Source organism: Centrocercus urophasianus, unplaced genomic scaffold (genome assembly GCF_019232065.1).
Source record: "Centrocercus urophasianus isolate 14NV4802_14NV808 unplaced genomic scaffold, USGS_Curo_1.0 seq_9, whole genome shotgun sequence".
Taxonomy (NCBI): domain Eukaryota; kingdom Metazoa; phylum Chordata; class Aves; order Galliformes; family Phasianidae; genus Centrocercus; species Centrocercus urophasianus.
In genome coordinates, this window is record NW_024885532.1 from 35,034,370 (window position 1) to 35,105,983 (window position 71,614).

The 71,614-nt window shown below is 41.5% G+C and overlaps 2 protein-coding genes across 6 annotated transcripts in view; one reads left to right on the forward strand and one right to left on the reverse strand.

The window, feature by feature from the left end:
- Positions 1-1,630, reverse strand: part of ELMOD1 (ELMO domain containing 1) — a 44,357-nt gene extending 42,727 nt beyond the window's left edge. For both annotated transcript variants that reach the window (XM_042838923.1, XM_042838924.1), the window contains exon 1: positions 1,559-1,630. The gene's annotated coding sequence lies outside the window, so the exon portion shown is untranslated. The remainder of the gene's footprint in view (positions 1-1,558) is intronic.
- A 10,982-nt stretch (positions 1,631-12,612) lies between these two features.
- On the forward strand, positions 12,613-60,737 carry ALKBH8 (alkB homolog 8, tRNA methyltransferase). Of its 4 annotated transcripts, XM_042839103.1 has the most exons (13): positions 15,387-15,453; positions 15,538-15,673; positions 16,433-16,576; positions 19,207-19,447; positions 20,469-20,600; positions 21,410-21,505; positions 22,646-22,750; positions 25,158-25,228; positions 45,217-45,323; positions 50,190-50,344; positions 51,097-51,362; positions 58,528-58,677; positions 60,063-60,737. In XM_042839103.1, the coding sequence occupies exons 3-13, from the start codon at positions 16,442-16,444 to the stop codon at positions 60,630-60,632; spliced, it is 2,028 nt and encodes a 675-aa protein (XP_042695037.1). In that variant the 5' UTR covers positions 15,387-15,453; positions 15,538-15,673; positions 16,433-16,441; the 3' UTR covers positions 60,633-60,737. The 4 variants fall into 4 exon arrangements, with proteins under 4 accessions (XP_042695035.1, XP_042695038.1, XP_042695036.1 ...); XM_042839101.1 differs by lacking the exons at positions 15,387-15,453; positions 15,538-15,673 and adding an exon at positions 12,613-12,649; XM_042839104.1 differs by lacking the exons at positions 15,387-15,453; positions 15,538-15,673 and adding an exon at positions 12,613-12,649 and having other exon boundaries at positions 16,433-16,513.
- Positions 60,738-71,614: the final 10,877 nt, after the last annotated feature.

Consider the following 71,614-nt stretch of genomic DNA (forward strand, 5'->3'; position numbering starts at 1 on the left):
AAAAAAAAAAAAAAGCCTAATGAGAGAGAACATTAAGCCATGCAAGATCAGATCTCCAGGCAGCCCTGGCTTGCTCTTGCAATTCACCGCTAACACTTCACATGGCCCCCTGGGAGAAATAAAGCTGCCCTGGCTCTGTTTACCACCCGTGCCTGTATGTACAACTGAACAGGTTTTGCTAACATCGGTTACATTGAGGGACTGTAATTCCAGGTCAAGAGTGACAGAAAGATCACTGAACCAGAGGAGACCCTTGGGCTTACAAGAGCCCAGTGCAATTGCAGCCAATAATACAATGCTGTCCCACAGCTGTCCCTGAAATGTGGACATTTCAGTTATACACTCAGCCCTAGCAAGTTTCATAGCAAAAAGTACTGTATTATTCATCAGCAAGCCAGCAGGAAAGTTAACCAATGTGTTGTTAGCTCATTTCCTATTGTTTAGTGCTTTCCTGGAAGTATTTTCTACTGTTTTTCTGCCAGCATACATACAGTATCTGGTGCTGTCACATGATTTCATTCCTGAAGAACCATAGGCTTCCTGTCTCTAAGCATCTATTAGCCCTGCTGATAAGTCTAGTGCTACAGGAGTGTGGCTTTGCACTTGTTTCAGCTGAAATACTGCTGAAAGCAATGCACAAATTATGAGAACTGAACAAGGCAGGAGATATTTCTAGATGTAGCTCTATCTATTCAGTTTGGAAACGCAATGTTCCACATAACCAAAAAGTCAAAGAAAAGCAGGCTTTCCCCAAAAGCAGTAAGACTTATGGATTTGTGTTCCTCAAAAACGTCAAATAAACTCGGGTACAAACAGACTGGTTTCAGGGTGAGGAGACGTTTGCATCACAAGCACACCGCTGCCTCAGCTCTTGGAGGCTCTCCCAGCACAAAATGATGCTCTTCAGAAACGCATAACTGTTTGAAGCGGGAGGTGAATCGCGCGTCAGCAGCGGTGCAGGGGATGATGCGGGTTTAGGGAAGCGATGCCATTTCTCCCATTTCACTTCGGGATACACTGGGCTGGCCGAGGGCGGGGACAGGGGAGAGATGAATGAAAAACCGGGTTTACTAAAGCGTGCGAGCCGCAGAATTAATTTATTTCCAACAGTTGCTAACATGGCTCCTTTGTTCCAAACGCCTTTGTCACAAATCCAGCTACCTGCCGAGCCGGAACGGGACAACGCCGCGTCCCCTTCCGACCCCCTCAGCCGCTCCGCTTTAACCCTTCTCACGGAAACGCAGGGAAAGCGGCAGCGGAGAGGACGGATCCGGCACAAAGCATCGGTCCCGGAGTTGAACTCGGGATCGCGCGGAACTTCTCCGCTCCATCACCACTCGGGGGTGGGAGCAGCGCCAGCAGAACCCCGAGCCCCTGAGCTCCGCTCCCCGGGCCGCGGCGACGCCCAGCAGAGCGGCCTGCGGCGGGCACGGGGTCCTCCCGCGTCCCCGAGGGGCAAAACTTCGCTCCCGGCATCGGACCCGGGCCCGGCCACCCCGCCCGCCGCCACCCCCGGAGCCGCCCGCGGGCCTCGGGCCGCGCCGCGCCGCCCACTCACCGCGCCGCTACAGCCCCATGGCGCGTCCCGGGCCGCCGTCGCTGGGCGGTGCGGCGCCGAGATCCGGGTCGCCCTGCTCCGCTCCTGCGGCGCCCGGAGAAGGTGAGGAGGAGGAGGAGGAGGCGGAGGAGGAAGGCGGGTGCCGGTGCCGCCTACCGGAGGGCGAGGGGGGGAGCGCCCGCCGCCCAGCCGCAGCCTGAGGGCCGCCCGCACCGCGGCTGCGGCGGGGACCGAGCCCGCCCCGGGGAGGGGAAGGGGCCGGGAGGAAGCTGCCCGTCCCCGGCAGCCCACTTCAAGGGCAGAGACTGGCCCCCGGGCGCGTCGTACAGATCCAGGTTGAGATGCATTGAGGTAGCCCGGCCTCCCGCGGGGCAGCGCGCACCTCTCTCCCCTCCGGTCGCTCCCGGCCGCGCTGTACCTGCGTGCCCGCCGCTCCTACGGCAGGGCGGTGCCGTCCCGAGGCCGTGCGGAGGCAGCCGGCCCCGCTCCCGTATCCCAGCACACAGGTCCTTCCTCTCTAGCAGCGTACTTGGAGGACCTCAAAGTTGCGATCTGCTCATCGGGATCGCAGGCGTGCCGGGCTGCGAGGCTCTTCCCTCCAAGAGAAAACTGACCGCCGTCTGAGGCATCCGCAGACGCGTTTAAAGTTGCCCAGCGCCTTAACTACGGCCCGAGGCAGGCGGCCTGCCCACCCTCACCGCCACCCGCATCTGCCCAGATGTGCGCTGGGCTGGGGCAGGCTGGCAGGCCGCGTTCCCGTCCCCACAGTATTCAATAGTCATAGTTTTCGGATGTCCTTTGGAAATGCTAATTAACCTCTTTTTCAAAGTGTTTTCCGTGTCTAACCTGAAAATAGCTCTCTGCATGACTGTTAAAGGGACACAGTTTAATTTCCTCCAAGACTCTTTTTTTTTCTTCCCCCAGTCATTTCAGTCGCATAATTAACCGTAACATTCAAGAAGCTCGGTGAAAACATGAAGGTCATAACGTTACACATTTAGTGATGGCTAGGAAATGCTGTCCATGCATCAGCACTGAAGGCAAAACAGGCTGCTGCTGACTCCTCCTGCACTGGAGGAATGCTGTCCCTCTTTCACCTCGGTGCTGATGGCTGCTGCCGTCCGCAGAGCAGCTGCAAGGCAGGGCAAGCACAGCAGTCTGCTGCAGCCACGCTGCCCATTAGCAGCTGAGCAGCCCCACCAAATACTGGGCATCAGGCAGCAGCCCTCCTGCCTCACCTCTCACTTCAATTACAAACATCCACAGATTTCAAGCTTAATTCCATGCACGAACACAACTAGAAAACTGGTTCCTCTTTCTTGGCTCCTGCATCATGGTGACAGTTCTATTTGTTGTATTTTGATAAGCTGCTCTCCACTACAGCCTAACTTCCCCATTTCTGAACCTGTCAGAAACTGCTCTAGGTAACAGAAGCCATGCTCAGGGGCTTCAGTAGTTGTTCAAATATGATTTCCAAAGTCTGCTGATAGCATCGTAAGGCACTCATAATTATCCAAGATGCATCATAAGCCAGATCCATACTAACCTTCCTTCCCAGATATCTTACTTTTCTCCACATATGTAGAGGCACTTTAAACATAAGCTGGGAAGGGTCTATGTTTCAAGTCCCTTCCCACTGCAGCAAGGTAGGGGATTAGAACAACGGCCTGGAACTTCCCAGGGCCTCCTGCCTGTTGACTGATACCAGATTGCAGTAACTGGCCATCCAGTGGTCATGCAATGCCATTTCAGCCCTGGAGGAATTCCTGCAAATCCCTTGATACTAAATTGCAGTCTGATGTAACATCTTGAGATGGAATTTACCTGTACTATTTATGCTTCATGCTCATTATCAGGTCCTATGCAAAGTAAAAACTAAACAGCATTTTAAAGCTATCAGTAGCACGGATTAGAGAGCCCTCAGCTCTTCTGATTGTCTTCAGTTAGAGAACCTTTTCCTACACCGTACTTCTATTTTAACAGCACAATTATCTTTTATTTGCCATAAATTGAATAAACTGTGCATTGCAGCAGAAGCACAGCCTGTATTTAGAAGTAGAGCATTAGTACATTTCAATGTACAAAAACATTAGAAAAAAAACAGAAAGGGACCCCACTAGTTGAGCAATGTCACACTCTCAGCTATCGCAAATACAGCCTGCTGTGAGTAATAAAAACCAGCAAGTTCACCTGCATGATTAATTTAGACTGTTAAAGAATGTGACAGAAGTGACAAAAACAAACAAAAACACTACAGACAGCAACCTACCTCAGATATTTGTGAAAAAATCAACAGCTCCAGTCCCTCATTGTTTTGGATGGAAGTTCTTGCTGTACAGTTCACTGATAAGGATGAGATCAATAAAGAATACACATGCTGTGCCCTTGTGAAGGACCTGCCTGCCATGCTGTGACACCACGCAGCACTTTTCTCAGAAGTGCCACCCAAGCATTATTAAATGCACCACAAGGAGTTACTCTTCAGCAAATGCTTTCACAGTATTACTATGTTTTGTTTTCGTTTTGACAAGTAAGATTTTTCAATTTTGGGTAATACAGATGGCGGCTAAATATGTACTTATTTTGCTTAAAACAGGTGAAAGGATGCATTTTAACTAACTCCACAATAGTCATAAAAATAGTAAGCAAAGATAAGAAAGAAAAACAACCCCCTATCTACACAAAGGGTTTTTTTTTTACCTCAGCTTCAGAAGCTCATAGCCTAGATTTTACTAAGGATGAGACATGATCCTCTCAGCATAAATTAAAACTTTCTCAGGCTCTGTTTTCAGTCCTCCTCACCTGCCATGGCCTTCAGGGGCCCTTTTGCCAGCTGAGCAGAGCTGGGGTGTGATGAACCACATCACTGCTGTTAGTCATGCTGATAGCGCTTTTCCTGGGAACTTTAGAACAACTGACAGTTTGTATATTTGTTTCACAGTGGTTGATCTTGCTCTATTAAGCTGGGTGTAATTTAAGGGACCACAGTACATTTGGCAATTGGTGACAGTGCTGTGTGTTTAGAAGAAAATTGCTGTAATGGAGGCATACTGCTAAGTATAATGATGCTTGTGATATCAAAGGAACAGTAATGGATTAAGTACTGCAGGACCGACTGTTGTGTTTCTTCGTTACGTTGACTGAGCTGATCAAAGTTTTTGCTTGTGGGAAAAGCTCTGTATTACATAGGCTTTGCTTTCTCCTTATACCTTTTCTTGCTCGAAATCATGAAGTCTTATTTCAGTTTAAATGGCTGTGCTCTCACTCTGCATGAAAATACATCTCTTGTCAACTGAAAACCTGTGTTTTATATGAAGCAGTGCTGAAGACCTCTGTAAGAAAAAGCCAAATGCTAGTATGAGCAGAGGAGGCTATCCAAAGCTGGTAGCAGCTGACAACAGAACACTGTAATTAGCAAGTCTGATGCTAATGCACTTGTCAAGATGTTCAGAGATGAATCAAGCTCAGATTACCTGAGGTGTAGAATGCCATCCAGCAAACACCCAGCAGTACCTTCTGGGAGGTGTCATGTGGTGAATGGGATGCTCACGTAGAAGAGCAGATGGGAGGGCATTTGTCTGAGTCCAGCTTATTGCTGTTCGAAGCACGTGCACTTGGGGTGTGAACTGCCTGCTAGATAAAAAGGTCAGTGAGAGTTGAGGGGAATCTGAACTCCAAGAGGCTGCTAGTGGGAGCAGGAATTCCAGGAGAGGCATGTTAGCTATTGAGCTCTAGGGAAAGGTGTCCATAGTAAACAGTTTTCCGTGCTATGTGTGCAAGACAGGTGTTCCCCATCCAGTTATTGATCCTACAGCATCATAGCCAGAAACTTTTAAATGTTTGCTTGAAGCTTTCTAGTTTACATTTAATAAATGAAAAGAAATATAAGATATGTGAAAACAGGTCCTGTTGAGATCTATGCAAACCTGTAAATGATTTGCTTATATTTGCTTATATCAAAGACTTGTTGCACTTTTTGAGCCTTTCATCTTAGGATCCTCGTGCTAGTTGGGTTAGCATCTCTCTTTTACATCTGATAGTGTACAATATGTGTTCAAGCATTTTGTTTTTACTCTGTGTAATCATCCACGCTGAGATTTACTGTGTGGGGCCTGCGAGCACTGCCCAGGTAATGATCCTGAATTATGTAATGCAGTCAGAGATTCCTTTCTTTGGTCTACACGTGCTGACTCCATTCCTGGGACAGTGTCCAGTGTAATTACCTGCAGACATCCTGCCCCCAGAATGCACTCTTACAAATGAGTTGCAGAACACTATGGAAATGTGTTATAAAGAACTATCCTGCTGAGGTAAAGAGAAGGATGGGATGAGAGAATATATTTCCAAACCTTAGCTTCTATAATTTTGTTGCTTAAGAAATCTGTTCCCCTTGATAAAATCTATTTTCTTTTGGTGAAATCATTGTGATACTTGGTATTTGTGTCAACATTCTGCTTTGAAATACTGAACGGCTGCGAATTATTTGTGTCTAGCTCAGGACAAGCATCAAATACAGAAAAGTCCTGAGACGTGTATTACGTGACTCTCATGCATTGATATTATAGCAACGAAAGCAGTCTGCACATAACCTTCATGATCATTTCTGAAACCTCTCTTCTCATTATTTTATTTATTTACTGTGCCACAATTGGTTTCACTTGTATTTCTTTTACTGAAGATGCCATAAAACTTAACACAGGAGGCAATAACAAAAGCAAGTAGATGACGATAATATGGGAGATGAAGTATGTCAGGCTTACTCATACAGCCTTCTGAGAGATGACAGCTAAGTGCAGCAGCCAATATGTTCATTTAGTTTACCCATCTCTTGAAGCAAAGAATTCTATCAGAAAGGTCTTCCTATGAATTAAAAGCATTTAATGTTAGAATGTTTAAATTTAACTAATTGTATTTGGTATTTCCATATAGAAGTAGAAGAGAGAAAAAAATGATGTAGACAAGTACATTGATTATTTTATTAAAATAAAAGTACTTGCTTTTTTATCTTAATAAAAATGAACAAAATTGAATACACTAATTTGTATCAGAATCTGTTCTGATATTATTCACTAAGATACCAATCACATTATGCATGCATGAAGAAGAAAGATTTATATTTATAATATATATATATTATATTTATATATATTCTTTGAAACAAATTTTGATCAAGGGAAAAAGAACATTCTTCATTCTTCTTTTCATGTATCCATTGCAACTCCTCAAATCAATAGTCTGACTGCATATGCTGCATTTCATTCAAGGATCACCAGGTGTTACACAAACAATGATTCATAAAGATTCACAGCCACTGACAAGTCATGTAAATATTTATCCAAACATCAAGCTGATTGGCAAATTGAGTCACAGAGAAGTGGTATGATGAAAAACTTGCAACTTCTGTATTTTTTAGATGTGCTGAATATTTGTACAGATCCAGAGAAGTCAACGAATACTGGATTACAAGAGCAGCAAGTGGGGTGACATGAATAAACAGTCATGTTTCAAGATTTCAGCTTAAGTCGCTTTATGCATGGTTGCACAGCTATTCCTCCAAATAACATGAATCTATTGCATGAACAAGAGCTAATGAGACCTCTTAAGATGATGCCTGAAAGGGGCTGAAAGTACGGAGCCCCGGCCTAAGGAACACATGGCGATATTTTCTTCAGTCCCATTGGAGAACTGAGGATCTGCTTCATAACGAAAACACAGAAGACTGAGAAAACTTTTAATATTACTTATTTACATGTAAACAACACTATGCATTTAAAAATAAGCTTAGCAGATTGTTTCTGAACTGCAAGTGCGATATGCTTAAAAATGCACTGACTGATGAAGTAGACAAATTCACTGCCTGATATTCCATAATTGTCCTTTCAGTACATCCATCAATTATCCCTGAAGGATAATTGTGGAAATGATTTCCAAGGAGATGCAGGAGAGCAGACTGCCTGCCTAGTACAGATATCAGGAAGGATCCCTGTGCAGGATTGCTTTCTGAACGCCTACCAAATCCTAACTGCTTGTGACAGAACTGGGTTTTGCCAGGTTAGTGTAAGATTTTGACTGTAGGGCCAGGAGAGAATAATATAATTCAGCAAGCAGTTCCAAAAAATAATGCTTCCTGTCTCATTGAGAGAAACAGCTGTAAAAGGCAAGAACATGGTTTTAAAGCTTAAATGAAAATATATGTTCAGTAATTTGGTGGGAGATCAATATTTTGCATCATTCTTTCAGTACTGTACAGTAATGTTCTGTACGGTATTGTTCTGCACTTTCCAATGCCTTAGAAATTACACCAGACTAGCACAAGACCTAGACTGGCTGAATTGCACAGAGAGTCAGCTGAGCAATGGAGGCAGCATTTCCTATTTAGTATAGGGCTAACAGGGGACTCAGGAATTTTTTTTGAGAAATGTTCCCAGCAGTAATATATAGATTTAATAATCGCCAAGCCTGAAGTAGATGGTCCATGAATGTGTAATGTTGTATTGCAATTGTACAACATCTTCAAATAAAAATGTGATGATAGAGGTGCATGGAGCCTGATGAGAAACTAACAGTGGCCTATTGCTTCAGACTGAAGACCCTTGTTCTAGAGCAGCAGGAATACCATTACTACTCTTACAGCAGAGGAGATGAGGCTTTGGAAAGATTTAAGACCCTAAGTGTTTAGGACTGCTTGTGGTCAGAGAAAATCCAGAACATCAAAACTGAGGGTAAAACAAATGCCTGCAGGGTATGATTTGATCAGTATTGGTGCATGTGGGATTTTGGATGTCAGGTGCCCTTCTTTGAGAGGTTTTACATGAGCAGAAAAAAGCTGTCAGCAGACAGCATTTAAATAGCTGTATTGGGAGATTTTAGGTGATCTTCATGTATATTATGCTTTCCAGTAGTTGTGCCTTGGGAATTTAAATCTCTTAGAGTCTTCCTTAATCAAATGAGAAAATTCTCTGTCGATATTTGTGTGCGCACGTCAGGAACCTTGCGAGAGCTGGAGATCTGTAGCGGCAGTACCAGTAATTAAAGTTCTTCAGACCTGCAGCGTGCACATCAGAGATGCAGTCATTTCTGTCTTGTGCCTGAAAGTTCTGAAGAATGTTCTGAGGACATTCCAGGAAGGCATCAAATGTTTTAGTTTATTGCAGCCTCCAGGACTTTGCTCCCTGTTCTAATGACATGTCTTTGGAGACCCAGCAGTGCAGGAACACTTTTGCAGCGTATCCAGCAGTGGAAGTTAAAACAATTCCTCCCTCCCAAGTTTAACAAGACGTATGCTTATGTTCCATTAATGCAATCTTACTGCATAGCAGAAGTGCTAAATTCAATTAACCACTATCCAAACCTGAACATTCGCTGACCTTCTAAACAATCTGGATGATGAGATCCTTACTTGTACCAATACAGAGCTGAAAATCTTCCTGCTCAAAAACTCAGAAGATACAACTATCATTGTGTCAAAGAAACTTGCTCCACAGTAGAATGGTACCTCATAGAGACTTTTGCTGATAGTGACTGTATGGATCGCCACACATTTGTAACAATAAAGCGCTGCCAAATTTTACAATGTTCTTGTGAGATTTATGCAGTTACATGTGCTTCTTAAAGTTCTGATTCTAAAGATTTCAGAAAAAAATCAGCTTTTATTAAAGGAAAAAATATATGTATTCCAAAGTCTCGTGTTTCAGGAAAAAAAACCTTACAGTGATGCAGAGACTGTAGCTAAAGTCAGAAAGCATAGTAACGTTATTTGAAGTTTTGAATCTCCTGAGAATGAGTAATTTTTGTTTACTAGTATTTGAAAATAAGGATAAGTTCTGCCTTCATGGTAATAACTGGCACAGCTCCCATTGATTTCACTGGGTCTAGAATTCTCCTTGTCTCTTTTCTAGGTCTTATGCAATTGCTAAATAATTTCAAAAACTGGATTTTTGGGTTGTTTTTCTGTGTTTAGAAAGAAATACAAAATGTAGCATTGAACACTACAAACACAAAATCAAAATGACATGCAGCACAGAGCCAGCCTTGCTATCTTCCTGAAAAATGTAAGCCTTTGGCATTGCAGAGGTTTGTTATGGAGAATTTTATTATTCTAAGTGGCAGCAATGGCACATTTTGAATTTAGGTCAACAGATACTTGTCAAAGTCCCTAACTATTACACGAATGCTATCCTAGAACAATCCATCTGTGTCTTATCGCTGACTATCGTGCTCCTCTGCATTACCGCTCTTGGGTGATTTTGAGGAGGACTTTGTGCTAAGAGGTTTCTTATTTCTGTAACGAACTGTTATCCTGAAACATATCCTATTTGTCATGATTCTTAAATAGCAGCATCTTAAATCAAGAGACTTAACACAACAAATCCTACTATTTTGCTGTGATTTCCTTTTAATTGGGTTTGAAAGTGATGGAAATCCAGTGTGATCACATTAGGCTACAGCATGGCTTGGACTGCATTAGCATGTAAGGAAGTAAGATTGTCTTTCCATGTATGGATCAGTAACCTCTATTCTGTTGAAGGAAACAGAAGTGTTGTTATCTGTTTACTTACTATCATTTGAAGTGGATAGGGAATAGGCAAACAGCTAACAACATAGGGAATACTTTTAATCAGAGACTGTAATCACATAAATGCAAATGCTTTTTGAATCCCTGTGAGATTTCTGTGGGTTACTCAGCGACAGTATCATTAACCATACGGAGATATATTTTAACATGTGGTCAATAAGCACAATGGTATCTGTAGGAGTCTGTGCTCACGTTAACTCTACCATTAGAGTGGACTGCAAAATGCTTAGGGCTTAAACTGTAAGGGGAATAGAAGTTCTGATATGATCAAAATAAGCTTATATCAAAAACACAAAAACAAAACACGGCCAGTCTTTAATTTTTTTTTTCTTTTAATTGGTGAAATTTTCTTAGGTGTGAATGTTGTTTATGGAGGTAAAATCTCATTGTGTTTACAAGGGAAAAAATCATAGAATCATAGAATGAAAGAATGGCCTGGATTGAAAAGGACCGTCACGATCATCTGGTTTCAATCCCCCTGCCACGGGCACGGCTGTCAACCACTAGACAAGGCTAGGTTATTCCAAGGTTATTCAAGGTTATTCCAATCTACATCCCAAATTCTTGACTCTATTAACCAAAAAGAGATATTTTAAGAAAAGAGGTACACAGTAATTCTTTTCTCCCCCAGAAAGCAATTTTGAAAAGAATAAGGCTGAATAAAACCAAATGATGGTGGGAGAATACAGGATGAGCTGCCAGAATCCCTTGGTTTGTTCTCTGAAATATAACAACCCACTAAGCCTATGTTATATTTCTCATCCACCATCAGTGCATGTGTCCCAGGGGGATAAAACACAACAGACAGCCAAGTACAGGAACTGGGAGCCCACGCATTCAGGGCTTTGAATCAGAATGTGGGCACTCAACAAAAACAACCTTTGGGCAGGTATTTTCCACTTGTCAGAACAAACTGGTAATGAAGTACAAACAGAATTAATTAAAATTATTCTTTTAGTAGATTTCAGGTTGCATGCTTTCCAGAGTTGTGAGCCTCAGAGAATATTCTGATAGAGAAGCAGCCGATGGCACTCTGAGGATTTTCTTTCCCCCATTCATTCTGGCTTACAAAAAGACATGATAATGCTAATATTTACAGTCTGTAAGAATTAACAAACTCCCTGCAACATTATTACTAGGTAGGCATTTGACATGTTGCTTAATGAGTTGCATGGGGGAGATTCAGGTTGAACACTGAGAGGTGCTTCTTCTGATAGAGTGATCGGGGACTGGAACAGGCTCTCCAGGGAAGCAGTGGAATTACCATCCCTAGAGGTGTTAAAAAAATGTATCGATATGTTTTGGTGAGAAGTGTTGGTGGTGGGTGGATGGTTGGACTGAATGATCTTGGAGGTCTTTTCCAACCTTGGTGATTCTTTGATCCTATGAATATTCACATTGTATGTGTGAGAAAACCGAATCAGAAGAATTGTGCTGTCACAATGCTTTGGGTGTCCAGCATGGGTCAAAAATGGAAAATGATGGAGGGCCACTGACAGGTGGAAGAAGGAAGGATCCCCTTTCTGACCACAAGCTATCTTCACAGGCTGGGATACATGACCTACCAGCCTCACATCCTTTGTGTGCTTTTACCTCCCGCACGTTGGATAGCTGTGTTCCCAGGACAGGTCACGGTGGGTGCCCCAAGGAAGACAACTCTTTTTTCCTGGGTAAGCAGAGCCCCTCCTAACTGCATGGGAAGACTAATCCAGAGCGTGGATCTGGGACAAAGTCACAGAGCTGGCTTCTGAGTGCATGTCTACAAGGCTCATTGGCTGCCCTGCATGCTACACACCGGGGAATCCCACATCTAATTTATCTTGAAAAAGGTTGACTATCCACAAAGGAGGCTGAGAGAGAGAAAATAAATCAGCCTGGTAGTTAAATAGAGAAAGGAAAAAAAAAGGTAGTTTTTAGATAACAAGCTCCAGTGAGAATGAGCCTGCCAAAAGTAGGCAACGCTGAACTTCAGTCTTGTGGCAGATTAAAAAAAAAAAAAAAAGAGAGAAAGAATGAGAGCCGGGGTCCGGCTGTGGGCAGGACAGGGGGGCAGCCCTGCCCTGCCCCGCTCTGCACAGACGTACGCGCCCTCTGTGAAGGGGCTGAGCACGGTGCGTGGCCATGACGCTGCCCGGCCGGGGACGCGAGTCCCAACGTCGCTTTGCTTCGGCTGCCGACTCAAGGAAGAATTTATTCACCAGGAGGAGGATGAGCCTGTGCACTTCGGTGAGTCTGCCGGAGTGGCTGAGTGAGAAGGCGGCTGCCATTCCCTTCCCCCAGCACAGCCGCCCGGCTCCTCGGGTACAGAGACGAGGCACTTGCCACAGCTCGGGAAAACCCGTCAAAGAACACCAACCGCACCGGACCTCGGCGCCTTCCTCACCGCGCCCCTTCTCGGCACTCGTTCGATAAAGAAGGGATCCCCACCCTGCATGGAGCCACCCGCGGGGCGGGGCGCCGCCATGACGGCGGGCGGAGCGGCGTGTGCCCGCCCCAAGATGGCGGCTTGCTGCCAGGTAGCGTGCGGCGGGAGGGCGGTGAGGCGGCTGTGTGCGGGGAGCTGGCTTTCTGCGGTAATGTTAGACCTGTTCAGGGGTTTGCTGTAACCCGAGCTAGCGTTGCTGGAGCTGTGTCGGTGTGTTTTTCTAATCCTTATGAAAGCCTGTGAGAGCAGCGCTGAGCGCTCCGTGCTCCATCTCCCCCTTTCGTGTTGGCCTCGTGTTGGCGGACGTGAGATGCCGCCAGATGCATTTATTTACTTACTCGGATGCAAGTGAATGTGATTCCTGAAATTACAGCAGTCTCTTTGTTTTTGTGGCTGCAGAGCTGACTTTGGGTAGCAGCGTGTGTGGGGAGACAGAGACCTCAGGCCCGGCTGGGAGAGGGGCCGGGCTGTGAGTGCCTTTGTTGAGGCAGCGGTCGGACCCGACTGTCCCTTGTGGTGGTGGTTAGCTCAGAGGTAGTGGAAGGATAGAAAGTAGTCCTCCAGCACTGATCTCTGTCGTTGCCGAAGTACTGAGGCACGAGCTCTTTCTTTTTGCTTGAGGGATGTGGAGGTTTGTGGGGCCTTTTGTCCAAGGCCTGGCTGAGCTGCTTTCCCCTGGGATGCGGTCACCCTGTTGAGGAGGTGTGGGCGCTGTGTGAGAGGCTGAGCTGTTTTTCCATCAGGTTCTGTTTTGCAGAGGCCGCCTGGTAGCGGTCTGTCTGGTCTGGGAAATACAGATAGAATCATAGAATGGCTTATGTTGGAATGGACCTTAAAGATGGTCAAGCTCTGATCCCCTGCCATGGGCAGGATTGCCAACCACTAAATCAGGCTGCCCGGGCTCCACATCCTGGCCTCAAACACAGGTAGCCTCCATACCTCTTCCGAATCAGATTTACATGTTTCCAAGGTGTATTTCTTACACTTTTGTTGGAACAGTTTGAGACTGCTTATCCCTCCTAGTTAGAGAAGAATAGTGGAGCTGTTGGCCTTCTTTTACCTGGCTGTGGCAAAGAAGACTGGGCTTGTCAGAGTGTGATCTAGTCTGTCAGTTGGGCAGCTCGTTCATGGATGAGCTTGCTGAACAAGTCTGCAAATCAGATGAATCCTGGGAAGGGTAGGCCATTCCTTGCACTTCAGGGAAGGTACTTACTATAAACTTTTAATAGCTATTTTCATGAGACTTTTTTTTCTTTTTCTATCAGATACATTTGTATTTATTTACTTGTTTTCTTATCTTCTTCTCATGCCATTCTTCTTCCTGCCAGTGGCCGATAGCTTCAACAAAGAAATGATCAGGTTTGAAGTCTGTCTCAAAACTGGCAAAGAAATATCAGCAGCTTCTTGCCGTACAACCTGCAATGCGTATTTCCCATAATATTCTTTTAGCTGTTTATGCAAGCAAGATGAATGGGTATTTTAGCTTTGCCCTGTATTTTATTTTGTGTTCTTTCTTCCCCAAGTAAGATGCAAACTTGTATTTTTTTTTTTTTTTTTTTTTAAATCTAAGCAAGTGTAAGCAAGATTTCTTGGTCATTAAACTAAGGAAGGTTAAGTTGAATTCTGTGTGTGTTTAACCCTGATTGTAGCTAAGGTGAATACTCAGTGTTAAAACTGTTCTGAACTTTTTGCCTTTTGAAGCAAGTGTGATTTTTGTCAAGGAATGAACTGCCAATTGCATGCATGTTTTCCTTTGGGAAGGGAAAATGATTACTGAAGACAGCACCAAAGAAGTAGAGTATAAAATATGCAAAAAGCCCTTAGTAAGGGTTATTATTATGAAGAGAGATGGGAGACGATTGCTAAAAGATTCACAGTGAAAATAATCTTACAGGAAGGACTTTATAACCCATTGAGCTTTCCAGCTTCTGTATGTTTCTGAAGTCATGGGAAATAATTTCAGTGGTCTCCTCCTTTTTTCTGGTACTGTTCTGTGTTAGAGGTTGGTCACCTTTTTCTGTATTATGTGTACGCTGCATATTTCTGGGTTATGATTGAATTAGCTCTGAATAGAGACCCTAGGAGCTGGTATGTTTTTCTTAGTGGTAGGATGGATCATTTATTAGTTTCTTTGTCGGGCTCAGATATATGAGCTTTATGTAGTCAGGATCCTATAAAAATTCAATACTGCTGCTTGGGCAAAAGGTCAGGCCTTGAACTGTTACAGCCAAGCATGTAACATCTCTGTCTTGATGGTGAGGTTCTGGAACAGTTTCAGGATAGAATCATTGATGCCTACTAAGCGAGTAACTTGCTAGTTGCCAGAAATTGTTGTTGTAAGTTCATTTCTTTAACTATTGTTTTAATTTGAATTGGGTTTGGGAGTGGAAGAGTAGGAGTAGTAGGAGGAACCAACAAATGGTGAGGAGGGAGGCAGAAGACTTGAGTCTTCATAAGCTGTGCTTATTTTGTTCCTTTTCGAAGTCTGTTATTACCACTAGCTGCTGTTGTCATTCCAATCCCCTTTGAAGAATTTCCCTTCAGTGCAGACAGTAGTTGTGCATTTTGATGTGCTGCAGCAGTGGCACGAAATTTATATTTACAGCTCCTATGCGACTCTGTAAGATTTTAATAACAATTTTATTTGCATATTTGCATTTGTGTAGAAGAAAATGTTTACTAAGGCATTCAAACCCAACCTGCATCAGGTATTAATATGAAACTATTTTTTTTTTTTTTTTTTTTTACCTTCACCATTTTCCTGTGATACACTGGAACATAACTGTCCCCTTATTGTGAAAGTATGTGCAGTACCAGGAACCAACTATGCTGTCTTGCAAGCTGGAAGACATGCAAATAGGTGATAGTCTGTGAATGCAGCTGACATTTAAATAAGTAAATATAACAGTGATTGATGTAACTTTTTTTTTCTTAAAAACAAACTGAAAAAAAACAATAAAATCCTCAATGTTTTTTGAGGTGAAGTGAGAATGAGAAAAAGAAAGAGGGTAAGCTCAGCTGGGTGTAGGAATGTGCTGTGGTCTGGTTGGCAAAAGATGCAACAAAACCTGGAGCGACCCAGCGAGTGGGTTATACTTCAGAAGCACATTGGCAGGTAAACGATGCTCTGCTGCCCTTAAATTTAGTTGTTAATTGACAAACACCATTTTGAGATGTACAAGTGTATGAGGTGTGGAGCATCCTGGTTGCTGGTCTTCTAACATCTAAGTGTTGGATGTGTTGGTTTAGTGGGTTTTTTTTGCTCTCAAAACCAGCTATTTTTTCTGTGTATCATAGTCATTTGAAAGTGGCAGTTTTGAAAAAGGAGGCGAAATGGAAACATTTTGTCTCCAGTTTGAGCATTTGCTGAGGCACTGACCAGCTTAGAAGCTAAGATATTACAAATCTCTTGGCAGTTTCATGTGTGTATTTTTACTTGACCTGCTTAGGAGATAATATGTAAAGAGAAGAATGCAATAACTGAAATTTCTGTGTGGAAACAGGAGGGGCAGGCAGCAGAGAAACCAGAATTGGATATAGAGATACTGTGAATAAAAGAATAAAGAGGAAAAGGAACTGGAAGATGTGACAGTCTTTTATAAAGACTTATTTTGTGGAAGATTCTCTTGATAAAAGAGCTAAATAACAGTACTTCCAGGATGGGGGAAATTGTGCTACTGACTGAGGAATAGCGCAGTTTGTGAACTCTTGTGTCATCCTGCAGTAGTTGGTAAAATCTGGAATTATCAGAATTCTCATTACTATCCTGAAGATGACTTAAAAGGCAGTAACATCTGCCACATCTCTGTAACAGACTGAAGCGTTACGTTTTTCGGGTAAACACTTACTAGGTGTTGTTACTTCTGCTTCCCAGGTCACAGGCATGGAAACTGGCGAGAACATTGAAGAGCATTTGAAAGTCCACAAAGTGAAGAAGAAGATACTGAGGAAGCAGGTCAGAGCCCAGCATACGCTGATGAGACACGAGGGCATTGAGTGCATCTCCCATGCTACACAGGTGACTGACAGTTCTGGTTTTGGTGGTAGGATAAAATACTGCTTACCTGTGTTCTGCCCTCATGTATGTGTTGGTTAAAATGTGATTCTTTTAAAAGCACTTACTGAGATTGAGAGTTTTCTGTGCTATTTGCTTTCAAAGCAGAACTGTACTTCATCAGTTTAATACTGGTGGAGAGATTGTGACAGCTTTTGGATATATATATGTATATATTTAAATCTTAAACAGTAGTTCCCTGAGCTGGGGAAAGCAGCAGAGCATGAAAAATGTTACCTTTTTGAAGGAGATAGAGAAACAGGAGAAAGGCCTGTGTGATAACTTATTTTCCCTTTCTCTTTGGCCCTTAGCTTTTGTATCTTTCTTCCTGATATACTTCTTTATCAAGTATAATTTGTCTCATCTGTTAACTCCCTGTTAAAAAGCATGTATACCTTAGCAATTTTTTCCTCATTTTCTTCACCTTACTTGTTTTAGGCTCTGATTATGTAGGAGTTGAACTAATTGACTGATTTGTAGCTGTTAAAAAGGGGAGAACATTTGCTTCCCTCACACAAAAGGAATGAGAGAGAGGATAGTTCTGCTTTTTTACAACAGTCACTGAACTTTACCGTGTTAATTTATTCCCCAACCTACCAGAAAATTGCCCAGCTTTTTGATCTGTTAGTTTTCTGCTTCCGTAGAGTTACAGCAAATCAGAGGCACCTCGCAAATACTGCTGCAGCAAAACGTGCATGGCGAGATCTTTCAGATAGAGGAGAAATTAAAGTGTCTTACTTCGTTCTGTGGGTTGTGTGGAGTTGCTAACTTGACTTGAAGCATATTGTACTATTGTATCATTTACTGTAGCTGTGTTCATCTTGATCTCTCTAGTTCTTCCCATTCTGATACATAAGTATCTGTTAAGTCTTTATGCCTCTTTATGCTTTGTTACTCCTTTGTATCAAAATTGGGCTTAGTTTTCACTCAAATTTCACACCATATGGGCGTATCCTAAAATGACCCAGCAATTGTGGAGATTTTGAAAGCTCTTTGGAGTAGGGCTGTGTTCTTCTCATTTTGCGTGGAGATGAGTACATGATCCAGGATTTTATTCCTCTTGTCACTGCCCCAGACATCAAATCATCTTTCTAATGTATCCAGTGAGTAGTTTTCAATTTCACTAAGTTCCTCATGGATGACAGAATGTTTTAGTAAAAGACATATGAAACAAATTAATAGCACTAGTGATAAACTTGAGAATACAGAAATTGCTTTTAGTCCTTGTGTAAGAGTTTGATTATGCTGAAATTGCTCATTCATGAGAATGTGAACAGTTGCTCTAAGTGCTGTTGTTGTGTGCAGAAGGTCTGTGTAGGCAGTGTGCCTTCAGCCAGTGAAAGCACTGCTATCAGTCTCCTCGTTTCCTCTGTACACCTGTGCTTCCCATTAGTAAGATTCTAGAAAATAACAGTGTTTGATCACCTTTGAAAGATGTGATCAGTATGCACAGTAGGATGTAGTTTTAAAAGTTAACAGAGCCATCGCAATAGGCACAATCACAGCGGTGTCTCACGTGTTCACTTGTTTTAAAATATTTTTTAATAATCCCTCTGTTCAGTTTTAAACCTCGTTTTCAGTCTCTTAGGAAAGTGAAACACTGTCATTTGAAACTTTTGAACACTTTGCCAGCTGCTTTCAGAAGTCGTAGAGCATTTGTAGCATTTAAGGAAAAGATCGTCTGAAAGCGTTCTAGAAATGTATTGCATGTAGTCAATCTGAGTGAGTTGTTAGTAGTTTGGAGTCACCTGAGCTCTATCAAGACTTCTAGATTGCATCCTCATTTAGCCTTAGAAGGAGGCTTAAACTTCCTTCAACCTCCATGGTTAGATTGAATGTCTAGGTGTAGTATATGGTTGCCTAGAAGTCAAAAGAACTTACAAAGTTTTTTTAAAAGGATTTTTTTTGTTTGTAAAAGAGTCATTTGAAAAGTTCTATTTTTGTTTTGTTTCTGCATTCTCTGATAATTTTGTTCATAAATCACTATGAAAGCCCTGAGTAAAGCAATTAGTCATGGTGCTCAAAGTAATCTGTATTAATAAGGATGGGGGATAAATCCCTTTTGTTTATAAGAACAAGAGGGTGAATTCTCAGATGTGAGTACTGGAGGAGAACTCAATGCTTTGTTTATAGAAGCTGCTGTATGGTGAGATGGCAAGAAATATGTCTCTTTATGCTCAAAAAGACTTCTTAGCAAAGATTAGAAAGCCTTTCTTAACAACCAAAAAGAATCACAGTATCCGAAGATTGTTGTGTTTGATTTTGAACAGTAGCAGGGCTCTGGGAAAATTCCATTTTAGGAAACTCAAAAATAATGGCTGCCAGTGTCACTTTTTTCACATGATACACTTCATGCAGATGCCAGTTTGAAGCTGAAGTGATGTTGTAACAGATCTTGCAAGCACTTCTCCCAGAATTTGTACTGGATAGATGTTGCATTAGCCTCATGTATCAGGCTACGAATATGTAGAATATACAAGTAATTATTTTTTTCATTATAATATGAACTACACTCTTAGTAGTGCTTGTTTTGGATCAATCAATAATAATCAGTAATGGTAATTTTTATTTATTTATTATTTCTCTTCAATTAGAGCCTGGTTATTGCCAATGCTGGCCTGGGTAATGGGATGAGTAGACATCAACTGCACAGGATATTAGAAAGCTATGGAATGGTGGAAGCACTTCTAATGCCACCGAATAAACCATATTCATTTGTGAAATATGAGTCAACAGAATATGCCAAGAAAGCCTTTGATGCCCTGAATGGAAAAGAAGTAACACTGGAAGACTCTGACCAGAACATTGTTTTGTATTGTAATTTTGTGGAAAAAGGTACTTATCTGTAAAATTCTTCCATAGCACTTCTCTTTGCTTTTTTTCTTCTTAGATTGTAAATGTAGCTAAATGCACGCTAGTCTAAGGAAGCAGAGAATGAAAGCCAGACTTTAAGATTCAGCACAGAAAATTACCTTTTGTCCTTGTGATGCATGGTAAGATAGGCAGCCACTGAAGTAGTTTCAAGACCATTCATTGCTGCACATGAAAGTTGTCTGATTTGAGGAGCTAAGCTGCGACCCGGGTGACTTTGGGATTCATTGGGTTGGGTTGGACTTCATTGTCTGTTTGTTTGATGACAGTCTTGTGATCTCAGTGCCAGTATGGAAAATAAAATAATATTTCTGCTTGTTTCTTTTTTTCCCTCAAACTTGGCTGACTGTAAGCTAGGACAAAAACTGTGCTTCTTTCTATAATGTTTTATAGTGTTTAGTGTAAGACTTCCTTGTGGTGGTTTGTAGACTGAATACAGCAGTATCCAATGAATAGCTTTAAAAATGCCCAACCAACTAGGACAGCAAGCTGAAGGCTCCTGCACTGCTAGCATTTCTGTTCTTCTAGATATTGTATTATGGTCCCCCATGTTTGGTTACAGAGTGCTTCCCTGGATGGCAAATGTGTACTTTAAAAAAAGAAATCATATTTTTCTGTGATTGTTGGAAGCAGGGATAAATCACTGAAGTTCTGGAGTCCTGAAACGATGGGGAAATTATATAATAATAATGTTGCAGTTATTTTAACAGGAGGATCACAGGTGGCTTTGTGTTTAAGTAGTGTGGAGTCTTATGAAATTTAAACAGTAAAATTTAGAAAGTGCTTTCTGTGGAGCAAAATTTGGGCCTTAACATTTTTTGTTGTGTTAGAAAGGGATTCACCAAGTTAGTCCTTAGTGAAGGCACCATTTAATCATTAAATCAAATGTTCCTGCAGCCATAATGTATACCCATGTATAGTGAATATTCCCATAGGGTTTATGTGGCTTCATTAAGACAATCTGCTCTTTTTCCATGCGCTGCAGTTTGCTGGGAGAATTCTGTTCCTACAAGCTTGCCTCCAGACCTCAAAGTCATTGAAAATATTATTTCTCCAGAGGAAGAAAGGAAGATGCTGGAAAGCATTGACTGGAGAGGAGATGAAAACACTCAAAATGGTGGGCAAAATCAAAGAAATTTTGACCTTCCTTATGTTTATCCTGTTATTTTATGCAGTTTCTGTTTAGAGGAATTATGCACATTTGTAAATCTGTTGTTTGAAAACCTCCTGTATTTTTTCTTTTACTTTAGAAATGGGTCTTATATTGCATGTGATAAATCTGTGGGGGCAAGTGATTTGAATCAATGTGCTGAGACATTTATTTGAATAAGATTGCCGCATCCAGAAACAAGTAGATTTTTTTTTAAATAGACAGCTTATGTCCTACTTAAAAGCCATTTCTTCTTTGAAATCAAAATGTCAGCAAAACACACTTTTTGTGTGCTTTTGTTCTTTCATTTGAGTTCTGGGGGATTAAGATCTCTTAGTAAATTGGACTTGGAATCCAGTTCAAGGTTTCTGTGTGAGTTTTGTTTCTTGAAACCATTGGTGCTGTTATGTTGACCTTTGTTGACTTGGTGACTGCTCAAAGTAAGGGATCTTGCTCTGTCCTTAGATTATCAATCGAGTGCTTGTCTGGAAGTTAAGCCAAGGTTAAAGATGCATTAGGTATGGGTCAGTAAATGTGTACTTTTTGCTTATGTAAAAGCACAGTCTGTTTGACTTTAAACAGCAGCAAATGCAATGTCCAGGTGAGTTTTCAGAAAGTAATAAAGCACAAGTGTGTGCCATGTAGAAAAGAGTCACATATGTTGTTTTAGCTGTTAATGAAGGAATGCTTAACAGAGATTAGATGAGATGAGGTCACGCAGCAATTTGCCTGAACTGTTTATGTCATCTGATCTTTGAATTTGTATCCTCTCACAGCCCAGAAGACTTTAAAGCATAGAAGAGTAAAACATTTTGGATATGAGTTTTGCTATGATAACAACGGTGTTGATAAAGACAAGCCTTTACCTGGAGGTAAGAACTTCCCCATTAAATAACACTTTGCACTGACATTTGAACCATTATGTAAAGCCTGTAAGTCTCAGTCAGGTATGGGTGTGAGATTCTAATTAAAAGAGAGTTGAGATGCTAATAGAAGGAAAACCGTTAGTGTATCTTAAGTGTACTCTGAAGAGTGCTTTTGAGTGGGATTCATTCCAGATTGATGTGAGTGCTTGAAGCTTGTTCTCCAGTCACTTGCAGCCAGGAGTTGCTGTCCTTAGCTGAGGTCAAAACAAATAAGATGTTCAGGATTGTAAAAGTCTTTTTTTAAAAGCTTTTGTTACATAAGATAAATGTTAGTGTTTAAATTGAATATTGCTTTGGGGTTATGCTATAAATTGCAATATGTATTTATCTTGCGCTTGAAGCTTGCTGGAAACACACCAAGGTTTTTCTTTGGATAGAAAGCTATTTTGACAAAGTTTGAATAATTCTTATTTCGAGTTAAGAGCAGTGTTAACAAAATGAGTCAGCTTATGGTCTTATGCTTTAAAATAGTAAAATATAGGGCTAAGCTCTTACAGAATGTGAAGCTTTTTAAGGTTATGCATGGGTGCTGTGGTAGATGTAGCTTTCAGCAGCTGGATTCTGGTTACATTGTTCTAGCAGTGCAACTATATATTGTCATAAAAGCATTGCTACTTGAACTTTTTCTGATCATAGAATTAGTGAGGGATGAACATAAATGGAAACAATTTATTGTGGGAGAATAAAAATAAACAGATTTGTGAAAGGGCTGCTATTACCATGCCTGTGGGTGTTACTCTACAGGGTATAAATGAAGTCTTTGGTTGAAACAGTAAACTAAAGATTCATTCCTCTTTTCAAAACCAGCTTGACTAGGGGAGATTTATTTGTTGATATTTAATCTAATTCATTAGCAGGCTTTTAGGGGATGAATCTTTTAGTGAGCTTTCTGCACATCTTCTGATCTTCTGCATAATAATTTTGCTTCTCATCTTGCAACTTCCTTTTTATAGTGGATGGTGGAAGTTTTGCCTTTGATTTGATGTTCTGTAATTTAAAGGCAGCGATAATGCAGCATACCTTTGTAAATGGAGAGGATAAAAATGTAAAAAGTTGTCTTGCTTAAAACTTTGTTTCTGTAAACAGGTCTTCCTGAAATTTGTATCCCGTTCTTAGAGAAATGCTTGAAGCAAGGATATATCAAACATAAGCCTGATCAGCTGACTGTAAATCAGTATGAACCTGGACAAGGTAAAGTTATCTTTTAAAAAATGTTGAGCTCTTTATCTTAACTGAAATAAAGAAGAGAATAGTTTCTGTTGGGACAGTATTTAGGCAGTTGCTTAATGCGTTTCCTATGTGACCAGAAATACGTTTAATAGAAGGTAATGTTTTCACACTGGTTTCTGAACCCTATTTAGAAATATAAATTTTGGTATCATTGATACAGATGTTGATGGTGTTCCAAAGAGCAAGTTTATAATATGGGAACTCAGTATAAAAGGTTACAGGAATAAATAATGGTGTTTGGGTTTGCACTCGAGTTTAGTTTTTCATTTGCTTCCAGAGCCTCTCCTTGCACCCTGTACTGTGCATACAGCCTCCAGAAAACATCTCCTGCTGTTTGTATGTGTGGTATAATGTTAGTATGTGTGATATAGAGGCTCTTTAATATGCTGCAAGAAGAATTCTCTTATCTTAGAAATAAGAAATTACCCTTTCTGTAGTCTTTTGCACTCTGAAGATAAATTTGCTTCTAATCATGCTTCTGGGGAATAAATCGTATGCTGTGCTTTTTCCTAAGGTCAGTCATCAAGGCTGGCTATCTAGCTTCCTTTCTAGAATGGCTATCTAATTTGTCCTTAGAAAAAAGGGACAGCAACTTTTCTTTCAGATTCAATGTCTGACAGCTAATTTGGTGTCCGCCAAACAGGGGCCTGAAAATCTGATGCCATTTATTTACAATTTGTTAAATTGATACAGCTGTGTACTTCTGGTTAGGACTTGAGATTAGGTGAATTGATTTCTATCAAGAATAGAGACAGTCTTTTAAAATAAAAACAAAAGAACAGAAAATACCCTTTCTTAAGTGCAAATTGCTAGGGTACAAGTGAACATAGAGTGCAGCCAGGTACCTTCAGTATCTGTGTTATGAGCCACATCGCTGAGTGTTCAAATGGAGATTTTAAAAAGTGACTGATAACTTTGAGCAAAGCTGGAGGGGCCACATGTAAGACACCCAGAATGAATTCCTTTGAGGCCGCTTTCTTCAGAACCCTGATAGCATTCAAAGTTGGAGATTTATATTTGTTGTTATGTTACCGTCCATTTTTGAATGCTTAGGTGACAGTCTTGCAATGTGCTGCATATGTGGTGTGCGGACTGCAGGTAGGGCAAAGTGGTCTTTTTTGAATTGTTGAGGTGATGCTGAAATGAACGGTCAGGGTTCTCTTGTTGCACAGTGAATTGTGCTGATGTCAGTGTGCATCTGAACACAGAGCTGCAGTGCTTCACACTGAAGCAAAGTTACAAGCCAACACCAAAAGATACTGGTCAGACTTGAAAAGCAGGGATGTGTTGTTGTTTATCAGTGTAGAAGTTGGCCTCGTAAAACATTTGTATTGCTTTTACTGAGAATAATGGCATTCACCTTACTTGTATCTGAAAGTAAAATGTGGCATACTCATAAGGAAGGATGTTTTATAAAGCTGACTGACTGTTAGGAAAGAATGTTTTCAATCAAGATATTTGGCTGTGTCCAAAGTGAATGTCAGTAAAGTTTTTAATGAGTGAGTCAAACTGTGTTTTCTTAAACCAAGTAGGAATCACTTGTTATCTGTCTGATGAAAGAAGGTGCAGTTGCAGTTCTGTCTTCAGGCTTTGCTCCTCTGCTGGCTGCAGTTCCCCACCTTGTGGTGAGATCTTGTTGAGGCTTGCACAATGCTTTTTCAGCATTTTTTTTTGTGTTAAAACATGGCTCAGGCTCCAAGGAATGCCAGTTTCTTTATTTGAAAAAGAAAGAGATTGCTGTCTGTTTGTAAATTCTCAAATGTGCGCGATTGCTCTTGCATACTAATCCCTGGGTAGCACATCTATTGAGGTAACCCTAGCAATGGTGTGTAGATTTCTCCTGGGAACTGCGAAGCAGAGGGACAGGGTTTGACTCTGATAGTATCTGTTTTTCGAAGTAGGTCCTAATTCTGAAGCTGAAACTTTTGCACAGGTCATTCACCTGGTGATACAAGGAGAATTTGGGCTGATTCCTTCTAGGGGAAGAGTCTGTGGGAGAAATACAGTAGGCGATCTAAGGCCCAAAGACACCCAGTATATTATAACAGTTTAAAGCTGAGAAGAGAACATGATGATTTCAGGTGCTTGCTGCAGCAAGGAAAATATTAGGAGTCTTTAGAGGTTGAGCGAGGCCTTTGGGTGCTCTGAACTGTCTTTGAGATGTTTCCACTGATCAGAGGAGAGACTTCAGTTAACTGTACATCTAATTTGGGCGTGTAAATCAGATGAACTGATCCTGTCCTGAATTGTTTTGGAAGGCAAGTCCCACCTTTATGATAAGTTTTGTTGTTCAGCCGTATATCCTGTTGTGTAAGGGCATCCATACAGGTACCTTTCTGTAATATAATGATGTTTTTTGTGTGTGCAGGAATTCCTCCTCATATTGATACACATTCTGCGTTTGAGGATGAAATAATCTCTCTGAGTTTAGGATCTGAGGTAAACATAATGTTTGTATATACTTTGTTTTATTGGGAAGTATCATTTTTCTATTGTTTAATACATCTTTAGTTTTCCATGATGTCTGTTCACGCTCATCTGAGTTTGATCTCAGGCATGCAAGGTACTGTGATGTGCTAATTAAATAAACAACCACGATGACATACCAGCAGTAACTCATACCCTATTTTAAAATTTTAGCATCCATTTCTCCACTGACCTTCCTTCATTCTGTATTAATCTTGGGAAGTAGAGAATCATGGGATCCTTAGAGTTGGAAGGGACCTCTGAAGGCTATCTAGTCGAACTCCCCTGCAATTAACAGGGGAGTTAATATGACCTCTGTTTGTTTCTACTTCCATTTTTTTTCTTCTCATCCCCTGCTCCCTCTAGGTTGCAGTGTTTTACATACAGTTCCAGTAAGATAAGGTAGATGTGTTACTTGTAGAGGAGCTACTAAGAGCCTGAATCCTGCTGAGCCAGTCACAGTGCAGGCAGAGGTAGACTCTGATCCTATGAGCTTTCAGTATATGCAGGTAAGGAGTAGGAAGGGAAATGGAAGAACAGTGAAATACCACAAATCCATGGAATGTATTAGGAACAGGATTGAGAACAGACCATGTATCATCTCTTTTAATTAGTGTTCTTACTTATACTCTTTAAATTAATCTGCCACACCTGTCCCCGTCCTGTTTTACATTTTTTTGTTGTAAAGCTGCCAATCCTGTGTGAGGACAATCTAATCTGCTGCTTCATTCTGTCAGTGTTGTGGAAAGGACGTAGGCTTGTGAGTTTGTGTGTGTGTAAGCTTGTGTCTGTATACACAGACAGTATTCTCATGTTGAAAAACAACAACTTTGATTATTGTTCTTGATTTGCCCTACTCTTTAGGCAGAGAGACAGTCATGGCTGACTGTTTTGAGCACTGAGTCTCTAATTTGGGCTCTGATGTTGACTTCCTCTTTTCTTATTGTGAGTTTTCTAGTGGACGTGGAGCTTGTAGGACTAGGGATGAGTCTAAGGAAGAACAGCCTTCCAGGAATGTGGGGCAGTGACACCTCTGTGTTGGTTGACTGAATGGAGGATGTCAGTGATGCCAGTCCTGTCATTCATATCATTAATGTATTTGTTCATCTAAGCCACAGTAACATCCAAAACTTCAAAAGTTACAGTAGGAATACCTGGAATTACTTGTGATGATTTTATAAACAACGTCAGAGTTTTCACTTTTTGTGTTTTGTCATCTGCCAAGTTAGACATGCCTTTCCCATGCTGCCTCTGTGCTTAGCCTTGTTTCTGATCTGTTCAACTGCAGTATTATCTATAACAGTGTCAGTACCTTTGTGCTAGGCAGCACATACGAACATCCATTCCTTTCATGCTATTTCTCTAGGGAAAAAGCTGTAATTGAGCTTCTGTGTGTTTTATCAATCCTAATCTTATTTTTTTAATACATACTGAATATTCAGAGCAGTGCAGCAACAGCAGATGGTCCCACCTTGCACCTTCCTATGTTGATTTTGTAATCAAAAATGTTTCTTCAGTTTTCTTTATTAAAACTACATTGATGTTTCAGTTATTTCTCATCCTTTTCTGACTCAGCCTGCAGCCCCTCACTTTCTTACCTCTTTCATTTCAATTAAAAAAATGGCTTGGATGCTCTGTTACTTCATTGGTGAGACACCATGGTTATACTACAGCACACCTTTGTGGTAGTCTTAAACACACAGCCAAAAGCATAGTGATTTTAATCACCTGAGAAAAGCGAGCTTTTCTAGGACCAGGACTGCCTGAAGGATTATGATGCTGTTAAAAAATAAAAGTAAATGGAATGTATATATTTCAGTCAGGGCAACAGCTTGACTTTGACCATTTATAGACATTTCAGACATTGGCATTGGACACAGCCTGTTTGATAGTTCCCAAGTTTCAGCCCCTTTTCCTGATGGGCTATAAATGCTCTATTCAGATTCAAGCAATCAAAGCACATACAGTGAGGTAAAGCAAGCCAGTGGCACATAAAATGCCTCATTATTTGATGCCTTTGCTTTCTGGTACTCTTACAACATTTTCCATTTCTTTAATGTATTTTTGTGCACTAAACTACTTGTCATCTGGTTTTTAAGATATAGCTAGCAGATGCAATAATACATGCTTTAGTTTTATGTTAGGAATTTACTTATAGGCCCACCTTTATTCCCATTGCATATGACAAAATTTTTACACTCTGATAATAAATAATGAGGCCCATATGGCAGCAAATTCTTGTACTTGCCTATTCTCTCTATTCTCTCTGGTGTTACTTAATCTTTTTTTTTCTTTAGCTGAATAAATTGGGCTACAACATCATGGGGGGGAAAAAAGCATGATAGTCATATGTCTTGTGAAGGGACCTCTTGAGGGTGACCAAAGCCTTTCTCAAACAGGTCAACAAAGCAAGATGTCAAAGAGTGTATCCAATTGTGTTTTGCATACCTTCTGCTGGGCAATCTGTTCCAGTGTTTGACCTCCATCCCAGTAAAACAACTTACATGTGCTCAGGTGGAATTTCATAGGTTTTAAATAGTGCCCATTCTCTCATTTTCTATCAGTGAAAAGTCTGGACCCCTCTTCATACCCTCCCATCAGGTATTTATATGCATGGATAAGTTCCCCCCCAAGACTTCTCCAAGCTGAACAATCCTAATTCTTCCAGCTTTTCCTCATATGAAATCATCTTCTCAATCATCTTCATGGCCCTGCACTGCACTAGCTCCAGTAATTCATATCTGTCTAGTAGAGGGGAGCCTGATCCATTCCTAATACTCCGCAATACTCCAGATGCATCTTCACCAGTGTTTAGTTAAAGGTTCACTTCTCATGAACTGCTGGTAGTTATGCAACCCAGGAGACTGTTGGCCCTTTCTGCCACAAGAGTGGATTGCTGATTCACAGTAAAGTTGTTGTCCTCCAAGACCCAAGTGTCGTTTTTGGCGAAGTTGCTTTCTAGCTGATCAGCCTCCAGCATGTAATGATGTCTGGGGTTGTTTCTAACAACATGCAGGACATTTGTTGAACTTCGGGGTTCCTGTCTACCCAGTTATCCAGCCTATCCAGGTCCTTCTCAATAGCAGCCCTGATATATTGGTCAGTTTTGTATTATCCTTAAACTTGCAGGGGGGTAACTTTTTTTTTTTTTTTTCCATTGTCCAGATAATTAATGAAGGCATTAAACACCAGGCACAGAATCAAGCCTGGGTTACAGCACTAGTGGTGTCTTCTACTACCCTCTGTTGTTGCTGCCATCATCAGTGATACCTCCTTGTGTAAAACACTGTAGAAATTCAGTCTTTTAGTCTTTTCCTGGGGAGTGTGGCTTTCTCCAGTAAGAAAGCACTTAGTACTATCTTGTTAGAGAGATTATTGCAAACATAATTTGTTTCTGCAAAATTAATTTGTGTTGAAGAAGGAGTAGGTATTCCTGCGTAGAATATATACTTCTTAAAATACAAATAATCTTGAATAAGGCACAATTGTTCTCAGCTCTGCTTTTTTTTTTTTTTTTTCATCAGATAACCTACAGCAAAATTGTTATGTGAAAGGAGGCAGAAATGTAGGTGTGAGGTTGTTTCCCATCTCCTTCATTTGTAACAACTTTCTCTATCAAGTGGCTCAATTTTATTCTGGTTGGTGCAATATGTTGTTTTAAGGAGTTTACAAGATGGGTTAAACTTGATTTGAAGGAAAAAGTCTCCCTTTGGAATTCTTTCTAACTTATAAAAACTTCTAAACAGTCTGAAGTCGAAGCAGTGAGATGTGATGCATCTTGTCCTCTAGTATTCCAGGGAAGGTGACAATGTCAGGACAGGCTAATCACTTCTTTTTTTTTTTTTTTTTTTTTTTTTTTTTTTTTTTAAACCCTTTTCTTTGACGTTCATGGGAAACTCCAGAAGGTCCTGTGGGCTTCTAATTACATTTCCTGCACCATCGCATTCACCCTTTCCTTATATGAGCTGATACATTAAAAGTTTTAATGATACCTATTTTTATGTTATGGTACTGAATACAGTTTTCTTGAATTCAGACATTACCGTAGTCGAAATGAAAGGCAATGGTGTAAAATCAGTTCAGAGTGATTTTATTAAGTTTTAACAGTAAAGCATGTGTCTTTGGTCCAGGAATTTGGACAGAGTGCTGCAAAGCAAGGAGATGGTCTTTTCTGTTAAAAATTTTCTGAGTTGATTTGAGGTAGGTGTTGTTTTCAGTGTCTCCATTTGGTGTCTCTAACGGTACATAATTTTGCAATATTTCATCTTAGGAGCCTGGCCAATTTTGCAGCTGGAAAAATCCTAGTGAAAGCCTGTGTCAAATTTCCTTTAGCACACTTGAAGAAAGTGTTTGATCAACATTGAGATTTTTTTTTCCCCACTTTTCCTAATTTGCCATTTAACATACTGTCATGTAAGCATTGATTCATTAGATTTTTGGAAATACAGAGGTAACGTTTCTATGATGAGCTATGTGTTACTATGAGAGTATGCAACCCAGAAAGAAATTCTCCCTTCCTGACAGCAGATCTTGCCCCCAGTAAATGTGATATGTCACAGTCTTCTTTCCTGTCAGCTCTGCCTCGTTCTGTCAGAAACTACTGAGGGACACCCTCTGTCCCCATGCCAGAAGGTGAAATGCCATCATAATCTTATCCAAAGATGTGTTTGTTGCATTGGCACCATGCTTTAACTTTGGTATCCTGTTCTGTTTTCTTAATTCCTATCCCCGACGTAAAAGTCCCAGGCTTGTCTCTTTTCCCTTAGTCAAAGAAGAAAAGCAGAAACTGCCTTACTCTGCTTCCGTTCCCTGTGCCTCTCCCTGGCAGAGAGCTGGTATAAAGACACAGAACTGCTCTGATGCCCTGGTGAGGCCCCCACCCTAACTTCTATGGAAGGGAAACCTCAAGGTTTTCAGTTGGACTTGTGGCTCAGGGTTAAACAGTGAGGTTGAGAGTGTGGATCATCCTTGACTTGTCTTCATCTGAACGTGCCTTCATCATGCCGTAGCCTGCAGATATTAAGGCCTTTGATCTATAAAGAAAAGTTGTGGTTCTCTTAAGTCTTGACAGCAGAGCAACATTACAAAGAAATACTCCACTAGACTTTTTGAAATGGTTTTTAAGCACTGGTAGTCATAGAACTGATAGAAGGAGGTACCCTGCTATTACTCTTCTCTCAGGCAGGGAAATTGACTTTTTATTTCTGCCCTTTTGCCTTCTGATTTGTTAATCTGTATATAATCTGTCTTGGTTAACAAGCTGGTTAATAAGCTGCTTGAGAGATTTTATCAGAACCCTTTTGAAAATGTAGATTATAGTCAGCCACTGGCAGTTAGCAGCCATTTCGTTTCTTGCACGAGGCCAGTTTTTGTAATTATATATTAAGGTCAGTTGTTTTTACCACTTAAAGTAAATACATCAGTCTTCATGGATGTGTTGCTGCTGCCTGTGTTTATATTATAAAATATATGCAGGATATATTTACATCCTGCATTTCTCTTCCTGTCTGTGCCGTACCACAGTGTGCCATTATTTGAACTTGAATTGGATATAAGAAGCATCAAAAGAAAGGGGAGAGTCTGCAGCCCTTCTTGGGATTTTCTGTAATGGTCTTGCTGTGTTTTCAGGGATATGTGAATATTCAGTAAATATACTACTCTGAACTTTTCTGTTTTGGATGTCTCCTCACCCTTTTCATTAGGTTTCTGCTCACAGATATCAACACATCCTGCTGATGTTTCCACCTTCTCAGTTACTTTAAGTAAGGCTCTTGAAAGCTCAATTTTCATGTACTTTTTTCAGAAAAAGGCTGTGCTTAGCCCCACTCTCCTGTGACATTGGTGGTTTATAGGCTTATTCCTATTTTGGCTGAGGTAACAACAGCAAGACAGCCCGTGTGCAGCTAATGCAGACAAGCATTTGTTTCTTGAGTATTTAGGAATCTGCTAAACTCGGATTGCACTGAGGTGGTGCAAGAAGAGCACTCAGACGCAATTACTCCAAGACAGTGATTTTCTCATTATTTCTCTAGAGGCTGTATGATAGTCATTTGCAGTGAAACAAGATAACAGTGTGCAGATGATCCTTCCCCTTGGCTTCATCAGAGGAACAAAATTGAAACTAAGCTATAAGAGAATCTTGCATTTCTGTAGAGCTGTTCCTCAGCATGCAAGACCTACTCATAAATTAATTAAAATCCTGTGTCAGGCTGCAGGAGGAGCAGCTCTGGTTTCTTTCATGTGGTCCATTATTTTGGTTGCTGAGAGAGGAAGGCAGACCTGCAACTCCTCCTGGTTCCTACCACTTTGCTTTCTTCTCACCCATGTAATTGTTCTATCCAGCATGCTACATTTTCTTTGAGTCATTGCTGTTGAGATGGGAATGTGGGAAGAATGTTCCTGTCCTGCACTCCTCTTAGTAGCTGCATCAGCATTGTAGCCAACATGAACGTGAAAAACAGAGAAACAAAAGAAACTGCAGTTAGAATGAAATAATTTGAAAATGAAATCCACTCAATATTGCATGGAAAAAAGCATAGTTATGCTATGAGAAATGTCCTGTAGTTCCACTGAATTTTCACACAACAAAATCCTATTGTAATTGAAACATTCAGGAATGTTTGAAGTATGCAACAGGGCTTGTGATTTTTCTGTCTGCAGTCCTAGTTGTTAAATAATGAAGGAAGACTTCTGTGCAATTATTTCATCAACTGGTATTTTAACACCTGTTATCTCTAAGCTACTTCCTTCTCTGTGTGTGCTTATTTTGAATGGAGGCAGCATCGTTTCATTCCCAGCTCTCAGACACATGACTGGCTTTACACTGACGCACAGTTAGATTGAATTTTTCAATTGATTCAAATGGTGCTGCTAAAAACTGTCTTGCAGTTCCACAGATTTTTTTCAGACTTCTCATTGATTTGCATATCTTACAAAGTATGAAGTTAGCTAAAAATCTTGGGGAAAAAAAAGGATTTGATTGCAGCTCCTGATATGCTTTACAAACTAACATCTATTTTTTGCTCTTGCTTCGCTTCACTCCTCCCATGTACCCAGTGCTATAACACATGAACTAACCTGCAGTGGTGGGATAGATCAGCTGTTTAAATATGAAATTACTGTTAATTCCCTCGGGAAAAAATGTAATCATTTTAATAGAAGTAATACACTATTTAAATTTGCATTCCAATTAGTATTTTTGCAGCTGAATTTATTTTTGAGTCAAGTTTTAGGTTGTCATTCTTGGAATCCTGTTTTGCTATATTTGCCTTTAGAAGCCCTTTTATTGCTGTTTTGTCTAGAATTACTTTTATTTATATCCTGATTTCAGCTGGGACAGAGCTGATTTTCTTCATAGTATGGTGGGATCTGCCTTTTTGGCTTTAGGAGAAAACCAGTTTTGATAGCATAGTGATGTTTTTCTGAGCCAGAAGTGTTTCAGCTTCTTGTACCGTCCTTCCAGCAAGCAGGCATGGGGGCACAAAGAGTGGAAGGAGATAAAACCAGGGCGGCTGACCTAACCTGGCCAAAGGGATGTTCCATTCCATATGGGGTCACGGGAGGAAAAAACTATAAAACTGAGGGGAGTTAACTGGGGGGCTGCTGCTGCTTGGGATCTGCCTGAGCATTGGTCAGCAGGTGGTGAGCAGTTGCTTTTGTACCTCGCTTGTTTTGTAACTATATGCACATGTATTCTCATCCTTTTCTGTCTTAGTAAATAGCTTTATCTCAACCTACAAGTTCTACCTTCTGTTTTTTTCCCCAATTCTTTTCTCCTTCCCACTGGGGATGGGGAGATGAGTGAAAGGCTGTGTGATGTTCAGCTATCTGCTGAGTTAAACCATGTTTTTGTACAAGGTTTTTAGTTTCTTCAAGAGACTTATCAGTGGAAGTCATTCCTATACCTCATGTTATTTTAAGAAGGTCAGTGCTTGGAAATGGAATCCTGGTGTCTGCCACAAATTAACAATGAACATACAGAACTCTAGGGCATTAAAAAGTCATTATCTTTAGCTGTTACGTTCAGCAGTACTTCAGCTCTGGAACTCAATAAAGAAAACTAATTTAATTAGCCAGTGATGTCATCTCTATTGTTGCAGGAGCCTATTTAATGTCTCTGCTAAGTTTCATGTAGAAACAGCAAGTAGTAATACTAGTCACAAGTAGTACATAACCAAGGAAACAAAGTTAACGTGTTAAGCTCCTGCTGTGGTGTATTTATTGTCTCTCTTGGACATTGATAACATCAGAAAGTGTAGCAAATGGTGTCTAATCTGTCTGCCCTTATGCTATCTTCACAAAGCTGAGCATCTTGCATAGCTGTGTTTAGCATCTCTTCAGCTATGTGTAGTATTTTGGGAACAGTTTCTCCACAGATCTTCTATTTCGGTGGAATTGACTCTGAAAAATTTCACTGAGGAACTACAATTTAGGACATTTAAAGGTGTGCTGCAGCCAAAGCTATCAAACTTGATGATGATGTACTTGACAGAAAGATTCTGAAGCAAAGCAGGGAGAGCTGTGCTCTTAGGTAGGCAGAAAGTGGGCAGTGCAGAGGGGATGCAGGGAAAGCACTGTCTGTTTGCTGGGACTGCAGTGGTAGGAGTGAGGCAAGGTTGATGACACAGGTGAAGGCAGGGACAACTGAATGTTTCACAGTTCCTTGTGCCTTGTGGTGCTATTGCTCCTCCTCCTTTACAGCCTGCATCTCTCTGCAGTGCAAGTGCATGTGAGCTATTGTAACAGATGCATGGCCGGATGCTGATGCCCTGGTAGAGCCCTTGTATGTAACTTTCAGCTGCAGTATGTGAACACGATTGCTGAGCAGATGGAAAGTGTAAGGAAAAATAAATAAAATGTTACTTGTGGTGAAAATTGGCAGTGCTGTAATGCCATCTATCTGAAATGTGCTTTTCTTCTATTTATTTTACCTACTTTAAAATCATGTGTATGTTTCAAATGTGTGGTGCTTTTATAGTAGAATCACAGAATGGCTTGGGGTTGGAAGGGGCCTCAAATATGACCTAGTTCCAACCCCCTGCCATGAGCAGAGTTGCCACCCACTGAATCGAGCACTGGATCAAGGCTGACCAGAGCTCCATCCAACCTGGCCTTGAGCACCTCCAGGGAATGGGCACCCACAGCTCACTGGGCAGCTGTGCCAGTGCCTCACTGCCCTCCAAGAAAGAGTTTCTTCCTTAAACTTATTCTAAGTCTACTGTCTTCTAGTTTAAAGCCATTACCCCTTGTCGTATTGCTACACACCCTGGTAAAATAATCTGTGATCTTTCTTGTAGGCCTCCTTTAAGAACTGGAAGGTCTCAATAACATCTCCTTGAATCTTCTTCCCATCTCTTTTGTGGAAGAAAACACAGCAATTGTGTGAATTTATAAAGCAAATTTTTGTTGTTAAGTTATTTTAAAGAAGCCTTTCATTAACATGCTATGTTTTGAATTGTACTTTATGACCCTAGGAAACATCATTTACCAAGAAAATAAGTTTCATTATGTTTTTTCAACTCTCTGCTTTTGTCTAATGAATGACTTGTAATACGTACGTATTATTATATTTATGGCTTCGTATGTATTTAAGCCATTTTTGTGAATTCATGTCCAGATCCTTGTGCTTTAGTAGATTTCAGTTCTACAGTGAAAACAGAGAAGATTAGGAAACAGGCCATATGGTGGCTTCTGTAGCAATGTATTGAAAACTGTGTCTTATCAACTCTTGTTGAGGTATGATGCAATAATTAGTTTGGAAAGGAAGGATTTGGCTATCTTGTGTTCTGGCAATTCTTTGTTATGATCATGTCTGAGACAGTTGTTAGATGGATTCATGGGAAAATCTAGCTGACTTTCTGTGTCAGGGTGAGTAGATTCACCATTTCATCCTGCTGAATTAGAGAAATTTGGCACCAGACTACTTACATAACTACTTACTCAATACATAGTGGGCAGGATTATGGTAATAATAATGCAGGAAGAAGTTTTTATTAAGGCATGACAGTTTTAGACAGATTTGAGTCATCTACTGAATCTACACTGTTAATTGCTGTATTTAATAATGTGTTGTCAGTGGCATTTGGTCCAGGATTAAGACACTTAAATTTTAGTGTTTGCAAGCAGGTGTGTACGTGTGTACTTCATGCTTGAGCTCCACCATTATCAATGGGGATTAGGCCTGTCCACCCTAGGAAATGATTCAGTTTATGCTATTGAGGGTGTGATTTCACAGGTTCACTTTGGGATTTTGAACGTAAGCATTAAAAACTATGGACAAATGTAGTTGTCTTCATCTTGAACTGAATCCCAACCTATTATTTACTCAGTGGTGCTTCCTGTAACATGACATTACAAGCAAAAAGTCAGACCTGCAGTTGAGAGTAGTCTGATGAACAGCCCTGAAGATTTTGGAGAGTAAGGGAAGATGATTTTCAGTTGTAGGGGATGATGAATATGCAGTATGTTTTGTCCATACTGCAAAAATCCTGAACCTGTAAGGATTTGGACTGTCATATGATGCCTATTGAGTCCACACTAGTATGATGTACAAGTACTACTCTGAATTTAAGTGTTAAGTCTTTCCTAGAAGTGACTCCCTCATGGCTGTAGGCATTTCCCACATTTGGCAGTATTTTTTTTTTTTTACACAGCCAAAGACTGATTATTATTTCTGTTATGTGGAGACCCTGTTCACAGTTCCTCACACTCTTCTGCTCCAGAAAACTTGCAGTTCAGGATTATAGTGACAGCATGATAAGTATACAGGTGGGATTGCATGGGAGCAAGATTAGGTGTGAAGAGTTCTGCTACGTGTATTTGTAACCTTAGTAACGTGGAAATGGCTCATTACAATGTGTTTCCATAGGATTATAAGTAATCACATATATATTTTCTAATTGATAATTTTTTGGAGCCCTTTAATCCTTTCTTTTCTGAGATAATATAATGTCTATTGAGATCTTTCAGGTTTTGGTACATGTTAGGAATATCCAAATAATTTTCGAGGACGGTTTCTCTGACAAAGCAGATTTGCAATGGCAATGGTGGGCCTCCTGCAAGCAGGAGAGCGCCGAGAAAACAACTGTTACATCTTTTATCCCCTATTGCCCAATGCTGAGCTCTTTCTCCCCTGGTTCCTCATTGGCTGAGTACTGCGGGTTCACGCTCTTTCGCGATGCTTCACTAATCATACGAACACCAAGTAGACACAAATCTTTGCTTCTCAAACACGCATGTCAATTGACTTCTAACATTTTGGTCAGAACACATTTTGACATTGGATGTCAGTTTTACAACATAAGCGTAGACATAGTCTCTTAATTGTTTAATTACACCCCTAACATTTGTGCCCCTTCACACTGGGTCATTGTTCTGGTCATTCATCTGTCCTCGCATAGAGATGAGCTCAGAGGGAGGGTAGAGGGGAGTATCTTGGAGCCTGTCTATGGCATCCTAACATTCCCACAAAGTGAGACAGTTCTGCTTTGTGTAAAGATCCTGACTCCTTGAAAGTTTGTTAAATGTATTTTATTTCTGTTAGTCTAATGAGCAGCCTTCCAATATGTTTCCTAGTTCAGAATACTATACTCATATTGTTTAGAACATTCAAAATCTTTGCAGCTTGGTGAGAAAGTATTTATTAGGTAATTTAGTAATTATGTTTCTAAAATATGTTACTAATATGTATGGTATTGTTACTTTCTACATCAGCTATTTCTAAGGATATGTTACAGCTTAATTCTTTAGATCAATTGCCCTTTTCAATGTTCAATGCAGAAACAACACTTTCATTTCCCACATACGCATGGAGAATGTTACAGATGTGCCAAGGCTGTGTGCATGCAGACGTGTACATTAGAGTCCTGTGTCATCATACTTGGATGTGACATTGCATTCATTAATTACACGGCAGCTGTCTGTGTTGAAAGGACTTGTTCAGTGGTTCCTTGGCAGACATTTGGTACAGTATTAAACATGTAAATAAGGAGTACTTGCTTTCAGGACATGGCATAATACATAAAGCACAGGTCTGGGGAGATCTAGTTGAAGACACAAAATGGCTTTCTTGTGTCATATGGGCATTATATCTTAAACAGATTGAGCCCTCTAGAAACCACCAGGATCAGGGTTTTGGCTTTTTGGTATGAGTGCTCTTGTTCTCTCTCACTGAACTGCACTCCACTGTAGGAAAAACAATACACATCTTCCAATATCAGGGAAAGAAAATGAGAAATGTTTTACATTTGGGATGTGCTCTGCCCTTGTGTAGGTGGGTGCTGATCCCTGTATGTCTGTGCAGTACCAATGTAGATGTGAAGATGTGAGGGAAGGCATATGACTAAAAGAAATGGAAAGAATTTCAAAAAAGTCAGTAGAAGAAATGAAATGAAGGTTAACAACTTCTTGCTTTTTGTGGCTCAGATGAATTCAAGCTGAGAGCTAGGGAAGCAGTTTATTGAAGACTGTGAACTTGACCAAGTTCTTGTCTCAGGATTCACGAAAGGACATCACAGTCACATGCGGGATTGGATAGCAGAAAGAATGATTTTAACTTGCGGTGGGAAAGAAATGGGGATAGCTATTCTTTTTTACTATTGGTACTGGAAGTTTCTTATATGGAATCATAATATCCAGCATTGGATTGTAACACGGATAGCCATCTGGAGACATGTGAGCACCTTAGGCAATGTCCTGACAGATTAAAAAAAAACAAAAACAAACAAAAAAAAACCACACACAAAAAAACAGCTTTCAGAATTAGTGAGAACTAGCATATTTGATAGGTAGTTTAATAAGCAAGGTTAAGCAGTAATCATGGATTTATGAAGATGCTTTTCATAGAATCATAGAATCACCAAGGCTGGAAAAGACCTCCAAGATCATCCAGTCCAACTGTTTGCCTACCACCAGTATTTCCCTCCTAAGCCATGTTTCTTAGTACAACATCTAAACATTTCTTGAATACATCCAGGGATGGTGACTCAACCACCTAGCTGAGCAGCCCATTCGCTCACTCTTTTGGAGAAGAAATTTTTCCTAACATCCAACCTGAATCTCACTTGGCACAACTTGAGGCCATTCCCTCTAGTCCTACCACTGGTTATGTGAGAGAAGAGGCTTGATCCCTTCTGTTCTTTTGGAACAGGGAAGGAGTCAGTTTGAGAAGATGTATGAGGGAAGCGTAAAATGCTTTAACAGCAGGAAAGGGCCTTTGAGTAGGAACAGCAGCAGATGCGACACAGCCAGAAGTACCAGCAGCATACAGCCTCTGCTGGGGCCTGGCAGAGCAGCTAACCCACTGGACACTTTGGGGGACTGGTCTCCAGCTGGTGGGGTGGCAGGACAGGGTGCCACAGTGGGACCCACACCTGGAGTGCTTGTCTGTGATCTTGGTGGGGATTTTGTCACTGGTGTGTGTGGGGAGCCCCGTAGGCAAAAGGTCTGGGAGCCCATGTGGCCTCAGGGAAGGTGGTGTGCATGTAAGGGAGCATAGTGGGGGCGTAGAGCTTTGGGGGATTAGTTATGAAGGCTCTTTTGAAATGTCTGTCTTATTAACATGTTGTAGGCCTCTGGTGTTGTTGTTTGACTGTTATTTTGGTACTACTGTTCAAAATATAGTAACTTGCTGGTTGCTTCATATTTACATGTTAATAAATCAGTAAGCTAGTTCGATTCTGATTTAACCACAAGATTTGAACAGTTTTTTTCTGCTACTGTCATACTCATATGATTGTGACACCTTCTTGCCAGCTATTTTGTGCCATTTTGGATATATGCCTGAGTTCTTCCAGTATGTTTCCAGAAGGTGGGGCAAATATATTATACTTCTGTTACACATTAAGGAAACTGAGATCTTCAAATGATCAGACTTTTTGGCCAAGAATAAAGGAGCATGCTTAGCTGTATTTGAAGGCTATCACATGAATCTGAGCTATTGATTGTCCACCATACTTCATTGCTGGTTTGCTCCCTGCTCACTCTTTGATCAGCTAAGTCTTTCCAAGACCTTGTCAAAATATGGTTTTGGCATTAGTTCATCTGAGGACTGTCCACAGAAGGCAGGGTGGATAAAGCTATGTTTGATCCCCGTCAACGGATGCACTTCACACCCTACTTTCTCTCACTTGTGCTGTCTACTAGGGAAAATGTTACATTCCCTTTTTTGTGCTATAAAATTCCAACCTGGTTAGTTGTAACACAGTTCTCTTAATGCTTCATGGTCATACGTCAGGGCCTAACTCTAAACAAGGTGGGTGTGAGACAGTGTGGATCATTTGGTCTCCATTCTGGGAATTGTTTCTAACTATCTTTTACTTAGAAATATAGGTGTGCCCAAAGTGTCTAAAATTCAGCCCAGTGGCAATGACTGGTGATGGGATAAAGAAGTTAATGGAGTATTTCAGCTCTCCTTATCTGTGTAATAGTGGGTGAAAAACTTCTAATAACTTGTAGTTAGTAAGCCTCAAGAGATCCATCCCTAGGTACAAAGGGAGAGTGGTATATGTTCCAGCTAGCTGTGACAAGGCCTGTAGAGAGGTGGAATAGCCTGTATCCAACAGAATTAACATGGAAATTGCAAGTCTTCTTCTTTACGAGCACTACCTGGGCTTGTAAGCAGAATACCGGCAACAAGAGATTTTTGATGGAGTTAATAAAATCATAAAACAGTTTGGATTGGAAAGGGCCATTAAAGATCATAGGTAGTGCAACCCTCCTGAGGTGCATTTTTCAATAGAACAGGTTGCCATCCAACCCTACGTCAAGCACCCCCAGGGAGTGGACATACATAGTAGCTAGGGGCAGTAGTGGTATCCTGCTCAGGGGATACAATCTTCTTCTATTTATCAGGAAACTTAATAGCAAGACAGGACCTCAGAGAGAAAATGAATGAAGTACTCTCAGTTTTTTGAAGTAATGAAGGTCTAGGATATGTATAATTAAAATTAAGAGGAAGAAATACGTAGCCATAGAGTGGCTTTAATTGGAAGGAACTTTAAAGTTCACCCAGTTCCAATCACCTGCCATGGGCTGATTGCCACCCACCACATCAGACCACCCAGGGCCCCATCCAACCTGGCCTCGAGCACTTCCAGGAATGGGGCATCCACAGCTTTCTGGGCAACTGTGCCAGGGCCTCACTGCCCTCTGAGTAAAGAATTTTCTCCTTCTATCTTATCTAAATCTTCTGTATTCTAGTTTGAAATGTCCTCCTTTGTCCTATCGTTATCAGACCATGTAGAAAGTTGGTCTCCTTCCTGTTTAAAAGATAATTTTAAGTACTTTGAAGATGCTGAACACAGAATATACAGCAAGGTAGTAATGCATTACATGGATAGAAGATTGAATACAATTTTTTAGGAAAAAAAATTATTAAACATTTAAGTAAGATCAGTGTGGTGTCTAAATAGATAAGCAAGCTTAATGCAAGACGGTATGCTTTGGCTCAAATCTGATGGATGAGGCCTGGTGCATTGTTGGAGACTTTTGAGGTAAGTAGCATTGGAGAATTTCATGGTAGTCATCATTATTGTACTTGTTTTCTAGAGTAGGGCTAGAGACCGTGATATAGGATACAAACATCAGGTTACTAAGATAAATATCCCAAGACATGGACTGTCTGGGGAAGTTAATTCACTCTCTTCTCCTAAATGTTCAGAATATTCCCAAATTTTGGATGCTAATATAGTTTTTGCAGTGAAAGGCACTCTGAAGGGTAATATTGATGGCTTCAGATCCACGGTGGCCAGCAGCCCCTCGTCTTCACATAGAGCCCCAGTGTTGTTCAGTCTGTGTGTGGACTTAAAGGCAAACAGCTGACTCTGCAGTAGGCATTCCTCAGCTGTTTTACATGTGGGGTAACTGCTATGTAAGCTGTTAATGTGACTTTTCTCTCTGAAAAGTGAGTAAATAATGTCAGAGACTTGAAATGCATTCTGGATTGTAACTTGTTTCAAGTCTACTTTTTTGAGTTTTAGAGTATGTTTCTTCTAAGGCAGTCTTTTATCATCAGATGTAAACTGCATTAGCGATGAAGCTTAGAAAAACACTGCTACAGCTTGTTCCACAATGTAGCAGTGAAATCCTTACTGACATTGTCCTTATAGCCCCACTGCATTATTTCCATTGTGCCTTTGGATCATTATTTATTTGATAGAACAGTCATTCACCTCCCTCCTGCACTTCCCTGAGGTACAGTACTTCTGCAATGAAAGGCAGTACAGACTTCTCATTCCCATAGGAGTCAAGAAAAGCACACTTTCTTTTCTTACATTTTTATGCTGAATTCTTTTCCATTCTTTTTTTTTGCATTTAGCTATATTTTATGCCAGAGGAGCAATGTTTATGATGTGGATGTCACTTTGCTTTGTTGTTCAGCCCCTCTTGAAAGCTGTTTACTGTGTCACATGCTCCCTTGCTCCCTTGTCACTAGGCATCATGACAAGATATTTAAATCTATGAGTAGGTGTTATTTGCTGTTTGTGTTTCTTTCAAGTGTTTGGTATGTATAGAGAGAACTTCTTTAACAGTAAAAAGAAAAAAGGTAAAAGTTGTGTGAGATCAAAGCACCAACTATTTTTATTTTTGAGTCTTGGGTGATGCACTGTGAGCTAGATGGAAATTTGATCTTTATTGACTCTGCCACCTAAGAGAAAAAGGGACAATAAGTTTTTAGGAAAAGAAAAAAAGAAAGTAATTGGAAATAACTGCTGTGGAGCAGAGCTGTCATGAAGTGGATTGATTCAGCAGTGGCAGCTGCTTTATTGATTGTGAATCCTCAGTAAATTAAAAAGTGGACTGAATGTGTTGATCTTTTATGTGTGTGTGACAGTGACAATTTAGAATGTCCAGCCAGGATAAAGATATAGGAGTGGGGGAATATTATCTACTTCAGTCAGTAACAGGCTTTTCAGAGATAAGAACAGATTTTTTCAAATACCCATCTGGGTTAAATGTTCTCTACTGTACCACGGACAAAAAAAATGAAGAAGTGCTTTTACTCAGTTTTTAAGCCTTTGGGTGCAGGCATTCTAGATAAAGAAATAAAATATTAATGTAGAAATCACATTAATTTTATTCAGATGTACACAGTAAGTTCCTTAAATTTAATTATTTGTCTGAACTGCAGTGTCTAATTTATTATTAGTAGGAAACAGCAAAATCTTAATATTGTCCAGCTATCTGTCTGCTTCATAAGCAAAAGTCAGTTTTGGATTTGGATTTTTGATTCTTCCCATTACTGCTAATTATTTAATGCCATTACTCATTTGCAAGTAAATTAATCCTTTATTTATATTTTGTCCCAAATCATCGCTGCTTGTTATAAGGGTGGCATTTGTTTAGAATGGGAGCAGCCACACAGTGTGAGATAAGAACACAAACTTTTCTTCTACAGAAAAATAAGGAGCAGGGACAGAGTTGGACTCTCTGCTGATGAGGACTGGGCTTGCCAGATACTGTGTACGTATGCAACTTCCTGTTTTTCAGCCTTAAATTCTGCGCCAACAGAAATTCATTTCACCTATTTCTTGTTGGCTTATCGTAGCCAATGTTGAACCAAGAGCATGCACTGTCTTCTTTTATTATCTGCTTTTCTGCCACTTCTGCCTGAAAATTCAGTTGTGAGGGACTATTGTTTTTGCCTGTCATTTCCAGTGTGTTCTCTGTTACAGGACACTCTGAACCTCTGCTGCTTTGGATGCACAGTACTCTGCAGAGGCACTGTGGGAGCTTTTCAGCTGGTAGGGGAAGAGAAATTGGAGGAAATGAGCAGCACAGAGTTGGAAGAAATATTTGCTGCTTCTTTAAGCAGAGTCTCCAACTTGGCGTGTGGAGATATGAAGGAGGCCAAGGTTTCCTCCCATACGCTGAAGAGAGTTGAGAACTGGAAGTGTAGGAGACCTCACAGAGCTGGGAATCAACTCCTAGAGAAAAGTATTGTTCCTGGATGTTATCTGCAACAAGTGGGCTTTGTTGCTGCTGCTGACCTAGAAAGAGGAACGCAGGGCCTTCAGGAAGGAGTTTGGACAGTCTCAATCTCAGTTTGTTCTTCCCCATTTCTGAAGAACTTAGTTTCTTACCTCTCACACCTGTCCCTCAACAACAGTGGGACAAAGAGGCAGAAGAGCCTGAGATATCATTTCATGAATTTAATCCAGCCACTTTGCTCATCAACTCTTTTTTTACTTTTCCTTTGCTTACTGTTCTTGTTTAGTCATCCTCTGGTTTCTTTACCTTGCAGACAGCTGCTGCTTCTCACAGAAGCTTGTGCTTAGCCATGTTTTATGGCATGGGTTTCCCATCAGATCTGTGGAGCCACAGTTTCTTCTCCTTCCTCACCTTATGCTTCTTTGACAATACCTGGAATAAGTTACAACATGCAAAAAAAAAGGAGTACATTATGAAATGGCTGCAGTTCATTTATTTATGTAACCATTTGAGTGTTTCATAATCATTAAGTGGATGGAGCTCATAGGTAGGCTGTATTCCCTTTTCCCCTATAGCACTTCTCTTTTGTGTCCCATTGTTTTTTCATGTTCATTTCCTTCCTTAAATTCAGGTAGATCAACAAGAGCAAAAGCTCTTGCTGTTAGGTAGATGGTACTACAGCATTTTTTTTCCTGAAGACACAAATGCCATTGTATTTTCCTCCACTGCATGCAGCAATAAATAGTAAATCCTGCAAAAGGTCTCACTTGTTCAGTCTGTCTGGTGGGTTTTGTTGGGTTTTTTTTTGTTTATTTTTGTGCTGAATGAAGATCATTGCACCATTGTTTTCTGTGTTAAATGCATCTGTATGCAGAAGCAGAATTGCTTAATTTGTTTTGATCTGGTAAGGGTAGTAAGTCTGCTTTTAAATCACATGCTTAGCAAGTAGGTTGCAATCAGGTGCTGCCACTGCCATGGTGCTCGTTTTCCATTGTAGCTGGAACCACAACTTGAATGATTTTTGATCACTTTTCTTTCTTTCTTTCTTTTTTTTTTTTTCCTTGCTATGTCTTCCTTAAGCTCTTTGGCTTGCTGAAAGAACCTGATCCTCATTTTCTACAGAAAGAATTTCTCTCATTTGGGAGATGTAAAAGGATAACATTTGTAGCCCAAGCAGAATGTAGCACTGCCATCTGGGCTGTGAAATTGAATTGAAGCTGAAAGCATTACCTCAGTACATTGCTGTGGTTAGAGGCCAGGTGGCAAATGAGAAAAGGCTGCTCTGGTAGTTGGCATGTGAGTCAGGATCTTGGGAGACTCCTTGTGCTGCAAACCTCTAAGAATCCGGATGGGTTAGAAATGATTAATCTCTCCTAATACTGGTTACCTAAACCTTATGCATCTACTCTGAGTTAATTGTCTCAGCTCACTGCTGTGAACAGATAGGCATTTCATCCACATCAGTTAACTGCGTTATAGAGGAGGATGAATCACCCTGTGAAGATGCTTGTCTCTCTCTGGGTAAATCTCACAAAAAGGCTGTAGTTGAATGCCTTAGCCCAGCTGCCTAACTAGGAGGTGCTTGAGTTATAGCAAATGATCCCTCTTTATGTAGTTGCATTTAGTTGAGTGAGAATCATACCTTCCTATATCACAGGTACATAGATTTAACAGTGCTCCCATGTTCTTGTGAAGGAAGCTATTACTGCAGAAACAAAATGAACTATTTTGGTATTTAAATTATTTATAATATTAAAACAAGTGTGTGTATATATATATATATATATATATATATGAATGTGTTTATATATGCAGGTTTTGTGGTTGTCTCAGATTTCTGAACACTGCTGAAAGGAAGAGATATCAAGAATGCAGTATAGAGACAAAGGCTTTTGCTTTCCTAGGAAATATGCAGCTGCTTTGTGGCAATATCTTGGTTATCACACAGAGGTAGGACTTGAGAATGCCTAGCTAATATGCGATGCTCTGTAAGTCATGCTCATTGGTGGCTGGTGTTTTTTTTTTCCTTTTAGATTGTGATGGATTTCAAACACCCTGATGGCCACACAGTGGCAGTTATGCTGCCTCGACGCAGCTTGTTGGTGATGACTGGTGAATCCAGATACTTGTGGACACATGGGTATGTGTGAGAGCCCCTGTCTACTCATAATGAAGGAGAATGTATGTTGTTTATTTGCTTTGTCAACAGTATTCTGTATTGAAAATTACTCTGAAAGAAATCAATGTGGTTTTGAGATAATTAGACAAATTTCCTCCTTATCCAGGTGCTACTCAGATTACAGTGGAAAATTGGGGATTTTAGGAAACTAGTTGTCAATCCCCGAGCTGCAGCTCTCACAAGTTGTTTCACTCAGAAGTCCCTTGCACTTTTCACAGTATGAAAGTCCTCTAAGGTGGCAAGGTATTATTGCACTGGAATTAGCTTCATTTCTTTATCCTCTTTTCAGCCCACAGTTTTTCCTGCTGAATCACTGTTACAGTTGGAAAAAATATTGTGGTGTTAGAATTGGAAAGAATATTGTGGAGAAATGAAAAGTAACAAACAGAGAAGGAATGCTCATCTGCATTTGAAGATTCAGGCTTGCGATGAAAGACTCCACAAAGGAGAGATCTCCAGAAAGGAATCCTTCCCCAGTGGCAGTCAGTCCTTAAATGGGATCTAGGATGGGTGGAGCCTGCCTCCTGGTCACACAGCTGAGTTGCTTTCACCTGTGCTCCCACAGCTGACCCAGTCCTTTCCTCAGTGGTTCAGGCCATGACTCGACAGCTCCCATACAGTCACATGTGCCAAAACCTTTGAAGAAGGGTTGGTTTAGGAGGGTGGCTTCTCCTGCATAGAAGGCTTTAGTGTCACAAAGAGGAATGAGTTTTCCTGGGCTTCTTCCTGTTGCTTTAGGACCATGTCAACTACTGATAAGGCTGCTTTGTAGTGAACAGGTTTGGGATCCTGGAAAAGAGAATTCTTGAAACGTTTCTTGAGGCTTTGCTTATTGTACGGTTTAAATCAGATTTTTGAATCATGCACCACAGGGAAGGCCTTACAAAGGAGTGCTAATGTCAAAAGGCTAAAAACTTGGCAAGGTTTGAGTGACAGTAGTTTACTTCAGAAGAATATGTAAATCCTCCTACTGCACAGAAATGCCCCCAGTAAATGTTTTTTCCATTGTTCAACCCAAAGAATCACTGATTACAGCAGTAAATTGGAGAGACTAATTACATTTTGTTAATAAAAGACCAAATCCTATTATTGACAAATTTTCTGCCTTTTAATTTTACTGGTTATTTTCTATAGTGAAGAAGAGTGAATGTGAACTCCCCAATGGCCTGCACGTTGTTCATTTTTGTAGAGCACTTACACCACCTGTGTAGTTGCTCATTACATTAAATAACTGTAAAAAGCAGCTGGTATTCCTTATGTGCATCATTCAGGGCAGTGAAGTCCTTTGTTTTTTAGTGTACAAGACTAGAGATGGATCTCAGCATTATAAGCTTCTTACTCAATTCTGTCAAATAGCATCTGCCTTTTCTGGGAGGGTTATCTACAACTGAAAACAGCGTTCAGTTTTCACATGAGGGACCTTGCTGGCCTGGAGTGGCGCAGGGGAGCAATCAGGTTGGCTTCAGCTGTGTGTGCCATTGGCCATGGTGTAGGGCAGGCTGAGGCCATGTGGGGACATCAGCCAGGGGTCCAGGCCTGGATCAGCAGGGCTATGGCATTCACAGACAGCTGGCACACCCAGGCTGTGGGTTGGGCATGGCGCAGCAGGACAGCCTCCACTTAAAAGCGGCTTCTGGGGGAAGGAGAGTCAGCCCTCGTTGAGATTTCTGGCTTGCTTCACAAGATCTTTCTCCACGACCACTAGCTCTGCTCTTCCCAAGCTGGCCCTGCACCCAGGCAGCCAAACCTGTGGGAGAGGGACAGATAATGCACACATTGCACTTGCAGTGATTGCCAGCCCGTTTGGTTTGGGCTGGTATACCTGCCTACTAAGAACTAGACTGAGACCAGTGCTTAATTCACTTTAACCTTCAATGATGATTGTGTTTTGAAAACCAAGGATGCAAGCTATGTTTGTAATGAAGATCTCAAGTCTTTTTACTCATGTATTCCCACCCCCTCTCCTTGTTTGATTTTCCTAAAAATAGCTTTTCTGTATGGTAAATGTTTTCAGAAGCAGTAGTTGGCCATAGTCAACTAGGGTAAATTAGTATTGGGATCTCAGTATTTCAGAGTAGGAAATACTTATTTGTCTTCCTTTTTCCAATTAAATTCTTTATCTTTTAAGTACCTGTAGTTGCAACATCAGGTATTTCTCAGATCACATCTTCACTGCTGTACCTTGTTGGTAAATGGACATCTTCTGAAACTAAGGAGAACAGAGATAACAGTAGGATTGCAGAGCTTGCCAGTAAAGAGCAGGCTTGTCTTGATGCGAGCGAAATGTGCCATTGCAATCAGTAAGATTGATCAACCAGCAAGGAAGCGTAGTTACTTCACTTGCATCAGAGTGGTTTTAAGATCATTTCTGATGTTTTTTATCTATTCCTCAGATGTCAAATTAAAGAGCAAAAGGTTTGTTTTTGGAATAATTCTGGAAATACTTCTGTTGTGTACATTTGGATGCAAAAAGAAACAGGGACTTCACTTTAACCCTGTTAACAAAGTGCTCATGAAAAGCATTTTCATTCTAACCTTTCTGATAACGTGTATCTGAAAGAAACATAAGGCTAAGAAATCATCAGGTAGACCAGAGGATGTGTGCTTTTTATGTCTCATAGGTGAAAGTAGAACTAGTTTTAATTATGTAACTAGTATAAATTATTGTGACAGCATCAGGAACGGTGTTTTTCCATCCAAAAATTGAACAACTCTGTCCAACGAAAATGATAGTATTTTATTTCTGACATTGAGAATCTTATTCTTAGAACACTAGATAAAAGGCTGAGCTTACTTGTAGCATGGACAAAAGGAGAATCATGTAGGTTGAAAGGAACCTGGAAAAAGGCTGTCTGAAAATATTAGCTCCTAGTATGCACAGCTTACTGCTGCAAGTACAAATATGAGTTTGTGTGAACAGTAAAGCCAGTAAAAAATCTACAAACTTTGGGCTTGAAGTTCAGCTGTCAGTGGAATCTCGACTATCATTAACTGATTATTTCATCACAGTTTCATTAGCTGGACAGGGCAATTCCTTATTAGATCCCATCCTTCCCATGGCTGCCTCTAGGGGTGATTTCTATACCTGAGGCTGCTCTGTCTTCTTCGTACAAGAACTACACAGGCAATCAGTGTGCTGCTTTAAGACCTTCAAGCAGGAGGGACCCGCAGTCTTTCTCTATGATTGGATTAAAGACCAACTTCCCTGACAAAAGGGATGGCAAATAACAGGTGCTGGCGTGGCTGCTTTCTCATCATTCAGATGGTTCTTTTGCTTGCTTAATACAGGCCCTGATCAGCAGTTCTGTGTAACCCGCAGAAAAGTTCCACTGTGAGTAAGGATTGTGACTGTTGGCTCTGCTTTATTAAAAGATGCAAGAGACTTTTTTTCCCTCCCTTTTAGTTCAACCTATGAGGGTTAGAATCACAGAATCTTTTTTTACAGGTTAAACTCAGCTAACCAATATAGAAGTCACTTTTATAGTGAGAGTTTGTCCTGCTGGGAATCAAGTACTTTGAAGTCAGCAGCTCCAAAGAGGCTTCACTGAGGCAACTATTCCTTAGAGATGGCTTTTTTTTTTCTTTTCCTTGAGGAAATTTCTGCATTAGTCTCCTTGAGAACTGAGCTCAGGAAATGTTTCAGTGTGACAGTAACAGCTTTGAAGTGCTAAACTATTTCCCTGAAGAGTTTGTATTTTGTTCCAAAAGTATCTACTTTGTCCCATGTGCAAGTGATGGGAAACCACATGTGGGTGCAGCTGCACCTCTTCTCTTGTATTGATTTTGCCATTTTATTTTCACATTTTCTTCTTGTCAACTTTGGGAGAGATCCACTCCGAAGTGATTCAGAATTTTTGGTACATTTTGTAATGTTAATATCTTCATAAAATTATTAGATATCATAAATATTTATATAAATATTTTATGTATTATAATCATAATATTATAATAATATATAATACAATTTAATAATATCTAACACAATATATTAATAATATATTAATATATAATACGATAGTATAATATAATAATATATACATTATATATTATATTATATATATTATTATATATAATTATAATACAATATATAATATAATAATACATAATATATGTAATATAGTAATATATTATTATTATATTATAAATTATAATAATTTATTATATTAGATATATTTTTATTTATATAAATATTATAAAAGTTTTTTTGTTTTCCCTTAGTGTCTATGGCAAATCCAGAAGTAGCTGAAGAAACTCAGTTCCCACTTTGCTTGATTGCTAGTTTTTGGTCAAGAAAGAAAAAATACATCTTGCTACTCCATGAGTGTTTTTGCAGATCTCTGATGTGCTCCAGACTTTGCATCTGCTCTAGTCAATAAACAGAAAAGCAATTATGTTGTAAAGCAGAGTTCATTGAAGAGGCTTTTTTTGTAACAAGAAACTTCAGTCTGTGAGTTTAGAGCGAGTCGATACTGTTCTTTTTAATCTGTAGCCACCATTTTTAGGAATGTATTTCATCTTTAAGAAGTATATTTCAGATTAAGTCCTAACAAAATAATCACATTTACTGAGGGAAAGAAAGGAAGGGAAAGAAAATGTTATTCCTTTCAGTTAAATAACACGTTAATTAACATCATTAGTTTATGTGTCAGTAGCTCTTTTCTCCTTTAAAACATAATAAGCTGGAAACAAAAGCAGTAGTACATTAAATAGTCACATTAAATAATCACACTTGTTGGTGTTTACAAATTGCTGTCTTATAAAGATGAATGGTTGTTTTTTTCTGATGCAAATTAAATCAATCTTTGATTTTATGTGGCTTTGTTTTAGGATTACACCCAGAAAATATGATGTCATTCAAGCATCTGAACTTGGACAGAAAGTTGGAACAATCACTGCTGATGTTAGAGATTTAACACTGAAACGAAGGGAAACAAGGACATCGTTTACATTTAGGAAAGTGAGGAGAAGCTCTTGCAATTGCAGTAAGTGTCTTGAGTTGCTTTTCCAGTCAAAATTGTTACTTCTGTATCATCAATATGTAAGCATGTTTTGAACAAAGTAGTTTGCCCTGTTAGCTAGTTTTGGCAGTCCTAGTAGCTATTTGTAAATAGTTTGTGGTTAGGTGTACTGTATGGTTTGAATTGATTGCATCTGCATGGCTGCTGGAGTTTCTCAGGGTAGCAAGACATTTGTGCAACACCAGAGTCAGGCAATTAATCTGGAATCCTGGATTTTACTGGCACCTGGAATAATCAACTATAATAGAAGTAGCTACTATTCGTTAGGTTCTTATCAGTTCTGGTTATTTTTTGTTGGAGGAAAACTGTAGTTTTGTGAAAATAAGTATGTGAGGGAAGGAAAAGCAATCAAATCTGCAATAATAGAGCCATGCTTATCTGCAGTGATGGAGCCTTAGGACAGTGCAGATGATAGTTGATAGATGGCTCAATAGTTACGTGGAACTGAAATCCGTTTGTGTCCTGCTAGCAGACCTGTCTTGATCACTTACAGACAGCCTCTGTCTGACCACGTGGTCAGATTGATTGTTATAAAATCATCAAATACATTTGCAGTTTGGTCCATGTTGCAGTTGTTGAAAGATGAAGGAGGGAATGAAGCATTTATTGCACTTCAATATTTTACTTCTTGTTTTCTTTTACTTAAAATGTTTATTCAGTATAGGATGACTTTGCTAACATTTTTTTCTTGTTTGTGTGTCTGTTCCTGCATCTAGTTTACCCATCTGTCTGTGACAGCCAGAAAGGACAGCAAAGACAAGCAGAACCATCATTTCCACACAGTGAGATGGAGGCCTCAGAGCTGGAGCAGGAATATGTACACAAGGTGTATGAAGAGATTGCCACACACTTCAGTAGTACCAGGCACAGCCCGTGGCCCCGGGTTGTTGAGTTTCTCAGGTCACTGCCAGAAGGGTCAATAGTTGCTGATGTTGGCTGTGGTAATGGGAAATATCTAGGCATCAACAGGGATTTGTACATGGTAAGTAGTAGCTACTGTCATTTGTTTTCATCAGTACCAGTTTTTGTTGTGTCTTGCAGATGTGGCATGTTGGAGCTTCAGTTGTGGGAAAAGTGCCAAGGGCAGGGAGCTGTTGCCTGACTGAAGATCAGTTACCAATTATGTTAGGCTTCCACATCCATTTGCTATGTGTAGTAGCCTTTTTCTCAAAGCCACTTTTGCTTTGCAAGTTAGACTATATTAATAAAAAAGGAGTAATGGGTGCGTTGGATTGAATAATTGTCATGGATCCTTTTGCCTTTTTTGGTAGTGCTGTAGAGTGAGATTATTAGAAGGGAAAGTAGAGCAGTTTGAATTTTTCCAACAGGTGTGTGACTTGGCTGGTGAGTGGGAAATGTAGGGGTTGCAGAACTCACCATGGACTGTGCTTCTCTGTACACATTCTCTGCAGTTCCATCTGGACTGCTGGCGCGGCTTATTTGTGAACGATAGTTTCTGGCTTTCCAACCTGAATCTGTGCATAGGCCACATGAATATGCCAACGAAATTCCTGCTGGAATCTCTACTTCAGCTCAGATTGGGAACCTTTCTCACTGCTTTTCCTTGCTTTTCTCAAGTCCTGATGACACTGTTCGTGTGTTATCATCACCTTACCTGTCTCACAATCTGTGACTCAGCCCACTTTTGCTTGTCTCCCTTTCTATTATGGGGACATAAAGAACATACAAATACAAAGCAAAATATTTCATTTTCTTATTGCAAATATTTCAAAGACTTTTTTGCAACATCAAACTTTTTATTCTTTTTCCCAAAATAAATATTTGAGAGGTGTGTGTTATGCTCCCCTCTGTTCCAGAATTGTCTGATTCTTTTGTGTTTCTTCTATGAAGCAATTTGAATTTTTCAAGCCTGATGGATCTCTTGTTAGTCAAAGCATTCATTATTAATAATAAAAGTCAGACTTGTTTGTATGTTACAACAGAGAAACAGAAGTTTCTGTCCTGCTATTTTTATATGGCTATAAAACGTAAGTTGTTATTTACAGCCCTGTCTGTATTTGTAGTACATTAATTTCCATTACTCACTTATAAGCTAGGAAAAAAACAACTGATTTATAAGCAGACATGTTTGTGCTTGACTGCTGTAGGCTGAAAATAATTGTTAATGTTCACTACGTTTCAGTCTTTCACTCCTGGCTGCAAGAAAAATCAGTAAACTTAACTAAAGAAAAAACTTTCCAGGGCCCCATGTAGGTTATTCAGTCCTAGAATTAATTTGGTAAATTGTTGTTATATATGTTGTATGTCAGTGATAGGCTTTTCACAGAATCACAGAATGGCCAGGGTTGGAAGGGACCTCAAGAATCATGAAGCTCCAAACCCCCTGCCACATGCAGGGCCACCAACCTCCACATTTAATACCAGACCAGGCTGCCCAGGGCCCCATCCAACCTGGCCTTGAACACCTCCAGAGACAGGGCATCCACAACCTCTCTGGGCAGCCTGTTCCAGCACCTCACCACTCTCATAGTAAAGAATTTCCCCCTGACATCCAACCTCAATCTTCCCTCCCTCAACTTAAAACCATTTCCCCTTGTCCTGCTGTTATCAACCCTTTCAAAGAGTTGATTCCCCTCCTGTTTGTAGGCTCCCTTTAGGTACTGAAAGGCTGCAATGAGGTCACCCCACAGCCCTCTTTTCTCCAGCTGAACAAGCCCAGCTCCCTCAGCCTGTCTTCATAGGAGAGGTGCTCCAGTCCCCGATCATCTTCTTGGCTCTCATCTGGACCCTCTCCAACAGCTCCCTGTCTTTCTTGTACTGGGGGCTCCAGACCTGGACACAGTCCTCCAGAAGGGGCCTCACAAGAGCAGAGTAGGGAGGGACAATCACCTCCCTGTCCCTGCTGGCCACCCCTCTCCTGATGGAGCCCAGGACACCATTTGCTCAGAAATACTCAGAATACTGAAAACCAGATAGGGGGACCTGGGGGCAAGTACTGTGCTGCAGAGGTTAGTCTGCATTTATAGACAGCATTCAAGGTGTAGCTGTAATGGTAGGTCAAAGTTAAGGTACCTCCTTATACTATGAGCTCTGTCCAAAAATATCTTAACCGTGCACCATACTGTCATTTTTACTTCAGGTTCTTTAGATGAGATGTGATGAGTCCAGCTGTGTTCAAGGAAAATGACAGTTCTGTAATGGCTGCATTATTGTGACACAGATAAGGACAGCAACTTCGTAACAAACAGAAATTCAGGTTAAGAATGTCCAAGAGAGATAGAATCCATTCTGATGGAGGTAGGGAAAGACTGGAGAAAGAATATGAGATCAGTTGTCTGAGATCCCTTTTCTTTCTCTGTCACTCTCAGCTTTTCTTTTATTGTTGAAAAGAATGCAAAAGATAAATGTCTGTAGGGTTGTTTGGTTGGTTGGGTTTTTTTATGCAATCCCTTTCCCATCCAACTTCATTTGGAGGAATCGCTTTGGCAGTTTATATTTCAGTGTTATCAAGCTCAACATCCATATCTATAAACAGGACTTTTATTCTATGGAATGCAATATTTCAGTCTTTCCCACACACAAGCACCACAAGGGTTTCATTCCAGAGCCTGCTGACAGCATTCCAGTGTATCTTATCCATTTTTATGAGCTGTAGCTCTGTCTTTACGGTTTCCAGTGTCTGGGCAGGTGTGATGATGTGCAAATCCCTATAGGAGCATTCCTGTGTGGGGCTGAGGTGTGACTGAAGGACACTGAACATTTCAGTTCAGTCAGAAGGACATTTCGGTTTTCAGGTTTCCACTTCTAATTGAATGGACAAACTGGTAAGAAATCTAGTAACAACTGAAAAAAGCATTGGGTAGATATTTTTCTTTGTGTTTAAAGAAGTGACTCTACTCACCAGAATAGTTATGCTAGGAAGAAAAATGGTGGCAATACAGGAGCCCTAATGGTTTGTTTTATTACGGACATTCATATCCTTTTTTTTTTTCTTTTTTTTTTTTTTTTCTCTTCTCTGCATTGCTGTCCTGAACTGAGATCAGCTGGAACTATATTTTGTCAGGGTTTGGGGAGGAGGAATGGTGAAGATCTGAATTGATGTTGCATAAAATATGTACTGGATCCATGTTACTTGAGAGCAGGTTCCTAATGGACTTAGCAGTAAGTCAAAACAGGAGGGATAAAACCAGCTGGCGAAGGTTTACCTGGAGCCAGATCACAGCATATTTTAGCAATTGAAGGGTGAGGCAGAGGAGCCTTTCCTACCCTTTTATTCCCAATGAGTAGGAATCGTTAAAATGGTGGGGGATCTGGGTCTGAAGAGACCTCAGAAGGCACCCTGACTGTATGGAATGGAGGGGGAAACCACTACGTGAAAAGAGTACTGAAGGCCAGGCAGACCAACTGGAGCAGGGAGATTTGTCTTGCAGTGTCTGTGCTGGTATCTTTTCTTCGTGTGTGCATGTGTGCTGGAATGTAATTGGGTTCCTTGAGGCTCTGATGTTAATTATAGCTGCAGTGATTCTCTAGGGAGCCATATCATTGCATTTGGTGGTTGGATTTCAGAATTAGATGTACTTTTTTCATCACTTTCTAATGTGCTGCATCGGTCAGATTTACAGATACTTAAATGAGCTAATTCAGCCAGATGGAGTTTAGTAATAATGAGATAACGTAGGGAGAAAATATGTAACAGTGGGCAACACTGACCTGTCTTTACCTATCTTTATTTAAGCCTGCAAGATTTGCAGTACCATTACAAAGCATGTGATTTGTCTAGTGCTCTTTTCCCCTAATGAACAGTTCCGTACCACTGCATCAAGTAGATTTACAAAATTTAGTTTAACTACTCCTGGATGAGATGGCAGAGGTGAAGATCAGGGTGGGATCTGTGCTTGTGTTATCTCATTCCAGGGAACCCAATACTGAGCTCCTGGAAATTCATACAAGTTACAAGTTTTACTTTTCGTTCTCTCTTTCCTTTTCCCTTTCATCTTAGTCTTTTTTGATACTTCTTTCATTTATCTGAAGGTTTGCTGATACACATTTCCTGGCTTAAAAACAGGAATTGGATGCAGGTAATGTTTATTCAGATACAATGAAAATTAGTGCCTGAAATCCCTTCTTCTGGGGAGATGCTAAAAGATTCAAAGCAGCGTGGTGAGAGGTGGACTGGCTAAGAGGTGGATTCAGCTGAACAGTCAGCTGTGCTGTGTGAGATAAATAAGAAATTGGGTGGCTGAAGCAATGAGTTGGATTTGGAAAACTCAGCAAATAGTGTATTTAAAGATAGAGAGGGCTCAAGAAATAAGAAGAAATGTGAAACCTTAAAAATATATAAAGCTCAGCTCACCAAGGAGTGTTGTAGGTTAAGATCCTCTCCGTTTTGGACACTGAGCTAATTCCTCTGCCTTTCTACGTTGTTCTAGAAGAGAAATCATACTGTACCCTATGCTAAGCATCAGCAATATGAACTGGTGAAAATTAAAGCATTATAGTTGTATTTTGAGATTTTATAATGGTTTGATTACATGTTTGATTGGAGAGAGAAAAAGTAAAACTATTTAAAAACATTTCTTTGAACTGTTTTCTGTAAATGCAGCATCATCACATCAAAGCTTCACTCACGCTTCAGAATTAGAAATCAGGTAACAGAATTGCGAAAAGTTGAGTTTGAGGTTTCTGTCTCTTGCTGAAAATATATTCATAGAGACATCAACCCTGTTCTGAAATATGCTTTATATGTTCGTAAAAATCATAGATGGTCTTGGTCTCCACATGTGAGCTGGCACTGCACCTCTGAAATCAGCTGCTTGCTGCCAGCTTATTGTTTTCTCAGAGGCTGAAACCAGTAGATAACTGGTTTTGAATGAATGTGTGTTTCTTGTAAGCTACAAAATGTGGAAATACAGTGATTATAATTCTTTTAAAATATCATGCAAAGATAATTCCAGTAAGGATGCTATATTTGCTTAGCTCCAGCACCAGGCAGATTTGGGATGACTCCCCACGCTCAGCGTTTCTGCATATATATGCAGCACCTATTACAGTGTTTATATCAAAACCAACATAGAGGTGTGCCTCATCTATCTCAGAGCAGCTGTGCATTCACATCCATCCATTTCAAGGTCTCAATTTTCCTTGCAAAATGGAATCTTTTTGCTTTGGATGTTGATTCACTTCAAGTATGACATTACAAGTAAGCCTGACTTCATAATTATTTGATATAATTTAGATGCAAATGAGGAATTCACATTCTAGCAGTGGTGCCTTTGTTCTTGTTTGCAGTTCGCTGAATTCCATTAACATACAGTGCAGCCCTTTTCAAGGTCATTTTTGGAGGGGAGGATTAAATTTCACTGTCCAACCTGTTTTTGCCACAGAAGTGTGGGGCCCAAGAAATTGTTTCTGGGAAAGCTTATGGAAGTTGCAAGTACTCGTCTTCCTCCTTTTTCAGCCAGCATCAAATTAGGTCCTTTGACTTTAATAAATACTGCATTCTGATGTCTCAATTGCAGAAGTAGTGGAGGGCACTGGTAATGAGGCATGGAATCTCCAGCATGCAGGTTGTCAGCTAAATTCATTCCATGATGAGAGTAATTTAAAGACACTTCAGTTGGTATCCAGTGTGAAATGATGGGATTTGTGTTTACTTCCAAGTAAACAAGAATTCCCTCTTTTGTTCATTCTCTGCTTCAGTAAACCCTAAGAAGAGGCCAAGAAATAAATGAGAAGAAGGTGCTACTGGGATTGATCTTTTCAGGTCTGTTTAGAGCTAATTGTCAGAACAATATGTACGTACACGTGGAGCTGGTTTTGTGGCAAGTTATCTTGGCCTCTCAGTTTGGCACTTTCAGAACAATTTAATTGGATCGAAAGTTAGGATCCAAAGTGTCTGGAAGTCTCTACAAGGAAGCTTTCAGGAAATCTGGAACAGAATCCTGGCTTTCTTCAAAGCTCTGATGGTAGATGGAAAGCTAAAAGAATTTTAACTAACACAATTGGGAGATGTAACGGAAAATATGTTTATTTTTATCAATTGCTCCAAAAGAGGTTTTTAATTTTGGCAATACTGTCATCTCTGCTGAGCTGATGAATTAGAGCAGTCTGCTATACTTCTTGCATCGGGGATGGTTTAATATTCTTTCTGCGTGGAATAAGATAAATGCTGTCAGCAATAATTACTTAGGAATCTGACTCTGCTCTTGGTTATCTGTTTGTTGCTGATCATTGAAAACAAAAATAAATTTAATGTTCTCATGCAGGTTGAGTTTGATATATGACTTTGTAACAGGATTTTGGTTTGAATACTGAGTGTGCTTGGCAGACATAAAAATGAGGGTGGTGTATGCATCACTGCTTTTATCCTTACAGAAGGGTCTTAATCAGTTTGAATGTATTGTTTCTTTGCAAGTGTGTAAAACACCCTTTTTTCTAGATGCTTTTTCTTACAGTCTTTGACTTGGATACTGGGTAGAGGGAAAAAGGAACTTCTGATGAAGAGTTTCAAAATGGTTTCTGGAGATCATTTCATTTGGGCTGGACAGGAACCTGGAAAACTGTGTTGTGCTGAGTATGAAAGCTTAACCTTCTGTGCATTTTGGTGCTGAGGTGGAAAAGGACTGTACCTAAGCACTTGCTTACCTGAACTCACACCTGAAAATGCACGTGGTTGGTGAAGCTGTGTGACGTAGTGCAGAGTCACCACTTTGGCATTTATACTTGTAGATTCAGCATTTTTTAGTTCGTTATTTGTCTGCTTAAAATGTCCTTGTGTTATGGTGGCAGCTGGAAGGATCTGAAAATACCGGGGCTGGGTTTGGTCATCTCTTTGCTTGTTATTTTCTCGTCTCAAGATACCATCAGAGCCAGCTTTGAAAAATGCTGAGAGCTGTTCTGTCTTATCTTGGTTCAAAACTGAGCTGCTGTGATGAGCGAGCAGCCAATCTGCTATCTTTCACTTTTAAGTAAACATTTTTTTCTTCTTGTTGATATCTGGGACTCATATATTTCTCTTACTTAAAGCTATTTTTTGTGCTTGCTCTTGGTTTTGTTTTGAACTAGAATGTGTTACCTTGACAGGAGGCTGTGATGACTCTATTACTGGAAACATCAAGTGAAAATCATTTTTCACTCTTGTGATTATCCTTCTTACGAGAAGCTTAATGGAACACTTTCTGTTACAGATCGGCTGTGATCGCAGCAAAAACCTTGTGGGTATTTGTGGAGAAAAAGGTTCCCAGGCTTTTGTCTGTGATGCCCTATCAGTGCCAATCCGGAGTGGTTCTTGTGATGCCTGCATCTCTATTGCTGTCATCCACCATTTCTCAACAGCAGTAAGTCACCCATTTCTGTGCTCCACTGTGCTCTTGCATTGCTCTGCAGAGCTACTAATATTGAAAACAAAACTAAGAAAAGCAGCAAAACAATTTAGTAGATTGGGATCACGGAAACAAAGCAGAACAATATGAAGTGAAGATCAGATGTGTGTTTGCTGTTAAGCAGTTGTCAGAGCAGAACTAAGCTGTTGGACTGACGCTACCTCTGAGACATTCTCTTCACATTCTCCTCCTCCCCCTCAGGTACACTTGCTCCTCCTGGCACTTTCTAGGTGTTTCTGTTTCCTTTTGTTCTGCCTACAATTAGTGACTCCAGAGAAAGTGGGCTTTGCTTTGGGATTCAGGAGATGTGTTATTTCCAGGTTCTGATATGGAACAGATTTCATGGTTTTAGTTCTGTGGATTCATTCTGAAGACAATGGGGACACTGCTCATTTGCTCCCTTATTTCTGTGCTGTCTAAGCTTCAGGCAGGAGCTGTGCAGCTGTAACAAGCTTCTAGGCCACGAAACCATAATACCATAGTGTCATCTTACAGAAGTGAAGTGAATGTTTCCAAATGCAGTATAAAAAATAGGAAGCAGACTTATTTTGGAGAAGTCTGACATATCTTAATTGAGGTAATTAGAGGACCTGTGTCAAAGCTGTGAATTTGAATCCTTTAACTACAAACTCTATATTTAAATCTAGAATTTTAGATCATTGTAGAATCACAGAATGGCTCAGGTTGGAAGGGACCTCAAGGATCATAAAGCTCCAACCCTCCCACCACATACAGGGCCACCGACCTCCCCATTTAATACCAGACCAGGCTGCCCAGGGCCCCATCCAACCTGGCCTTGAACACCTCCAGGGACGGGGCATCCACAACCTCTCTGGGCAGCCTGTTCCAGCACCTCACCACTCTCTCTGTAAAGAATTTCCCCCTGACATCCAACCTCAATCTTCCCTCCCTCAACTTAAAACCATTTCCCCTTGTCCTGCTGTTATCTACCCTTTCAAAGAGTTGAAGATCTCAATCATCTATATTGATGAGACTGTCATTTCCAACTGGGCTGAAATGTCCAGGAAAACCTGGTCAGCACAGCACCATTTTCAAAAGGCAAGAGAACTGTGTTCAGGAAAACGGCTTACTTTGTGCATAGCAGCCTATATTGTGAGTTATTTCATAGAATCATAGAATGGCCTGGCTTGAAAAGGACCACAGTGATCATCTAGAGTATGGCATTGTAGGCTCATACATAGTGAGCAGAAATGGATATTGTCCAGTGGAAAAAATTTCTCTGGCCTTTATTATATGTTTTGGACGTGCTGCCAGTTCCGTTCTCCTGTCTTTTCTGTTTATCTGCATACCAGCTTCCCACTGCTGCTTTTTCTTTATAGGAAAGAAGGCTGGCAGCTATCCGTGAACTAGCCCGGCTCTTAAAGCCTGGTGGAATGGCACTCATTTATGTGTGGGCAATGGAGCAAGAATACAAAAACCAGAAGTCTAAATATCTTAAGGAAAAGCATGGCAGCAAAAACAAGGAGGAGGCAAGCAATACTGGCATGTCCCAGAGACTGCCTGATGATCAAAAGCCTGATAGCAGCAGCCAAGGCTCAGCATGTTCTGCCCGACTGCTTGATGACTCAGAGGACAAAGGCTGTGCTGCAAAGCAAGCAGTGGACTCCAGGCTGCCTGTTCACACCAACCGGACCTCATTTCACTCTCAGGATACGCTGGTTCCCTGGCATTTGAAAGGTGGCATCAAAAAGAAAGGGGCAAATGTTGATGAAGTATCATTTCCAGCTGGCTGTAAGGAGTCACAAGAACTCAGTCCTGTTTTCCACCGCTATTACCACGTGTTCCGTGAAGGGGAACTGGAAGCAGCATGCAGATCCTTGGACTGTGTGAGGATTCTGAAGAATTACTATGATCAGGGAAATTGGTGTGTGGTTCTAGAAAAGCTGTAGACCACAGTACTTCCTCGATTGCCTTTCTTTTTTGTGGAAGTATTTTTGATGCAGACTATTAGCTCTTCTAAAATGTCAGAATAAAAGATTGTTTATTAACAGTAATGAACACTGTGTGCATGTGTTAACAAAATAATGACCAAACTCAGATAGATAAACACTCAGCAAGGAGTGAGCTACAGGGAAAAGGATTCAGTGGGTAAAATACTGGCTGCAGAAGTCAGCAGGACCACAATTGAGTTTTAAAAACTAAGGGCCTGGTTCCCCATTCTGTTACAGCATTTTGTGCCGATGGAGCTGTAGTGGTGTCTGCACACTACCAGCTAATTGGAGTGGAGCTCTGAGCTGATCATTGCGACCAGGAAACGTAAAACTGTAGTACAAAGCTTAGGACAGACAGGAGGGAATGAATGGCTTGTGAAGCAGTTTGGCTGCAGAGGCAAATCATTGCTGTGACTGACTCCTGTGACTGACTGTTTCTCAGGTGTTGCACCAGGAGTGGTTGGGGCATCAATTAAGTTAAGGAAAGGGAGATTCTTGGTTTAATTGTTTTTTGAGGCATTGCCTGGGCTTGTTCCTTGCACTGATTTTTTGTACTTGAGCCACACGGAGACAGAGGCACATCTGAGGCAAATGAGCCCTGGGAATGTCTGGGAGTTTGTTTGCATGAATTGAGCACACATCACATAGCTGTAAGCGTTGGACCGATGTGTTTGCAGATTGACCGGTGAGCTTATGCAGGAGGAACCTTCCTTGCTCCTTGATAACCTGTGTGGTCAGCTTCTGGGTAGGAGTGGTGTGCGAAGGTCCTGGCGTCATCAGGCGAGATGTGCTTCTGGAAAGTGCAGACCTTCCGTGGCAGGAGCATGGGCCTTCACAGGGTGTTACAACTTGGTATGTGTCTCAGCAGAGCCACAGGGGGCTGAGCTCAGACCCTTGCACCCTGCAAGCTTCAGCTGCTGGTGTCTTTGGAGCAGAGCTAGCCTGGCTCCCAGGCTGAGGGACAGCCACAGCTGGGTGTCTGTGCACTGACTGACTGCCATTTCAGGTCACCGTGGACTCTGTTCATTCAAGAGGAGGTAGGAAGCTGTTGAGAAACACAGAGATGCAGCACTGAGGGACGTAGTGGGCGTGGTGAGGATGGGTTGATGATTGGACTTGGTGATCTTAGTACTCTCTTCCAACCTTAATGATTCTAGGATTCTGTCATGAGGATGTCTGGCTTGGGAAGATCTGACAAGTTAAACTTGCTGTGTGTAATCTCACCACAGCTGGTTTTCCTGAAGTTCCTACTGCAGCGCTGCATAGAGAACAGGATTCTGCTTGCCTGTGAGAGCTGTGAGCTGTGGTCCTGGCTGCAGAGGCATTAGAAGAGTTGAAATGATTCTGATATTCTCCAAGGCTTGGAAATGTTATGAAATATTTCTTTGATTAAAACCAGATGGACTCTTTAGATGCTCAGAGAGGACACAAATACTGAAGGAGAAAATGACGCAGGAGGACAGCAGGTAGATGTTAACAAAATGCATTGCAGAGGTTTACTGAGGAGCTTATTGCAGAACAGAACTAATGCCACTGCTGATGGCCTTTGCAGTACTCACTCACCCAGGAGTGAGTGCTTTTCTAGGAGAAAGATCTCCTAGAAGTGAAAAGAGCTGTTTCACAGTGCGATGGCTTTCATAATAACTATTATCCAGTTTAGGCCTTATTTAAATAACAAATATGTTTAAATGGTTGTTCATTTACAGTCTAACAAACAAGAGGAAGGCAGAGCCCCACGTTGGTATGACCTGTACATTTTCTGCAGCAGTCCTCCTCCAGGGCACAGCATCCTCAAGGCGCATCCAGCAGGTGGAGATTCCTGCCTGTGCCAGCAAACCTCTCACGTTGTGACCAGAGGTGGCAGTCTGTGCTGGTGGTCACTGTCCCTACTGCTCCCAGTTTCCAGTTCCAAGGACCCCTAGGCCTCTTCACATGCTCCTGTGTCAGACCCAGCTGATCCCAGCTTCTCTTAACTTCCAAGAGGTCATTTGAACTGTCCTGGTGCGACGCTGCCAGTGATAAAGCTCCCCTGGACCTCAGAGAGGCCAGGTTTCACTGGAAATGCTCAGCATAGGCTGAGGCTTAGCAGAGCGTTCTGTGCTCCATAGGGACCTCACTCTCTCCTCTGAGAGCATATCGCACAGAATGGCCGGGGTTGGAAGGCACCTCAAGGATCATGAATCTCCAACCCCCCTGCCACATGCAGGGCCACCGACCTCCCCATTTAATACCAGACCAGGCTGCCCAGGGCCCCATCCAACCTGACCCTGAACACCTCCAGGGACGGGGCATCCACAACCTCTCTGGGCAGCCTGTTCCAGCACCTCACCACTCTCTCTGTAAAGAATTTCCCCCTGACATCCAACCTAAATCTTCCCTCTCTCAACTGAAAACCATTTCCCCTTGTCCTGAAGGACGAGGCCTTGGCAGAGGGAGCAGAAGGTAAGCCTTCATGCAGCTTCTCATGGCTGAAGGAATTCAGCACAGAGGAGAATGCAGTGGGAAGGGCAATTTCCCTGCTTTGGAACTTGATCCAATAACTTTACGTATGATGTAAGAATTCTTGATAGGTTTATGTCAGTCCTCTGTGAAATCATCGAAATCTATTTTGGCACTAATTTCTGGGGAAGCTTCCAAATAGCCATTCTGAGACAACACTCAGGTCTTTACTGAACAGTGGAAGTCTCAGATGTGTTACTTTCCCTACCTCTCTTTCTTCTTTTTCAGGAGGTTCATCAAGAGCCTGTTAATGGAGTCTCTGAATTTTGTTTTCAGTGAAAAGTTCTCTGTGTGGACAGAATGCTACTTCCTTGTGTAAGAAACTTAATTCAGAAGCTTTTAAACTTTCATTTTGGGTGAATTCCTTGTTTATAAAATAAAAATAAAATAAAAAGCTGACACAGGAAAATCCCAAGGCAAGCGATGCTTCAGCTGTCAGAATACCTACTTAGTCATTTTTTCCTTCCTTTTTCTCATGAAAGAGGCCTGAGGCAGTAGAGATTCTCCCAGCTGAAGGCTCTTCCATGGACCCCCACAGATCTGTCCTGATGGCTCTCATGGCAGGAGGTGATGGCATTTGACTCCCTCCAAAAGTTCTACCTGACACAATCTCTGTATTATTTTTCTCCAAGCATATTGATTACACCCAACGAGGTAATGAAATTCACGCAGAAATGGCTGTCTTAGCAAACAGCATTCCAGTTTCTTTCTTCCAGGAGAGCTATTGCATGACAGGGAATGGTGAAGCCAAATGAGGACTTAGGGAGATGTAGACTTTGAAAGAACCTACGAGGCAGTCATAGAATCATAGAAGCATTTAGGTTAGAAAGGACCCTTAAAGGCCATCTAGTCCAACTCCCCTGCCACGAACAGGGGCACCTCTAGCTCCATCAGGTGCTCAGAGTCCTGTCTAGTCGCTCTTCAGTCCTGCAGACAACAGTCTGCTCTCTGCAGACAAAGCAGTTAATCTGTACAAGAGACGTAGATATTTAGGTCAAGGTCTTTTCTCTCAATTTGTATTCTCAGAGTGGTTTTAGAGGTACAGAAGCGATGTGTCTGGAGCTGAGGGCAGTTCATTTTATCTGAGGAGTCTCAGACTTTCCAAAGGGCCAATGTCTTAGTGAGGGTTTGATAAACACAACGGTAGCCCTGTGCTGATGCTGACAGAAGCTAGCAGCAGTTCCGTTGAAAATAAAGGTCCTCCTGAGCAGACAGCACTATTTATCCTGCATGTGCATGGAATCATAGAATGGCCTGGGTTGAAAAGGGCCACAATGATCATCTAGTTTCAACTATGTGTCACCACCAGACCAGGCTGCCCAGAGCCACATCCAGCCTGGCCTTGAATGCCTCCAGGGATGGGGCATCCACAGCCTCCTTGGGCAACCTGTTCCACTGCATCACCACCCTCTGAGTGAAAAACTTCCTCCTAATATCTAACCTAAACCTTCCTGTCTCAGCTTAAAACCATTCCCCCTTGTCCTATCACTGTCCACTCTCATAAACAGCCGTTCCCCCTCCTGTTTATAAGCTCCCTTCAAGTACTGGAAGGCCACAATGAGGTCTCCCTGGAGCCTTCTCTTCTCCAAGCTAAACAAGCCCAGTTCCCTCAACCTTTCCTCATAGGAGAGGTGCTCCAGCCCTCTGATCATCTTAGTGGCCTCCTCTGGACCTGCTCCAGGAGCTCCACGTCCTTCCTGTGCTGTGCATCCCAGGTCTGACGCAGTGCTGCAGATAGGGCCTCACAAGAGCTGAGCAGGGGATGACAAATCATCTCCCTCTTCCTGCTGGCCACCCCTAACGTATGATGGGTCCAGATGAGTGTCTTTAGACGGAATAGGGCCAGTTCTCTTCCCTATTTCCCTGTTGCTAGGAATGAAGATGTGACCGCCCTTGCTAACAGAACAACCTGCTATGGGTTACGTGTCCTTGGACCAGCTCCATTTTTCAGTCTGTCGGAGATGGCCAAGTGAAGGGCCTTGGAAAGCACTTTTGGACTCTGGAGTGGCAGTGAAATAAAGAATCTAGGAGAAAGAGCTCATCATGTTTCAAAACTGGCAGAAGGAAAAGGCATGTGCATGAGGGGGCTGGTGTTGCTTCGTTGTGATGTTTAAGCAATGTGAATGGTGGGAGACCTGAAGGAACGTGCATGGGGAGCTGTGCTCCTCTGAGCTCAGCGGGGTTGGTGCAGTGCCCCATGGTCGAGACTGCAGTGCTGGTACGTGTGCAGACTGAAATACAGAAACACGGTGATTATTCATGTGATGCTATGTCTCTGTTCTGTCTGATGGCTGAGAGGGATGTTTGCTCACTTTCTGGCTGTGCAGGGATAAAATAAACAGAAAGGGCAGGAGTGGGGGGATTCCCTGGAGATGAAGCAGCTCATAGAAAGGGCTGTTAGCTCAGTGGCCTGAGACTGAGAGGGAAGGACTTGTTGGGAGGATTTGTGCTTCTTTTACTGCAGTATTTTAAAGGTTGAGCTCCTAGCCTAGCTGCCCAGGAGATGGCCAGAGAGCCAGTGGGATGCTATCACTGGGAGTCATTTTATGTTTTGGGGTGGAGAGAACTTGCCAACCTGGTAAGGAAGAATAAATTAATTGGAAAGGTAATGCTGCTACTGGTAGGATGCCTTACTTGAGAGGTTGAGTTGCTTTGTTCCCTTGTGTTAGGGGGACAGTGGGCCCAACAAGAACTTTTCCAGTTTAGCAAACACAAATGCAAAGTCTGGTTCCTGGTCCAGAACTGCCCTGTGTATTGCTACAGGTGAGGGACTGACTGGCTGTGTGGCACTTCTGCAGCAAAGAAACCGGGTTCCTGGTAGGCAACAAGCTGGGCGTGAATCAATCCTGAATATGGCTCAGATTGCTCATGCAATATCTTCCTTGGAGATTTTCAAAATTCACCTGGGCAGAGGCCTGAGCCCCTTGCTTTGACTTTGAAATATGCTTTGTTTTGAGCAGGAGGTTGGATTATGTGATATCCCAAGGTCCCATCCAACCCAACTTCTTTAACCACAACAAATCTCCAGCATTTCCTGGTTTTTTTCATTCACTGTGTGGGGAATGGCTCCTGCGGGCAGTTCCTCACTGCCTCTCTGCATTTCTGTTTCCTTGCTTCAGAATTATCCCACTGCTACTTGTTGCTGGCACTGACTGTTGGCTCCAGTAGTGAGGGGCTGAGTGGGAACAGCAGAACTTCTACAGACAGGAGTTTCTGTGCGGTTCCTGCCTTGAATCCATGCAAAGCTCATTCACTGCTCCGAGGGATGGGTGCTGGCAGTCTGGCACAGGAAGAAGGGCCAAATGGGGTTCTTCCAAAGTCGGGGGAGACCCTTAATGCTAAGAAGGATAGTGGTGTTCTCAGGCAAAGCACCACCAGAAGGTCAAGGGAGACAATCCTCAGCCTTCGCGAGGCACCTGGGGTGCAGGGTCCAATGCTGGGCCTCACAGCTACAAGGGAGACCTGGACATGCTGGAAAATGAAGGGACCGGAGCACCTCTCCTATGAGGAAAGGCTGAGAAAGCTGGGACTGCTCAGCCCAGAGGAGAGGAGGCTCAGAGGGATTCCATCAATGTCTGTAAGTACCTGAAGGGAGGGTGCAATGAGGACGGAGCCGGGCTCTGCTCAGTGGTGCCCAGTGCCAGGACAGGAGGCAGTGGGCACAAGGTGGCACACGGGAGGTTCTCTCTGAGCACCAGAAGCACTGGCACAGGATGGACAAATACTTCTCTCTTACCCTGCATTCCTGATCTGACTCTGAATTTTGTAAATTTTGTAAATTGTTTGTAAATTCACTGGCTAAGACCTGATATATTGTTTTGTTTCTGAAGAACTTCCAGCACTGCTGTCCCATCATAGGGAAGCTGCAATAAAAGCACTTTCCCTTCATTTCATCCCGCCTGCCTGAGTCTAGTCTGTGTGCTCACTGATGGCCACTGGTTGCTGCTGCCTCTAATGACAAGCAGAGGTGATGTTTGACATGAAACCAGCAGGACTGTGACAGGACTTGAAAATACAAGCAGTTTATAAAAAAGAATGGTGTAATGGTCCCCAGGCCTTCCCTGCTGATACTGGAACAAATGAAAAGGCAAAAAAACCCTGCTGCTGCACAAGGTTGCAATAGGGCTATGCTGTCTGAATGTCACTAGCTTATGGGCCAGAAAAAGGAATAACTGCTATGTTTCAGACTGTACTTTGCTCCTCCTCCCTTTCCAACCTGGACTGCAGTGACCCTGAGTGGGTTTCTGTGCCTGCAAACCATTCTGCACTATCCTGAGAAAGAAAAGAAAGATGGTAAAGAGGAACACTGGTAGAGAGGGTTTACAGAAAAAATAGTTTGGAAGGCAAACCAGAAGAGTAATTGTTTCTTATGCCATTAATGACATTCCAAGTGCTGGAAGAGTGTAAAAGAGCAAAATAAACCTGGATAGGAGGAATGGTGACAAATAGTGGAGAACAGTGTGGTTGAGTGCGCTACTAGGTGCTACTAGGCATGTGCTCTGGAGAGGATAGCCATAGAGAATCCCTCAAAATTTGACCAGCAATGGAGCCAGTGAGCTGGAAAGATCGAAAACATCGCACTAAGTGCAATGGCACCTTGTCTTCATGCTTGAAAATTCAGAGATTGAAAAGAATGAAGGTTTTGGTCAGTGTGAAGAGCAATTGCTGTACACGTGTTAGCAGGCTCTTTTTGCCCAGTGTGACAAAAGAGGAGACAGAGGATGAAAAGAAGGTGGGGATGGAAGCCCTGAGACAGAAATCAAACCTGTGTAGCTGGGAAAGCAGAAGGTAGGAATAGCAAAACATTGCCAATGACTGATGAAGGGTGTTACAAAATGCCTAAAGGTCAGACATAGGATCAGATAAAGAATACATTTGGAAGGGACCTCTGCAGCCATGTAGTGCAATTTCCTGTTCAAACCAAGCTTAATTCCAAAGTTAGAGCAAGGTGCTCTCAGGGCTTTGTCCAACCAACTTCAAAAACTTTTCAAAGATGAAAGTTCCACAACTTTCATAGGTGTTTGACCTTGATGTAGGCCAAAGATGCCATTAAAAACCTCTTCCATGGAAGCTTCTGTATTACCAATTCCTGAAGTAATCCAAGCAGCTCAGAGGAAACGTGTCACTTCTTATCCTAGAAAGCTAGTTTGGGCACTGTGAAAAATACCAGCAGGGAGGAACCATGTTTGATGCTACTTATTCTGTCCTCTTCTATTGGAGGGAGGTGTGTGGCTCTCTCAAAAAGCCATGGAACACTTGAGTTCTGAGTTTTCCTTTTGAAGGAGGAACCAGATTAATTTTTATGCCCCAGATCTTATTTGGGACTTGCTTTTGTCCTCATTGAAATAATCCCCCTTTACTCACTTCTCTGATTTTCCTGACATTCAGTATTTGTTCTTTTGAGATACTGCTTTTCTTCATGCCTTGGGAAATAGTGATGTCCTGTTCTTCCACCAGGATTACTCACCTCCTCCTCTTGGCAGAACTAAGAATACAGAACTTTCCAATGTGCTGAACCCTACAGTCCACACAAATGCAAATACAAGCATGTACTTCATGCATACAAATGAGACTCAAATGTTTGTCTCAATACTGGCTTTTGACTGAGAGAGTTGACTTCCATCGCATCTCTGTTGACAGTAGATATAAAATAACTAACTCGCATTCTTTAAAGAAATAAGGAAGTGGAGGAAGTGCTTTACTGTATTAAGAGATTGAAGAGGAGAGAAATTATGAGAATAAGTTATAGAGAAGAGCTTGTAGAATAGAAACTATAATGTAATACAGCATGACAGCAGAGAGCTGAGACTAAGAGCGATCACTTAAACGGTGCGATCCCAGTGGGAACAATTAAAGTAAATGTCTATCAGATATTAAATATAGGTTAGAAAAACAGCAATCAGTCTGAGTGATAGCAGGCTGCTGGTGTGCATACAGAATGAAGGAACTCCCAGAAAACAAAACAAAGACAGCCGTGTAGGTGAGTCTGTCCCGAGCAGAGCTCAGGCACGCTTCACATTAAGTAAGAGGCAGTGAGCGCATCTGGGGAACCACGCGCCGGAAATCAGTGCCTGCAGCCGCCACTGCGCAGAGCAAACGTTCTGAATGTTGCAAAGCGTTCCCATGACAAAGCAGGGGAAATACTGGGTGGATGGGGAGCAATTCCAAGCACTTGCATGATGAGAGACTTAGAGGAATAGCATTCTCCATACACCAGAAAATTTTTGGATTTACTGGAGTACAGATGAAACTTACTCTCAGAATTTCAGTTCTGTTCATAGGAACAGTTTCTATTTGTGAAGGGTAAAGATCTGCATGGAAATACTGAAGAAGATTAATAGTTACTGTCTCCAGTGCGCTTTGTTTTGTGTATTCTTCTTGCAGCTACAATTAAGGACTTCTTGTCATTATCACTTTCTGTGTGTCACTATGTTTTTCTATAACTTACTGGGGAGAAAAGAAGGGAAGACATTTAATCCATCACTGCAAATCTCTTTTGTGTGCGCTAATGCACTTAATATGAAGTGATTACACTGACAACAGCAGCATTTGGACCCTAATTTATTATGCAAATAATAAATTTGCAACTTGGCTGGCATTAACTAATATGTGTCCTCTTGGCACAGAATCAAAATTGCATTGCTTTGTTAAAACTGCTCCGAAAGGCCATACTTGACATCTCAAGTATCCAAAAATTAATCATTTTCCTTTTCTTGCCTGCTTCTGTGTGAGCTATTTGCTGCAGAGGTACCTGTTGGACGCAGACATCCTCTGCCTGAAGTGCTCTTGTCCACAGTCTGGGTACAGCTTTCCAGGCTGAGCTACCTCACCTAACCAGAGAAGACATTAGCGTTCATGCCTACATCTCAGGTCACTGTCTAGACTCTCTGAAAAATTATCAGAGGACAAATAGGGACTTTATGGTTTTATTTACCTGACTGATTTTATTTTGTACATAATATTCAATGTCACAGCTGTCATCAATGACTTACGCAATTAAATCCTTCTCTCAGCCAAGACTGTGAGGTCGTTTTGCAGTTTCATCTTCACCCACATTCATTTTACCTTTGAGAATGCCACTTATGTTCTTCTGAAAACGTCTCCCCTTGCTCCCCTTGTGATACTTTTCCTCCCTGAGTCTCCTGCATATCTGATCACTTTCTGCATGTCCTTGAGTGAGGCCTTCTTTCTTCCTTTTTGTAAACTTCATAAGCTCTGCTCTTGTTCATTTCTTTTTCTTATCATGACATTGTCTCATCCACAAATAACAATTTAATTATCACTGGTATGCAGACAACATAGAAATAGAACTCTTCATTCTGTTAATGTTTCTTTATGACATTAAAATCACAGTCTCCCCTTTGGATAGCTAGCAGACTGTGGCTGTGGCTAAAATAGTTTATTAGCCTCTCTCAACCTGCAGCCTTTCATGGCTGGTTTGCTGTGATATTTTTCTTTTTTTGGCCTCAGCAATGTAATGTTACTGCATTTTATCTGGTTAGATTCCTACAGCCACTCTGCTCTTGCACAAGTTATCATCTCAGCTTCGCGCTTTGTCTTCTCACACTACGTTCCTCCGTTGACCCTTATATCTCATTTCTTAACAGCTTTCAAGGACTTTGGGATGTACTACGAATCACAGTGTTGAGTGAAAGATAAAGAAGGCCTTAACCCTGGAAGTGAAGAAATGCACTGTATGTGATGCAAGGGGCCAACTATGGCAGCTTTCTGCAGCTGGGACTCCCAGGAGCGCTCCTGTTTTTCCCAGAGCAGCAGGCCTGGTGTGTCTGTGTTACTCATGTAAATGCATTTGGTCACCAAACTGCAGGACTTGTTGATACACAGAGTAAGTTTGAGATGATACTAAAGTGGGAGTCACTGCCGATTCCCTTGAGGCTAGAATAGCCTTACAGAGAGATCTCAAAAAATTGGAGGGCCGAGCAGTCACCAACCCCATGAAGTTTAACAAGAACAAGTGCCAGGTCCCACACATGGGGCAGGGCAGCACTGCATCTATGCAGAGACTGGGGAATGAAAGGCTGGATGGAGGGCTGCTCTACGGAAAGCGATCTGAGGGTTCTGGTCATCAGCAAGCTGAATGTGAGTCAGCAGTGTGGCCTGGAGCCCAAAGGGCCAACCGTGCTCTGGGCTGCCCCAGGGCCAGCTGCCATCAGGAGCAGGGAGGGGCTGTGCCCTCTGTGCTGTGCCGCCTCACCTCCAGCACTGGGTGTGGGTTTGGGCCCTCAATAGAAACAGAGCATTAAGTGATTAAGGAGAGCGAGTCCAAAGGAGGGCTATGAATGTGGTGACAGGTCTGGAGGGCGAGGGGTGTGAGGAGCTGATGTGCCTGAGTGTGCTCAGCATAGAGCACAGCAGGCTGAGGGGAGGCCTCATGGCAGCACTGCAGGGCAGTGGGCATGGAACAGGGCAGTGGGCATGGA

What these genes read in the sequence shown, in the direction of transcription:
- ALKBH8 (XM_042839101.1), top strand. An exon ending in TTGTAATTTTGTGGAAAAAG is followed by an intron (nt 19,448 to 20,468) that starts GTACTTATCTGT and finishes CATGCGCTGCAG; the next exon opens with TTTGCTGGGAGAATTCTGTT. An exon ending in TCAACAGGGATTTGTACATG is followed by an intron (nt 51,363 to 58,527) that starts GTAAGTAGTAGC and finishes TTTCTGTTACAG; the next exon opens with ATCGGCTGTGATCGCAGCAA.